General features: G+C 43.6%; 4 protein-coding genes across 6 annotated transcripts; 1 reads left to right on the plus strand and 3 right to left on the minus strand.

Moving 5' to 3' along the window:
* Positions 1-27391: 27391 nt before the first annotated feature.
* On the minus strand, positions 27392-30155 carry btbd17a (BTB (POZ) domain containing 17a). The gene is made up of 3 exons (XM_058621299.1): positions 30063-30155; positions 28856-29162; positions 27392-28653 (listed from the first exon to the last, which is right to left on the minus strand). The coding sequence occupies exons 1-3, from the start codon at positions 30124-30126 to the stop codon at positions 27579-27581; spliced, it is 1446 nt and encodes a 481-aa protein (XP_058477282.1). The 5' UTR covers positions 30127-30155; the 3' UTR covers positions 27392-27578.
* A 4691-nt stretch (positions 30156-34846) lies between these two features.
* LOC131448863 (uncharacterized protein K02A2.6-like) lies at positions 34847-39053 on the minus strand. The gene is given in 2 exon segments (XM_058621651.1): positions 34847-35384; positions 35386-39053. Coding segments are annotated over 2 exon segments (4062 nt in total). The 5' UTR covers positions 38910-39053.
* Positions 39054-40046: 993 nt separating this feature from the next.
* gpr142 (G protein-coupled receptor 142) lies at positions 40047-46403 on the minus strand. The gene is made up of 3 exons (XM_058620292.1): positions 46249-46403; positions 44095-44243; positions 40047-41794 (listed from the first exon to the last, which is right to left on the minus strand). The coding sequence occupies exons 2-3, from the start codon at positions 44231-44233 to the stop codon at positions 40851-40853; spliced, it is 1083 nt and encodes a 360-aa protein (XP_058476275.1). The 5' UTR covers positions 44234-44243; positions 46249-46403; the 3' UTR covers positions 40047-40850.
* Positions 46404-52738: 6335 nt separating this feature from the next.
* On the plus strand, positions 52739-58887 carry gprc5c (G protein-coupled receptor, class C, group 5, member C). Of its 3 annotated transcripts, none has more exons than XM_058620148.1 (5): positions 52739-52939; positions 54861-55895; positions 57170-57270; positions 57725-57844; positions 58352-58887. In XM_058620148.1, the coding sequence occupies exons 2-5, from the start codon at positions 54896-54898 to the stop codon at positions 58382-58384; spliced, it is 1254 nt and encodes a 417-aa protein (XP_058476131.1). In that variant the 5' UTR covers positions 52739-52939; positions 54861-54895; the 3' UTR covers positions 58385-58887. The 3 variants fall into 3 exon arrangements, with proteins under 3 accessions (XP_058476131.1, XP_058476132.1, XP_058476130.1); XM_058620149.1 differs by having other exon boundaries at positions 54864-55895; positions 57725-57912; XM_058620147.1 differs by having other exon boundaries at positions 54864-55895.
* The last annotated feature ends 1782 nt before the right edge of the window (positions 58888-60669 follow it).

The raw sequence follows: 60669 nt of genomic DNA on the forward strand, positions 1-60669 counted from the left end.
ACAGGAAACTGAATGATGCTGATTTATAGTATTAGTTATTAGGGATGGATGCTAACATTAGCAGCTAGCACCAGAGCTGACACTACAGCTACTGTGTGCTGTGATGTTAAAATCATTGATTTTCTCTATGGGCTTTGGTGTGGGAGAGTGAGCGGCTGACAAAGCTCTGAACGTCGTGACCTGGTGACAGTGACTCTTGGACTCTGTGTCTTGGCAGAGTTTTGTCTGTGAAGCTCATGATGCGGTGGACGAGAGCCGACATGGACAAAAGCAGAGCAGTCAGTGAACTCTCAGCCACTCGACCTCCCGGTGTCCTCCCGGTGTCCTCCCGCTGGATCCGTCTCACTCAATGGGAAATATCGTAAATGATGGATTTAAATGATTGATCTCCTCTAATTTATGACGTTGGGTTTTTGGAAGGAAAAAAAATAAGTGAATTTGGTCTCGCCGGCTCTCTCCATTCTTTTCCTAATATGTCAGTTTGTCCCGGCAGTTTAAGACGCTGGTGAGCAGACTGAGACCTGGTCTCTGTCCAGACAGAACTAAACTTGTGGTTTTTCTATTTGCATGAACTGCTCCACATTCTGGTGGGTGAAAATAATGAGAGTCTTCACCACACACCAGTGTGTGGTGAAGATGCTGAGTTGAGGAGGGAGGGGGGGGGGGGGGGGGGGTGAGACAGGGAGCATGGAAAAGGGAGTGGCGGGAGAGAGGAAAGGACACAGGGTGATGGACGGGCCACACACTCGCTGTGATTTAGCACATAAAATCTATGTCAGTTTAAGTCTACGATGTCTTCATGTTCACGTCTTTATGTCACTGTGAGACTGACTTTTCCAACAGGAAACTGAAGTGTGTAAACCACTCACTCTCCCACACCAAACCTCACAGAGAAAACCAGTGAGTTTAACATCACACACACAGGAGTTGTTGATCCTCTGCTGCCTCCATCACTAAATTCACAAGTCTTATTTTCTCAGTTCGGCATTAAAATACCTTGGTTTAAAGTGTCTTAGTCTTTTGTTGTGGTCTTAGTTTTCCGGGTTTTCAGCTGTGTGTGAGCTGTGATGTGTTTACAGAGCACAGATGGGACAGAAACCGTTCATGGTCCCTGCAGATCCCGGACTCCCTCACAAACACCTGCAGCCATTAGGAACACACGAGGAAGTCATGTGCTCATTCTTTCCGAGCACTCGCTCCTTGTGTGTGTGTGTACAGTGGACAGAGTGTGGAAGGTCAAAGGCCACAGCTGACACACACACACGTGTCCAGCCTGTCAGACGTTTGCGTGTCTGCTTTCACGAAGGTTTTGGCGGCATCTCGTCAAACTGACCTGGCCCCGCCCCCTCCTGCTCAACACGTGTGGGACAGCGACGACTTCTTTACCCACAAATATGTCTCTGTTATTGTGCGTCAGTTTTCACTGCTCACCACAAACACGCTCTCGCCTCAAGAAGCTTCTTCAAGAACCAGAGGAAATCTGTCCGAATTAAATGAGGACTTAGTCTGGTTTATAATATGTCCTCAAATGTCCTGTTTTTGTCCACAAACACAAAATTCATCAGTTTTAATGCATTCTTTGTTTTATGGAGCAAAAAAAACCCAGAAAATATTCACATGTAAGAAGCTGAAAAATGACAGAAAGTAGAAAATACTAACTTTTAAGAAGCTGAAAATGACAGAAAGTAGAAAATATTCACATTTAAGAAGCTGAAAAATGACAGAAAGTAGAAAATACTAACTTTTAAGAAGCTGAAAATGACAGAAAGTAGAAAATATTCACATTTAAGAAGCTGAAAATGACAGAAAGTAGAAAATATTCACATTTAAGAAGCTGAAAATGACAGAAAGTATAAAATATTCACATTTAAGAAGCTGAAAAATGACAGAAAGTAGAAAATATTCACATTTAAGAAGCTGAAAAATGACAGAATGTAGAAAATATTCACATTTAAGAAGCTGAAAAATGACAGAAAGTAGAAAATATTCACATTTAAGAAGCTGAAAAATGACAGAAAGTAGAAAATATTCACATTTAAGAAGCTGAAAATGACAGAAAGTAGAAAATATTCACATTTAAGAAGCTGAAAAATGACAGAAAGTAGAAAATATTCACATTTAAGAAGCTGAAAAATGACCGAAAGTACAAAATATTCACATTTAAGAAGCTGAAAAATGACCGAAAGTACAAAATATTCACCTTTAAGAGGCTGAAAAATGACAAAGTAGAAAATATTCACATTAAAGAAGCTGAAAAATTTCAGAAAGTAGAAAATATTCACATTTAAGAAGCTGAAAAATGACCGAAAGTACAAAATATTCACTTTTAAGAGGCTGAAAAATGACAAAGTAGAAAATATTCACATTTAAGAAGCTGAAAAATGACAGAAACTAGAAAATATTCACATTTAAGAAGCTGAAAAATGACTGAAAGTACAAAATATTCACATTTAAGAAGCTGAAAAATGACAGAAAGTACAAAATATTCACTTTTAAGAGCCTGAAAAATGACAGAAACTAGAAAATACTCACTTTTAAGAAGCTGAAAATGAGAGAAACTAGAAAATACTCACTTTTAAGAAGCTGGAAAATGACAGAAAGTAGAAAATATTCACATTTAAGAGGCTGAAAAATGACAGAAAGTAGAAAATATTCACATTTAAGAAGCTGAAAAATGACAGAAAGTAGAAAATATTCACATTTAAGAAGCTGAAAAATGACAGAAAGTAGAAAATACTAACTTTTAAGAAGCTGAAAATGACAGAAAGTAGAAAATATTCACATTTAAGAAGCTGAAAATGACAGAAAGTAGAAAATATTCACAATTAAGAAGCTGAAAATGACAGAAAGTAGAAAATATTCACATTAAAGAAGCTGAAAAATGACAGAAACTAGAAAATACTCACTTTTAAGAAGCTGAAAATGAGAGAAACTAGAAAATACTCACTTTTAAGAAGCTGGAAAATGACAGAAAGTAGAAAATATTCACATTTAAGAAGCTGAAAATGACAGAAAGTAGAAAATATTCACAATTAAGAAGCTGAAAATGACAGAAAGTACAAAATATTCACATTTAAGAAGCTGAAAAATGACAGAAAGTAGAAAATATTCACATTTAAGAAGCTGAAAAATGACAGAATGTAGAAAATATTCACATTTAAGAAGCTGAAAAATGACAGAAAGTAGAAAATATTCACATTTAAGAAGCTGAAAAATGACAGAAAGTAGAAAATATTCACATTTAAGAAGCTGAAAATGACAGAAAGTAGAAAATATTCACATTTAAGAAGCTGAAAAATGACAGAAAGTAGAAAACATTCACATTTAAGAAGCTGAAAAATGACCGAAAGTACAAAATATTCACATTTAAGAAGCTGAAAAATGACCGAAAGTACAAAATATTCACCTTTAAGAGGCTGAAAAATGACAAAGTAGAAAATATTCACATCAAAGAAGCTGAAAAATTTCAGAAAGTAGAAAATATTCACATTTAAGAAGCTGAAAAATGACCGAAAGTACAAAATATTCACTTTTAAGAGGCTGAAAAATGACAAAGTAGAAAATATTCACATTTAAGAAGCTGAAAAATGACAGAAACTAGAAAATATTCACATTTAAGAAGCTGAAAAATGACTGAAAGTACAAAATATTCACATTTAAGAAGCTGAAAAATGACAGAAAGTAGAAAATATTCACATTTAAGAAGCTGAAAAATGACCGAAAGTACAAAATATTCACTTTTAAGAGCCTGAAAAATGACAGAAGGTAGAAAATATTCACATTAAAGAAGCTGAAAAATGACAGAAACTAGAAAATACTCACTTTTAAGAAGCTGAAAATGAGAGAAACTAGAAAATACTCACTTTTAAGAAGCTGGAAAATGACAGAAAGTAGAAAATATTCACATTTAAGAGGCTGAAAAATGACAGAAAGTAGAAAATATTCACATTTAAGAGGCTGAAAAAAGACCGAAAGTACAAAATATTCACTTTTAAGAGGCTGAAAAATGACAGAAAGTAGAAAATATTCACATTTAAGAGGCTGAAAAATGACAGAAAGTAGAAAATATTCACATTTAAGAAGCTGAAAATGACAGAAAGTAGAGAATATTCACTTTTAAGAAGCTGAAAAGTCACAGAAACTTAGTACTTGATTAATAATTGACAGCTTTCAGTGAAAATATTCACTTTTAAGAAGCTGGAAAATGACAGAAAGTAGAAAATAGTCACTTTTAAGAAGCTGAAAAATGACAGAAAGTAGAAAATATTCACATTTAAGAAGCTGAAAAATGACAGAAACTTAGTAATTGATTAATAATTGACAGATTTCAGGGTAGAGACGTGAGACTGACCTTAATAATGGATAAAATGTTGATTTTCTTTGATTAAAACTGTTTTTGAAGCTTCAAAATAGAACAGGAAAACTTTATTTTGCACCTAAAAACTTTCCTCGTGGTTTCATGAGCAGACGTTTGTCCTTTTTACACCTTCTCTTTGATAGAAATGATTATTGATCCTGATCCCAACTGATATCTGAGACTCTGACATGCGTCGCTCTTCTGCAGCAGGTTATATAACTGAAGTCGTTCCACATGTTCGACTTACACACACACACTGTATGACCACACATCCAGGCCGTACAGTGGGAAGTGCTGATCTAATCCAGATGTTTTGACATACCAGCTCACTCTGTGTGTGTGTGTGTGCGTCCACACGCTCACATCTGTATCAATGATAATAAGGATATTTATATCTCCAGGTTTCGCTCACATCCCGCTATCGCTGTATTCCATCAGGTCGTTTGGGATTTGTCCTGAGTAGCGTGAGATTTCTGCGAGCACGGAATATTGAGACACCTGCTCTTTCATCAGAGCGAATCACGAGACTCGCCGGCCGGACCTCTGGACATCCATGGTGTCGCGTTACCTTCTTTTATCAGTTTATGTTTTTGGCTCGTGGTTCTTCGGGGGGGGGGGCGTTTTAGCAGACTTGTCGAATCAAATCTATGTCTGCTTACGTCTAATAATATCTAAAGTATATGTTAGATAGACAACAGGAAACTGAAGTTTGTAAACCACTCACTCTCCCACACCAAACCTCATAGAGAAAATCAGTGATTTTTACTCGCGGGGACACAGGAGCTGTTGGTCTACTGCTGCCTCGTGTGGTCACTTTGTGTCACGAATTAATGATTTTTAATGCCAAATAATACAAAATAAGACAAAACTCCTGTGTGCTGTGATGTTAAAATCACTGATTTTCTCTATGAGGTTTGGTGTGTCTGTCTAACAGTGAGATAAAGACGTAAAAACACGTTCATAAGATGTTGTGAGCTTAAACCGACATAGATTCAGCTCAGTCTTTAATTAAGGTGCTAAAATCTGCACACGGCACAAAGTTGTGCCACCAAACTTCAGAAAAACAACCTGAACTGTCCCTTTTCACCACACACACACACACACACACACACACACACACACACTGACTCAGCTGCTGGTCTTGTTCACTGTCGCTCTGATCACTGCGGCATTTTGACAAAAAATATAAAAAAGGCCGACGCCGCAGACAGCTTTCAAAATAAAAGTCCCTCACTGTGATCTACTCCGTTTGACTGGCAGCAGGATTGTTTTCATGTGTTCTTCTCTCTCATGAATGAAAATGAGCCGCCGCTCGCGTTTCTTTCAATAAATTGAATTTGTGGGAATAAATTTGTAAAAGTACAAGCAGAACCAGGGAAGTTTGAGGAAGTTTTCCTCTGGCTCCAGAAAACAGACTCTTCATCCATCCACTTTAATCAGGCTGTAAATAAAGGAGCAACATTATCCGAACATAACGAGTCACCTGTGCTCCTCACATGTGCAGCACTCTGTGTTTTCACAGCTGTAGCACACACACACACACACACACACACACACACACACACACACACACGCTCTAAACTTCCTGCCAGAGTTTCCCAGTCCACACAGCAGAGAGCGGAACAGTCCAGATGAATCAAACAGAGATTTCCTGTCACATCAGTGGGTCTCGCTCGGTGTCGTCGCAGTCGTCTTATGGTGTCTGCTCACGTTCTCCTCGAGTTCTCCTCACGTTCTCCTCATGTTCTCCTCGCGTGCTCTCCTGACGTTCTCCTTACGTTCTCCTCACGTTCTCCTTGTGCTCTCCTTACGTTCTCCTCGCATTCTCCTCATGCTCTCCTCACGTTCTCCTTGTGCTCTCACGTTCTCCACGAGTTCTCCTCACGTTCTCCTCATGTTCTCCTCGCACTCTCCTCGTGTGCTCTCCTCCCGTTCTCCTTACGTTCTCCTCACGTTCTCCTTGTGCTCTCCTTACCTTCTCCTCATGTTCTCCTCGCATTCTCCTTACGTTCTCCTCACGTTCTCCTCATGTTCTCCTCGCATTCTCCTTACGTTCTCCTCACGTTCTCCTCACGTTCTCCTCATCCTCTCCTCACATTCTCCTCACGTTCTCCTCATTCTCTCCTCACGTTCTCCTTGCGTTCTCCTCGCGTTCTCCTTGTGCTCTCCTCACATTCTCCTCATGTTCTCCTCGCATTCTCCTCATGCCCTCCTCACGTTCTCCTCGCGCTCTCCTCGCGTTCATGAAAGTCCAAATCAGTTCCTCGTGTCCAGACTCCAGAAGACTCGGACGCCAGCGCTGGTGGTTTGTTATGATCTCTTCTGTCGGCGCGTTGGCAAAACCAGGCGATGGCGAGGTGATGGAATCTGAAGCTTCTTCACTTTGACGTAGACAAAACAAAGAAGCTCCTCCAAGGTTTTTCTGGTCTGAAATTCCCTGTGCTGAACCTCAGAACTCGCACGTCAAGGTCCGAACTCTGCAAGATGTAAGCAGAGCTGTCTCATAGGATTCTGTGTGTGAGAATGTACAGAATGTAAGAGTCTTTACGTTTCCAGTTTATAGATTTGACGAATCATGTTTGAGCCTTAGCTTTTGTTTTATTTCACTCACTCTTCAAAGTCTGCCTCACACTGGAGGATTTTCCGAGACCGCAGACCCAAATCCTGAGGAATAACAGACTCAACAGACGATCCAGTGAAGACGCAGGACCACACACTTCCAATTAAACAATTCAGGGATTTGGGATCTCACAGAAACTAGTGTGATTTGACGTGACTTCAGAATGTAAACGGACGTGGAGATGGAGAACGGAAGAGCACAATATTTGGCAACAGTCGCTTGGTGGATTTTATACATCCACCATCAGACTGACTGCCAAATAATGAGCCATTCTATACATCGACCACTGAGACTGATTGCCAAATAATGAGCCATTTTATATATCCACCAACAGACTGACTGTCAAATAATGAGCCATTCTATACATTCACCACAGAGACTGATTGCCAATTAATGAGCCATTCTATACATCCATTGCAGAGAATGACTGCCAAATAGTGAGACATTTTTTTCTATCCACCAACAGACTGACTGCCGAATAATGAGTCTTTCTATATAGCCACCAATATGCCATTCTATACACACACTAAAGAGACAGATTGCCAAATAATGTGCTAATAATGTGCTATTTTACCCACCAACAGACAGCTCTTCTGTATCCAAAATCCAAGCACATGATCTGGTCTCATGTCAACATAAGTAGATATAGATATATATCTATAACATATACGCTGTTTTACACCTGAACAAAGTGGTTTAGTTCCACTTGAATCCACGTCATGTGAACTCATTTGACAGAGATTTGAACAAACTGACGTTTGTTTATATTTAAAAAAAAAAGACGTGATGATGATGTGAGTGAATGAGACAGAAGAAGACGACGGAGAAGACGGGAAACATCGTCTGCACGCGGTGAAGCCACATTCCCAAGACAGTTTATGACATTTGCGTGAGTGAGGACAGTGAGCGAGTGAGTGAGTGAGCGGATGAGGGACATCGTATCCTGCCATGCGAGTTGTGTTTTGTCACAGTGTTATTTCACGCTCCTGACCTGCAACCATCTCCAAGAACCTCTTTGATGTCCACAGCCTGTAATTTCACGGACTGTTACGTGTGTATGTATGTGTGTGTGTGTGTGTGTGTGCGTGTGTGTGTGTGTGTGCGTGTGTGTGTGTGTGTGTAAACACGGCCAATCACATCCACTTACTCTGTAACAAAAAAAGAAGAGAGCTTGAGTTCTCAGGAACTTCCAAGTGGAAAAACCCTGAATGAAGAGATAAGGAATTCCATGTTGTGACATTTTCAGCTTCTGCTTTCTGGAAAAATTATTTTATTCAACTGAACTTCAGTCGTCACTTTCACTAGTGTGTGTGTGTCTCTGTGTGTGTGTGTGTGAGGAATTCAAACCTCCCTCACAGGAATGTGGCTTCAATTATGTCCGTCTGATTGAGTCCACAGTTGTTGCCGCATGAGTCAGGAGCGCTCGGCGTTCCGATATACACCCCGCTTCCCGTTGCTTTGACCCCAAAATTCTTTCCTGCGTGTTCAGAACTTAAATTTGGTTGTTTGGTGAATTTGCAGAAAATTAGGAACCAGATGAAGAATCTGCGTCCACGTTTGGTTTCCCAAGAACTGAAGACAAAAACTTTACTCATCTGACCTGTAACACAACTCCAGTCCACACAGAGATGGACCTGCTCATACCTGAAGATTCTACTAACTCCTTTAACCTCGACGACTGAAACCAACGATTGTTTTCTCCATGAATCCATGAGATGTTTGCTCCAGAAAACTGGAAATGATGATGTTCTCAGACAAAACCAGAAAATCCTCACCTTAAAGATGCTGAAAGATCTTGTTCTTCACAACGTTCTCACTGTTTTATGGCTGATGTTTCTTCTGTTTGTTCAAAGTCATCACATGACTCCTGCCTTTGAGTCTTGCAGGGGTTCTTTTTCTTCTTCTTCTACTTCTTCTTCTTCTTCTTCTTCTACTTCTTCTTCTTCTTCTTGCAGGGGTGCGATGTTCCCCTCCATAGTTTTTCTCTTCCTGGAAGAAGAAGAAGATCCTCTGCTAGTTCCAGTAAGTTCTTGCAGGTGCAACACTGCCACAGTTTTGAAGTTCTTTGTCACACTTCCAAGCTCTAGAAATGCAATTCAGATTCAAAAGTTCTACTCTTCTACTCTTCTCCTCAATCATTCTGGATTCTCTATCTCCTCAGTCCCTCCTCCAGCTGACTGAGTTAGTTATTCTTCTTCTAACAATTTTACAGCAGGCTTCACTACCTCATCAATGGGCTCTTGCCCTTGACAGGAGGGGGCGCTGTGCGAGAGACGGGGCAGTGGTGAGGAACTTGGAGCTATAGAGGGCGGCATCCGTCTCATTTTCACTGATATCTCTTGCTTTTCTCGTCCGAACTTCACCAAACTCCACACGCTGGTGCCCCGAGTGAGGCACCTGCCAAGTTTGAAGTCTGTCGAGGAAACTGTCGGACAGTCATGTGATAAATAAATGTTCTTCGATTGACTCAAACATCCATAAAGAATTGAAGCCTCAAACTCCTCCTCCTCCTTCTTCTGTATATCTCATATTGTTTCCCATGGAAACGAGACGACTAAAACCTCAGGAAAGAGACATGACCGCTTCACCTTTCCCCCCCTTCAGGAACAGGAACATCCTCTAATCCTAATCTCCCAGGAACGACACTCCTCAAACCAGATTTACAAACCCGCAGGCGATGACAGGGATGATGGTCCAAACATCAGAGCTGCTGCGTGAGCGGACCAGGAACACCCTTTAATCCCGCACATCTGAATCTGGTCATCCAGGCAAGGCGAGCTAAAAATAATTCCCCAGGATTAAACCTGTGATAAAATCAGGAAAAGTTTGTGACTTCATGTCCATTTTTAATCGCGGCGATCAAAAACAAGCGGCGGCGCAGATTCGGCCGACTTCAGTCCAAGTTTGGACTTCATGACCCTCGTGGGTTTTTTTTTCATGGACTTGTTTTCCATCATCCAATCTCACTCCATTGGAATAATTTCAGGCCTTTTTCCTGTCTCCTGTTTGGATCCCTGGCCTTCTGCGTTGACCACGACAATTACTCAAGGCGTGTTGTCGAGAATGTATTGGAAAAGCTTTGGGTGGAAGAGGAGGTGGTGGGGGTGTCCGACAGCATGACGGAGCCTCATAAATGGATGATTCTGTTGTTGCCGGGGAAAATACAACAAACAAAAGCCTCGCGCTCGCAGACAGAATCCTTCTCCTCCTGAGTTCTCTGGGACTAAAGGTGTCAAAGCTTGGACTGAATATGTGGAAAATGGGTGTTTGGGGTGTTTTTCCACTCAGCTATCACACCTGATTTATTTGAGATATTCCTGGAAGGTTCTCGCCACCGCCGCTGTCTCAGCCTGCCCAGGCAAAGGCCGGACCTCGGACTCCCGCCAGACGCCGCCTAATCACACACACACACACACACACACTTAAGAGCGATGTGAGGCGGCCGGCGGCGACGCTCGTCCAGATACCAACGTTAACAGCCAGAGGAAACAGTTATGATTGAAAATAACACTGAAATTTACTCTGTGTGTGTGTGTGTGTGTGTGTGTGTGTGTGTGAGCCACCTAAACGAGTAACAGCTGCTGATGCTACTCTCTCTCTCTCTCTCTTTCTCTCTCTTTTTCTACTGCTTTATCAATCAATCAGAGATCACACAGTGTTTTTCATGATAAAGTCACCAATTTGCCTCTGTTTTCACCTTAGGGGGCGCTATAGAGCCTTTGAGCATGCACACGTCTGTGAACTGGGCCAATATTCGTCTCGGTCTAAAACGTCTTCCCAGCTCATCTAGCGCTAACCTGCCGTGAGTTTGAAGCCTCTGTTTTAAAGATGTCACACAGAGGTCACACAGAGGTCACACAGAGGTCACACAGAGGTCATACAGAGATCACACAGAGGTGAAGCTTTACGAAGGACCTGTCGTGAGTCATCCTTCCGTCCTAATCCGCCTCAGGTTTTATTAATCTCCTCAGACGCTCACACAGTCAAACTTTTCCACATCAAAGACTTTTTATTGTCGACCGAGTGAAGACGTCGTCCCCCAACATCTTTATTGACATGAAGACACCAAATATTTTCATTTTAAAAACATGTCGACTCATCAAAGTCAGGACCGCAATAAGTCCACCTCGTCCTCCACGTGTAAACTCAGACTCTGTAAATTGTCTGATTGTCCGTTTTAGTCAGACTACGACCTTAGTCTGATTAGGGTTAGGGTTAGGGGTGACCGTCTACAGACGCTGATCACCTCACGTCCTCACCTCTCGTCCTCACCTCTCGTCCTCACGTCATCTCTTTAAAGTTTCTAAAAATAGCAGCCAATGATCTGCTGTGAGTGACGGTCACAGTTCAGGGAGTTAACATCTCTTTGACTGAGGAAGGAAACACTTTCACTGTGTCACATCATTCCTTTCACCTTCTCTCTTTTTTTTGTTCCCACTCGCGGGGGAATTGATTCGCAGGCCGCGCCGCGCCGCACTGCACCCGGGGAAACAGTGAGTGATCCATTGTCCTGATGGATGAATGACTTCCTGAAGGACATGACCTCATTCCCCGCAGACGGGCGGAGACTTTGTTACCGTGTGATCGTTAATCTGAGGACAAAAACCCTGCTGTAATATGCGATGTTTACACTTTATTCACGACAAAAGAACCAGGATTTCTGTAGAAACACTTAATAATTCACAGTTTATCACGTTTACTGACAGAACTTTCACTTAAAAACAACTTGTTTTTGTGAATAAAGACATTGATGTCGACTTATTCATTAAAATAACCTAATAAATTAATACATTTTTAATGTGACGATTGTAAAATGGGCGGGGCTTGACTTGTTAGCACTTTTCTAGCACGGCATGCTAATTCGTCGCAGTTATAAGAAATTTTGTAAAATGAAAGTTTTCTGCTGCAACGACAATGTTAGCATGATGCTATCTGCAGTTTGTGTATTGCACTTTTTTCCTACAATCAGAGGGCGTTGTTGTACACTGTCCAAACTTGATTTATTTTATTTATTTAATAAATGCCACTTCCTATTTTCAGTGAGATCAAGCAATTACTGCGAGCTGTTAGCGCCGGTGAAGCTAATGTTAAGCTAACACGCAGGTTCGCAGAATTGTTTGATACTTTAACGACTTTGTTGAAGAAAGGAGGAAAAACTTGTTCACGATGTTCGTCAGAGGCTTCGTTGTCTAAAAAACATCCCATGACTTTTCATCGACGTCTTCTGAAGAGCAAAAAAGGGGCCAAGCTCTGCTCAAAGTGCCCCCTGCTGGACAATTGAAAGTGTCTGTTGAGTTGAGTGTAGGACGGATATTTTGACCTGGAGCAGGTTTAGAGTTTGAATTATCCTCTACTTACGCTGTGTGCTCATATTAAATAAAAGGTGCATTCATGGAACTACGTTTAAAAGTAAATATTAATATTTTTGCACCATTTTCATAAAATTTGTTTTTTATATTCAGGGAGACGTCCTCACTGCACCACAGAGAGAGACAGACAGACTTTTAATCACATTTTACATTACATGTCATTTAGCAGACAATTTTATCCAAAGCGACTTACAATGGAATTGAGTACAATCAGCCAGGGGTGAGATCGAGCTTGCGACCATGATGTCTTTCGCACACAGGGTAGGGTCTTAACCACTGAGCCACTCCACCCCATTGATTGTGTTTGTTGTCGAGTTAAAAACTTTGACTTTGTCCACTTTGTGGAAAGTGGACATGATGGTGTTTGTCCTCAGGCTGTGAGACATTGACCTTATCTGTCCATGGACTCTGTGACGTCCAAGTCTCATGACCAGCAACAAAACACTCGTTCTCCTTGATTCGAAAGTGTTTCTTCATATAGAAAATAAGTCGATCACTAAACAAATCAGTTTTAAAAACCAGTTTCTGTGATTTTTCAGCTTCTTAAATATGAATATTTCCTGTTTTCTTTGCTCCATAAAAACAAAGACGTCATTCGTCGAATGATGGCCTCGCAGGAAAAAAGCCATCCTGTGTTTTTTCCAGATCAAAAAAGAAAGGAAATAATCTGTGGACCTTTAACATCTGAAGGAAAGAAAAAGAAGGAGAGGACGAAGGAGACGCGGAACATAAACAAACAGAAGGAACAGTAACTGGTTCTATTAGTGAGTTTATAAATGTGTCTGTTTTCCGAGGAAAATAATGATGAACACGAGTGGAAGGAAAATCAGTGACCAACTCACTTCGTACAGAACCTTCATCTCGTATAGAACCTTCTCTTCGTACAGAACCTTCACCTCGTACAGGACCTTCACCTCGTACAGAACCTTCACCTCATACAGAACCTTTACCTCGTACAGGACCTTCTCCTCGTACAGGACCTTCACCTCGTACAGAACCTTCACTTCGTACAGAACCTTCACCTCATACAGAACCTTTACCTCGTACAGGACCTTCTCCTCGTACAGGACCTTCACCTCGTACAGAACCTTCACCTCGTACAGAACCTTCAGCTGGTACAGAACCTTCACCTCGTACAGAACCTTCACCTCATACAGAACCTTTACCGTGTACAGGACCTTCTCCTCATACAGGACCTTCACCTCGTACAGGACCTTCACTTCATACAGAACCATCTCTTCGTACAGAACCTTCTCCTCGTACAGAACCTTTAGCTCGTACAGGACCTTCACCTTGTACAGAACCTTCACTTCGTACAGAACCTTCACCTCGTACAGAACCTTTACCTCGTACAGGACCTTCACCTCGTACAGGACCTTCACCTCATACAGAACCTTCTCTTCGTACAGAACCTTCTCCTCGTACAGGACCTTCACCTCGTACAGGACCTTCAGCTCGTACAGGACCTTCACCTCGTACAGGACCTTCACCTCGTACAAGACCTTTAGCTCGTACAGGACCTTCACCTCGTACAGGACCTTCAGCTTGTAAAGGACCTTCAGCTTGTAAAGGACCTTCACCTTGTACAGGACCTTCAGCTCATTCAGAACCTTCAGCTCGTACAGGACCTTCACCTCGTACAGAACCTTCAGCTCGTACTGGACCTTCACCTTGTACAGGACCTTCAGCTCATTCAGAACCTTCAGCTCGTACAGGACCTTCAGCTCGTTCAGAACCTTCAGCTCGTACAGGACCTTCACCTTGTAAAGGACCTTCAGCTCATACAGGACATTCACCTCGTACAGGACATTCACCTCGTACAGGACCTTCAGCTCGTACAGGACCTTCTGCTCGTACAGGACCTTCAGCTCATTCAGAACCTTCAGCTCGTACAGGACCTTCAGCTCGTACAGGACCTTCAGCTCGTTCAGAACCTTCAGCTCGTACAGGACCTTCACCTTGTAAAGGACCTTCAGCTCATACAGGACATTCACCTCGTACAGGACATTCACCTCGTACAGGACCTTCAGCTCGTACAGGACCTTCTGCTCGTACAGGACACAGGACATTCACCTCGTACAGAACCTTCAGCTCGTACAGAACCTTCACCTCGTGCAGAACCTTCAGCTTGTACAGAACACATCTTCACGATCGCTGATGATCTTCCTGATCGCTGATGATATTTGTGATCACTGTTGTCTGTCGTTGATTTCATTTGTCTTCAGATCCAGAGAAAAACAGAGTCAGTTGTGAGTACAGTGGTCAGAGTCAGAGCGAGCATGTGCCTGCTCTCTGATCTGATTTAAACATATTTATTGGAAGAGAGCAGTGACTCAGATTTTCCTTCATGTGTGAGAGACCTACAGTGTTTCCTGTGCTGAAGGGTGGTCCAGTGTTGTTGTGCAAATCCACTTGATCAGTCAGAAGGTTTCGTGGCGTCTGCCCAGAGAAATCTGGATTAATTCCTCAGTTTCGACACACTGACATTGACGTAAACGTTTGCCCTTCACGAGCAAACACAGACGCCACCGCTGCTCAAAGTCCAGGAAGTTTCCTTGAAACGGCCGTATCGTTACATCACTGGAGCCTGAGAGACTGTTTCAGTGTGTCTAGCTGAGAGGACAGAAGTGTCGTGTATCCTCGGTGTTGTGAATCCATGGAATTTTTGTCCCGTGTGTGACGTCACATGACTCTTCGTTTACACTGACATGTTGGCAGGAATAGCTTCCTTACACTCTCCCCTGGTGCTTTTCACCCGTACGAAAACAGCCCGAGCTGCAGCTTTACTACATCTTCAGATCTCGACAGATCCACGTCTTACAGAACGCTTACACGTCACATGTTGAGCTCCAGACATCACATGACACATTTTGTTTTCACTGCCATGTTGGCAGGAAAAGCTTCCGCGTGTCGGTTTTAAATTTAAGAGAATACTGTCATTTTAAATCCACTTAGATCAAGACAGACTTAATGTATCTCATCCTTATACTGCCCCCTGTTGCTTTCCACCAGTATGACAACCACCCGAGCTGCAACTTTATGACATGTAACTTTCTGATAAACTTTCCCTCATTTTACTCAACAGTAAATGCTTACACATTCAGTTAATAAGCATTCTGTAAATGACAGAACACGTTTTTTCCTGGATTTTCAAAATAATACTTGACAGCAGTCCAGTGTGACATCACATGACTCAGTTTGTTTTCACACCGCAAAAATGAAAGGTGCTTTTGTCGGTTTTAACCACATCTGTTACGACATCTGAGTTTTGTTTCCAACATAAACAGACATTTGTTTAGATTTAAAAGTCACGCACTTCAGTTTCACGTTTTGCTGGCTAACATTTGGGAAGTCGTATACATGAAATGGTTTGCACCAGTTTGGCGTCCTCTCCACTTCTCGCCACTTGGTTGTGCGTTTCCATAAATGAAGGATTTTCTCTTCTCAGGACGGAGTGTTAATTTTGAAGCACCTGGACCTTTCTTCCTCAGGTGACGTTCCTCGTGATCCGGTCACGTGTTCCAAGGGTAACGTCCGATCAAACTGCTGAATAATCAGCAGAATGCAGACCAGCAGGACTGAGACTGGACTCGAGGCTCAGCTGTGAGGGTCGTGACCTCCTCGGTGTAGTGGGAGGTGAACAGGGACCCGGGTCAGCGCCGGGGGCCCGGTCCATTCCTGTGGCCCCCTCTCTCTCTTCAGGGGCTGTTGTTTAGCCTCGGGGACGACAACTGTATCAACACAACCCGGGTCTCTTTGAAACGGTCAGCGAGGCCGAGTGTGCACGTGGAGAAACACCGGGACAGACGGCAGACGTGGAATAACGCTTTTTATGTCAATAAAATTTAATAAAAAGATAATATGTTTCATTAGCATACAGTGTTAGCATACAGTGCATTTTATACGCATACAATTCAGAAAAACATTTATTTTCTTTCTCGCTGAATTAGACGCGTCTTAAGTGTTAACTATGGAGCTATAGCTTGAAGAGTTAGCCTAGCTTAGCATAAAGGCTGTGTCTTCTAATCTAACTCAGGAAAAAAAGTTGTATTTCATGCACATTAACTATGGAGCGATAGATGAGGTAGTTAACATAAAGGCTAAAAACAGAGGGAAAATCGCTAGCATAGCCAGGAAGTTCAGTTTTTCCAGGCTCTGTGCTAAGCTAAGCTAACGTCCTTTGAGCTCCACACATGTCTTCTCGTCAGAAATGTGGACATGTCCTCAGTGTTTACACAAATAAATGTATGTTTAGATGTGAGACAAAAGGACGTTAAGTCTTGAATGAATGAATGAATGAATGAATGGTTGTGGTTCCAACAGAACAAACGCATAAATCAGTGTTTGAAAAAAAATGCGGACGTATGAAAGACATTTCTTTATTTTAACAAAAAAGCAACACAACTATTAGAATCCAGGGTTTAAAGACAATGTCTCTGTCTCTCTGTGTCTCTCCTGTGTGGCTAAACTGAGCGTGCTGCTTTGTTATAATTCCATTCAGGTGTGTGTGTGTGTGTGTGTGTGCGTGCGTGCGTGCGTGTGTGCGTGTGTGTGTGTGTGTGTGCAGTGTCAACAGCATGGACAGGAGCTGCTGTGTTTCTATTGTCAGACTCTTGTTGTCTGTAGAAGGTGTGGTTGCCAAGGCAATGGTCAGGTCAGCCTTTGCTGTCAGGTGTTGTGACAACAGTAGGGATGATGCACGGCTACTGTTCATCGCACCGTTGTTTTGGTAACAGCGAGACAGCAGCAGTCCTGGAAGTGCATGTGAAAACAATTATGGGATAGAAATGATGTTATTTTATTATTTGAGATCTCATTTTCTCATATCTGAGCAAATACATCTGAGCTTCTTTTTCTTCTTCAAATGATAATTCCGGGCAGGATGTAGACTGAGGAAGTGCAGTGCTGCCCCCCATAGTTCAAAGTTTTCATTAACACAATTCAAACTCCCATCATCTTCTCCTGAGCAGCTGTTCAGTGTCAAGGTCACTGTGATGAGTTGTGAGCTTCATGCAAGGTCAACTTCTTCTTCTCATGAAGAATCTGAAGTTCTTAAATAAAGTTTATGTCAAGTTGTGGCCTCCACCGATGTCCTCATGAGGAGTCAGGGCCTTCATCAAGGTCGTCGTGAGGAGTCAGGGCCTTCATCAAGGTCGTCATGAGGAGTCAGGGCCTTCATCAAGGTCGTCGTGAGGAGTCATGACCTTCATCAAGATCGTCGTGAGGAGTCAGGACCTTCATCAAGGTCTTCGTGAGGAGTCATGACCTTCATCAAGGTCGACGTGAGGAGTCATGACCTTCATCAAGGTCGACGTGAGGAGTCAGGACCTTCATCAAGGTCGACGTGAGGAGTCAGGACCTTCATCAAGGTCTTCGTGAGGAGTCATGACCTTCATCAAGGTCGACGTGAGGAGTCAGGACCTTCATCAAGGTCGACGTGAGGAGTCATGACCTTCATCAAGGTCTTCGTGAGGAGTCAGGACCTTCATCAAGGTCTTCGTGAGGAGTCAGAACCTTCATCAAGCTCTTCGTGAGGAGTCATGACCTTCATCATGGTCGACGTGAGGAGTCAGGACCTTCATCAAGGTCTTCGTGAGGAGTCAGGACCTTCATCAAGGTCTTCGTGAGGAGTCATGACCTTCATCAAGGTCGTTGTGAGGAGTCGTGAGCTTCATTTAAGGTCAGCAACTTTTTCTCCTGCTCATAATTTGGGGCAGGCTGTACACTTAGAGGTGTGATGCTGAAGTTCTTAATCACAGTTTGAAGTTCATGTCGAGTTGTTGAGGTCATCATGAGGAGTTGTGAGCTTCATCAAGGTTCAAGATGATTTGGATGATGATGATTGAGTCTGGTTATGAAGATGAAGGTCATCGTGACCCTGATGAAGGTCATTATGACCCTGTAGCTTCTTCTGTTTCTGTGGAGAAGGTTGATTTGATGTGTGACTTTTTCTTTGCAGCAGTTCAATCCTCATATTTGTGACGTGACTCCAGGTTTCTTCTCCAGCTCTGCCTCACGCTCCTCAGCTCTCTCGTCTGCCAGAGCGAGTACCACTGCATGCTGTTGACTTCCTACTGTTCAGACCTCGGGTCACGAAACCGGCAGCCTTGATTCTGTCCAGAGTCTGCAATCTGTCATCGCCCGGCAGCTCTGGTGTTGGAGTCTGAGTCCAGGTCTCAGACCTGCGGTGTTTGTGGACCCAGAGCCCGGCCGTGACCCCAGGATGTTCTGCAGTGGAGTTACAGCAGAGGGTTTGGCAGAGTCTGTGGTTCCCGTGCAACTGTTTCACTAATGACCTGCACAGCTGTGAGATCAGGACCAAATGTGTGGAATAACGAAACATGGCAGAGCCAGACTTCTCTCTCTCTCTCTCTCTCTCTCTCTCTCTCTCTCTCTCTCTCTGACCGAGATCCAGAGCCGCCTCATCGTTTACAAACCTCTCCGCCGTGTAATGCATCATATTCTCTGCTTATTTTACGACTTCCCATCGCCTGTGTCGGACATGACGAGAACCTGGCTGAGACTCCAGACCTTCTCTGGCAGCTCCGCTCAGACATAACATTTACAAACTGCGTCCAGCTCTAACGTGATTAAGACAAACACATGAGCACCAAACTCGTGCAAACACCATTTTCTCATTAGACCGAGCTGTTGTTGGAACTTTCACGTCAATTAGACGCGTTTCAGAAACGAAAACAGTCTCCATCAAAGTGTTCTGGATCGAACTGGATCATATTCATTCACAGAAACTGAGAGCCGACGTCAAAGATGCAACACAGTCCAGAAGCAACGGTTAATCAGTATCTGTATGAGGAGTTCTTCTGCCTGTGTGACAGTTTGCAGTTTGAGGACAGGAAACCACAGGTGTGTCAGTGAGTTCTGCTGCTCTTCACTGAAAATAGAGCAGGTTTTTCACCACAGAACGAGGTTTGATGTCAACCATGATAATTATTAATGAGGTTTGTGAAGGTGAAGCTGCTTCATCCAAACACCGTTCACATTGTCATCGTCAACTGCTGCGTTATGTTTAAAAAACTGCTGCGTCATGTTTAAAATCTGCTCTGTCTTGTTTAAAAAAACTGCTCCGTCATGTTTAAAAAACGGCTGGGTCATGTTTAAAAACTGCTCCGTAATGTTTAAAAACTGCTGTGTCATGTTTAAAAACTGCTCCGTCATGTTTAAAAACTGCTCCGTCATGTTTAAAAACGACTGGGTCATGTTTAAAAACGACTGGGTCATGTTTAAAAACGACTGGGTCATGTTAAAAACTGTTCCGTCATGTTTAAAAAACTGCTGTGTCATGTTTAAAAACTGCTCCGTAATGTTTAAAAACTGCTCCTTCATGTTTAAAAACGGCTCTGTCGTGTTTAAAAACAGCTCGGTCATGTTTAAAAACCTGCTCCGTCATGTTTGAAAAACAGCTGCGTCATGTTTGAAAAACGGCTCTGTCATGTTTAAAAACTGCTGCGTCATGTTTACAATCTGCTCTGTCTTGTTTAAAAGAACTGCTCCGTCATGTTTAAAAAACTGCTGTGTCATGTTTAAAAACTGCTCCGTCATGTTTAAAAAACGGCTCTGTCATGTTTAAAAACGGCTCTGTCATGTTTGAAAAACAGCTGCGTCATGTTTAAAAACGGCTCTGTCATGTTTAAAAACTGCTCTGTCATGTTTAAAAACTGCTCCGTTATGTTTGAAAAACCTGCTCCATCATGTTTAAAAACTGCTCTGTCATGTTTGAAAAACGGCTCTGTCATGTTTAAAAATGACTCAATCATGTTTGAAAAACTGCTCCGTCATGTTTAAAAACTGCTCCGTCATGTTTGAAAAACAGCTCCATCATGTTTGACATGAGCTGAAGAAAGAGTGAAATTTTTCTTTTTTTTTTTAAACAGTAACATCAGTGTCTCATTTTTTTTGTCTCTCAGGTTAACTCCTTACTAGGATTTGCAAAGGAGTCGAAGAATTCCAGTACATTCCCGGAAACCTTTGTTTGGGAGCCTTCTTACCTACCTACCTACATTTCCACCTTCTTACCTACCTTACCTACCTACCTATGTTTCTACCTTCTTACCTACCTACCTACATTTCTACCTTCTTACCTACCTACCTATGTTTCTACCTTCTTACCTACCTACCTACTGTCCTACATTTCTACCTTCTTACCTACCTACCTACATTTCTACCTTCTTACCTACCTACCTATGTTTCTACCTTCTTACCTACCTACCTACTGTCCTACATTTCTACCTTCTTACCTACCTACCTACATTTCTACCTTCTTACCTACCTACCTATGTTTCTACCTTCTTACCTACCTACCTACTGTCCTACATTTCTACCTTCTTACCTACCTACTGTCCTACATTTCTACCTTCTTACCTACCTACCTACATTTCTACCTTCTTACCTACCTACCTATGTTTCTACCTTCTTACCTACCTACCTATGTTTCTATCTTCTTACCTACCTACCTACTGTCCTACATTTCTACCTTCTTACCTACCTACCTACTGTCCTACATTTCTACCTTCTTACCTACCTACCTACTGTCCTACATTTCTACCTTCTTACCTACCTACCTACATTTCTACCTTCTTACCTACCTACCTATGTTTCTACCTTCTTACCTACCTACCTACTGTCCTACCTTCTTAGCTAACTTCTGTACTGTACATACCTCCCTCCCTCCCTCATTCCTTCCTTCCTTCCTTCCCTCTCTCCCTTCCTTCCTTCCCTCACTCCCTCCCTCCTTACCTCCAGGTGAGCCTCTGCAGGTAACCTGTGGAATCTTGTGCAGCAGAGAAATCAAATGAAAGCTTGAATCCAAACATGACTTCATGAGAACATATTTTATTTCCATTGCAGGATTTTTCCATGTTTCCTTCTTTTCCGGCTCTTTTCCAGGTGAAAGTAGACTCACGGGTGGGAAAAGGCTCCGGGCCGTGGTGGTGACCGGCGTCCACTCACACGACACCGGCGTCTTCAGTGGCTCCAGGAAAAAGCAGCGAGCCTTAATGAAACACACATGACATGACTGTGTTTACTGGGTCGTCTCTGAAACACCGTCCCTTCCGTCAGGAGAAGTTTTCCACTTCAGAGTGGACTCGGAGTGGAATCAGACTTATCTTAAGTCGCGGGGTTAAGTGCATTAAACAAGGCCTCGTAATCAGCTGAGTGAGCTGGATAATCTGTCGCAGCACAGATGGAAAAGCAGTGTAATGGCTTTGAAATGTGCCAGCATGTGTGTGTCTGCCATCCGTGTCTCTGTGGAGCTGCGAGGACGACACCACGCTCCACTGCCACCAGTGGGAGCTCTCATTGTGGACGTCCTCGTCCTCCTCGGGCAAAAACAACGTCACTGCTGGATTTAATCCGGCGCGGCCACATGGAGATGTTTACCCTCAAACAGACAGCGGAACGACCAGAGATTGGATCTCACTGTTTACCAAACATCGCAGTGCTACACCTGCTTCTGCCCTTTAATCGCATTCTGACCTCTTGTTGTCCTTTTGTCTTCCTGTTGTCCTCCTGGAAGCACTTCAGTCACAAGTGAGACACACACAGAGACAAAGGACGTCTCCGGCTCCAGCTGTGAGTGAGTAGACTGTCGAGGAAATGTTTCTAATCTGCTCTAATCTAATCTAATCTGAAAGCATGAGGTCAGGACTGCAGTGTCGTCACAGGCAGAAACGATGGACAGACATTTTTGGACATCAGTGGACTGCTTAAGCCCCGCCCCCACTCTAGAGGACAATTGTCCAGATTCTTTTCCCGATCTTTTTTCCTCACAATGTCCTCACTTCCTAAAACTGTCTTCACTTTAAGAAAAGGTCCTGGACTAAACTAAACTAGACTAGAGTAGACTGGACTAAACTGGACTAGACTAGACTAAACTGGACTAGACTAGACTAAACTGGACTAGACTACTGTAGACTAAACTACACTGAACTGGACTAGACTAAACTGGACTAGACTACTGTAGACTAAACTACACTAGACTAAACTGGACTAGACTACTGTAGACTTAACTGGACTACACTACTGTAGACTAAACTAGACTAGACTAAACTGGACTAAACTACTGTAGACTAAACTGGACTAAAATAGACTAAACTACTGTAGACTAAACTGGACTAGACTAAACTAGACTAAACTGGACTAAGCTAGACTGAACTACAGTAAACTAGACTAGACCGAACTAGAGTAAACTGGACTAACTGTCAGATCATCTTACCTAAAAGACAGAAAACTAAGTGGTAAATTTTCTTAAAAAATCGACATGATCTTAAAAATGATCTTAAATCTTAAAACTGATCTTAAAAATGACAGATACTCAGAATCAGTTTGGACGTAAATCAAAATAAATGATTTTGAAATCTTTAAAGCGGAGAATTTAAGACACGTGTCACAGTTGATGTATTTTCTCTGGGATTATTGCAGATTATTGCAGGTTTGACACGTGCAGCGCGCGGTGCAGCAGCAGTGGTGAGCAGAGACAGACAGTGGCTCAGATTATAATTTCCCTGTTTTCTTTGATCACACGTTGGTGTCACATGGTTGAGGTTTATGTTTATCAGAATATTCACAGAAGATGAACGAAGCCTTTCACAGCTCCACTGCGTTCACTCTCAGTGGGTCGGGGGATTTTTAGAAATCAGGGCAATAAAACAGTTTACAAAATGTAACATCTTCAGAATCATTGTGGTGCTTAAATGTCTCTACTGCCCCCTACTGTCTGTTAGAGGAAAGACAGTCTTCAGGATCAGGCAATGTAACAAAGTACAACATTCACGTATCTGTACTTTACTTTGTTATTTATAGAACTATCTTTGTTACTATGTTTACGTCGGATTTACCGTGAAACAAACCATTTTGTAGTCGTGTGACTGGGATTATGAGTTTGAAATCCGAGTTCCACTTAAAGGAAGGCTCAAAAATTCTAACGTCTGACTCTACTTTAATAAACTACTTAAAATTCCACATTTTACTTAAAATTCCAAATTTTACTTAAAGTTCCAAAATCTGCTGATAGATCAGTCTGTCTAAATCATAAAATCAATCCATGTCTCTCATGTCCTTCATGTCTCTCCTGTCCTTCATGTCTTTCATGTCCCTCGTGTTTCTCATGTCCCTTGTGTCTCATTGTCCTTCAAGTCCCTCATGTGTCTCTGTCCTTCATGTCTCTCCTGTCCTTCATGTCTCTCATGTTCCTTGTGTCTTTCATGTCTCTCATGTCCTTCCTGTCCCTTGTGTTTCGCATGTCCTTCATGTCATGTCTCTCATATCTCTCATGTCCCTCATATCTCTCATGTCTCTCATATCTCTCATGTCCTTTATGTCTCTCATGTCCTTCATGTTTCTCATTGTCCTTCATGTCCCTCATGTGTCTCCTGTCCTTCATGTCTCTCATGTCCCTCATGTTTCTCATGTCCCTTGTGTCTCATTGTCCTTCATGTCTCGCATGTCCCTCATGTATCTTCTATCCTTCATGTCTCTCATGTCCTTTGTGTCTCTCATGTCATGTCTCTCATATCTCTCATGCCCCTCATGTCTCTCATATCTCTCATTCTTTTATATCTCTCATGTCTCTCATGTCCCTCATGTTTCTCATGTCCCTTGTGTCTCATTGTCCTTCATGTCTCTCATGTCCCTTGTGTCTCTCATGTCATGTCTCTCATATCTCTCATGCCCCTCATGTCTCTCATATCTCTCATTCTTTCATATCTCTCATGTCCTTCATGTTTCTCATGTCCTTCATGTTTCTCATGTCCCTCATATCTCTCATGTCCCTCATAGCTCTCATGTCCCTCATATCTCTCATATCTCTCATATCTCTCATGTCCTTCAGCATCAGTCAAATGTTGTCTGTCTTTTAAAAGTGGAATATTTTTATGATCCAAGCAGCGGAAACGTTGTTTTTTTCTGTTTTTTTCTTCCTGCTCTGAAACATGTGGACACAATAAAAGACAAACACTTGATAGCACATCATCAAGTGTATCACGAGACGCGAGCGTTGGACACGAGACGGTAATCATGAGACGAGACGGCGCTGACTGATCCGCCCCGGTGATCGTCGTCTCCTCCTGACGTCAAAGAGAAGACGGAGCAGCGTCTCCGCAGGTCCTGTGGTTTCTCACCGCGCTCACAGACACGCGTCCACACGGAAACCTTCACTCTCTCAGACCTGCTGCTACCTTCACTGACTCACAGTGGAAACACCCGTCCACACCCGTCCACTGCTGCTCTGTTGTTGACCTCACATTTACATTTCTGAACATGCAAGAAAAAAACTCACTCACTCCTTTTTTCTACCTCTTTGTTCTCCACATGAGGTCACAGAAGGAGGCGGAGTCACACTGTGGACCTCAGTGATACAAAGTGACCACACGAGGCAGCAGAGGACCAGCAGCTCCTGTGTCCCTGCGAGCTAAAATCAGTGATTTTCTCACACTCCATAAGAACTTGAACTCTCCCTTAAATATATCGTGATCCATAATCGTATAATACATAATAACACGAGTATGTGGAGATATTATTATTACTGTATTATTACTGTAAGTGGTTCCTACAGTAACAGGACATGTGACGCTGTCACAGATTACGATCGTCTCGTTCTCTCTCTGAATCACTTATATTTTAAAGCAGGAGCTGACACCAGACTGCTGCTGTGTGTCTGTGTGTGTGTCTGTGTGTGTGTGTGTGTGTGTGTGTGTGTCTGTGTGTGCGTGTGTGTGTGTGCATGCTTGAAATCATTTCAGCCGTGTCTGATTAATGATTTCTTTGATTAAAGGTACAGTACCTGCATCTCACACACACACAGCGCTGTGTGTGTCTTACGTATCCTCTCTTTATTGTCACAGCTGTAGCTCCCCCTACAGGTCAGGAGTACATTCACATGTCTCCGACGCTCTCTAAATCTGTGTTTCTGTCGAATGTAACAAACGTCGTGTTTTAACGAGGAACTGCTGCTAAGTTTTAGACACACTTTTCATTATATATTTCACAATAAAAGCACCCTGCAAATATTTCACATTAAAAGCACACAAAAACACATGGAATCAAACAAAGAAACTTTTTGACAGAAATGTGCCTGGGCCGGTTGTGGTGAAAGTAAAAAATGAGGGCGACAGAAACGCGATCTGGTTATTATTAATTATTATAATAATAATAAAAATAACCAGGATAATTATTATTTTCTTCCAGCTCCTCCCTCTCTAGGGGGCGCCACAGCAGATGATGTTTGATGCCCATTCATCCAGGCTTGGCGTCGACATTGCGAGTCCACTGGATGTGGAAGTCTTAAAGTGGAACAACGACAGCGATTGTTGTTGTTTCAGGAGCGCGAGGAAAAAGTGAAATCACGGAGCGTCTGTGGTGGACGCGTCTGTCGTCGCAGGTTTGCACGTGTCTGTCCGTCTGTCTTTGTTTGGGTCCGGGCTCGTTCTGCTGCTGTAGATCATTCTTCTCTGTTGTTTTTGTTTTTGTTTTTTCCACTCGTGTCAGACTCTGTGGTTTTCGCATGACGAAAGTCGGGCGAGCTCAACCTTTTCCGGAACGGAGTGAGCGGACCGGGGCCAGTGGGTCCTCGAGTTTCCACCGCATAACAACAATGTTTCAATTTGTCTAATCGGGGGTATTTAGGCTAAGTAAACTATCACTCTTCAGGATTTCATCTGCAGCCACAGCCCAGTCATGCAGACTTCTGATTCAAACCATTTGTGTGCGGTCAGCTGTGTGTGCGTGTGTGTGTGTGTGTGTGTGTGTGTGATTGGATAACTCTGGGAGAAAGTCTGGGCCACAGAGGGAGTGAGAGGTCTTGGCGCGGAGCTGCAAACCACACGCAGTTTGCGTGATTGTGGTTCTCTGACGGCCTTCACTTCCTGCTGCTGCTGCTCGCTGAAGCACCTGCACGTCTGACCTCTGTGACCTTTCACCTTACACTCACTTGACTGTGTACACCTACATGTCGTGACCTGTGAGTATCCAGGCTTTTATAATTTTCTGTACTTTCCTTATAACATTTGTGTCACTTTATAAACCACTCACTCTCACACACCAAACCTCATAGAGAAAATCAGTGATTTTAACATCGCACACACAGGAGTTGTTGATCCACTGCTGCCTCCATCACTAAGTTCATTGAATTCGGCATAAAAAATATTTATTATAGACTTAACTCAGTGACACAAAGTGACCACACGAGGCAGCAGAGGACCAGCAGCTCCTGTGTCCCCGCGAGCTAAAATCACTGGTTTTCTCTATGAGGTTTGGTGTGGGAGAGTGAGTGGTTTACAGACTTCAGTTTCCTGTTGGAAGAGTCTGTCTCACAGTGAGATAAAGACGTGAAGATGTGAAGATGAAGATGTCGTCATCAGTCACATCAGCAGCAGGTCATGTCTTAAAACTTGGTTTCTGACTCTGAAGCTCTCTGCTGTCCACGGTCAGCTGAGCTCCAGGCACACATGTGCCTCTGCTGCCACCTGCTGGTCAACTGGAGAACATACAGTGTGAGTAAACACACTTTGTGTCAATGAGTTAAGTCTGAATGAAATATTTTTAATTTAGATTTAATATTAAAATTTTAATGTAATATTTTTAAACAGTATTTTATCACATATTTGTTTCCATCTCAGGAAAAACAACTAAAATGAAGTTGCATAAATAAAAGAAAAGAAAAAATGAAGATCTGGAAAAAGTTGAGTTTATTATTTATTATATCAGTAAAAATCTTTATTAGGATGTTCAATGTGAATCTAATTTAACGATCTAATGACGACGTTTTTCTAACTTCTACTGTAACTTTATGAATAATTAACAGTATGTTTATTTATAATCGTTAAAATCTGCTGAAATAAGTCACAGAATCGTTGTTTAATTGGCTGTGATTGAAAAACTGTGACCCACAAACAGTGAGAGGGTCAAATAGCACCAACGTTTCAAAATAAGAAAAAAATAAACGCTAAAAGGTTTTAAGGATCAGGCCGGTTTTGCTAGAATTTCCATATTTACTGACCCGATGTTTTTGCAGTTGCTCATGAATATCATTGGATGTTGCAGTTTTCGGGGACTATTTTCGTCGGGGTATTAAAACACGACCTCACCAGCCTGATCCTTCAAGAGACGTGATTTTACAGTGAGGACGATTTTCAACAACTTCCCGATCTTCATTCATCGAGTTCTGGAGACTTTGTCGTCCAGAGAGATGAACGATCGGAACATCCATGGACCGGGGTCAGTTCTTGCTGAGGATCAGGCTTTGATAGACCGGCTTCACCACAATATGGAGGAAGAGGGTGCTGTCGGTCAGGTACTCAGACGTGCGGCGGGACAGGTCGGCCTCGGCTAAGAAGTCGCTATTCTCCTCGGTGCTCTGGTGGAAGTTGTAGACATGTTTGACCACCAGCGTCCCCGTCTGCCGCGCCATCACGAGCACCGTCTTTTGGAAGTTCACCCCAGCGAAGTCGGTGCTGGATGTGGCCGGGGTGATGATGATGCGAGGACGCCCTCCCTCCACGCGCGCCGGCTGCATGGCGCTGGTCTCCGTATACATCGGCCTCATGCTGAGGGGTAACCAGCGAGGCGAGAACAGGGCGTTCCACGTCACCCTTTTGGCCGCATCGTGACCACTGGGCCCCAGCTGCGTCTGGAAGCTTGTGCTGCGGTCGTCTCGTGACGGGTTGTTGATGGCCCACGGGGAACCCCACGCCGCAGACAGGTAGTTCCTGGGCACAAAGAGGCTGCAGTTCACGTCAAAGTACTTGGCCATGTGCAGCGGCGAGGCGGAGTGAAACTGGTACGACATGTAGAGCAGGTCGCGCACTGACTCCTGATAGCGAGCCAGGACCGGGGACTGGGTCTGCAGGTGGAAGAGCTCGCGTGGAGGCATCATGGCGTAGCGCACGGCCCTCAGAGCGTTCTCTGCAGTCAACTCGTCCGGATTATTGTGGACGATCCACGCCTCCAGAGCGGCTAAGAGTTCCATCTCACTCTGCAGGACAAGGTCGGAGCGATGCAGCAGCGACATGAGCAGGTGACCGCTAACGGTCAACCACTCGCCGCTCTGCAGCACCGAGGACAGGTTCCACGCCAGGTACTGAAGACAACTGTCCCTCAGAGTCACGTCTGCGGCCTGCAGCGCGTACTCGTACCAGCCCGCCACGTGGCCCAATGGCGAGTTCCGTGCCAGGTTCTGTATCATGTACTGAGTGACGCCCTGCTGGAGACTCAGCACCTGGTATTTAGAGGCGAGCTTGTGTAGGGGCGTGGCCTGGTCGAGACGCAAAGAAATCTCTCCACAATATAGATACCTGCACAGAGAGAGGACAAGCTTACTTCAATTGTTTTGGTTCAGTACGGTATTCAATGAGGAACAGTACCAAAATATCCAGCCCCAACTCTTTGGCACCCTTTCCTTGGGGTACCAGAGTAAAATGGTGCGTTCAGTGCGCTCGCTTGGACCGGTGTTCCGTCATCACTCACGATCTATTCTCATGCAAAGATTGACCTCACCTGATGAACTTGTTGAACACGGCGGCACAGTCAGTGCCCTCCTTCAGGACCAGCGTGCTGCCGTTGCGGCTCAGCAGCATCTCCTCGAACACGGCGCTGTGCAGTGCCAGAACCAGAGCGTGAGCCTGGATCGTCTTCACCTCGTCGGCCGCTGGCGTCTCCACCCGCAGGGACACGTCGCTGCCGTTCCCCTGCAGCAGCAGCGTCTCCAGGCGCTGCACCAGGACCACGGGGTGACTGATGGTGTCGCCGTCACCGCTGCTGCCCCCTGCTGCTCCGTCCTGAGCACCATCCAGCATCAGCAAACCTGCTCACAAACAGACTGAGGAGGTGAACGCCAACTCCTGTCTCCGTGGTTTGTTAAGAAGTGCGTCCACTGGAGGGCAGCACTGAAGTTACATCATTGATCATTGGTGTGTATGTTACTGTCTGTGTTGGGTCGGACCCTCAATCCTTCAAAGAGAACTGGAGGTAACTTTGGTCACGATCGTTACTTTAAACGTACGGAGTCTCATTTTCATTATTTTGTCGTAAAATAAAACGTGAAAATGTTTCCGTGATGAAAAAGAAAGTTTAAAAGAGGACGCAGTGAAACCAGGACGTGTCGTGGTTTGTAGGTCAGTGTCACAAAATCTATGTTATTGATTTAATCTGGATTATGAAGGACACACACACACACACACACACACACACTGACAACGTGACAGATATATAAAAACATATTAAATGTATTTTAAATCACTTGTAAAAACAGTTTTTTAATCTTAACTTTCTAGTTTTTATTTAAAATATAAAAATTCTTATGTTTGATTTATTTTTCTTCACTTAAGTTTTACTATCATCAAGTGTTTTCCACTTAATACAGGGTTATTTTATTTTACCTTACCTTACCTTATTTTATTTTATTTTATTTGACCTTATTTCATTATTTATTACTTATCGAATCGTCCTGTAAATATGTTTGATTGATTTATTTAAAAAAAAACATCTGTTGATGTAAAAAAAGTGTTTTTTAAGCCATATTTCACATATAAACTTCAGTCATGTTAACTCCACACTTGCATACTGTAAAATATAAATCTATACTCTTCTCCTCTTCTTATATTTTTTTTATCATGCAGTCTTTTCACACGAGTGAACTCCAAAACTCGAGAAAACTAAAGTAAATTTAATTGAAACATTTAAATAAAAACAGTTTCACACGCACCTGTTTCCACCTGCAGCATCAGCAGCAGCATCAGCAGCAGCAGCTCGACCACAGCTCTCAACATCTTCACTCTGTCTGGACGTTCAGCCTCTGACCTGACGGACACATGGACGTCTGACTGTGGGACAGTGAGTGAGTGTCACACACACACACACACACACACACACACACAATCATTGATTGAATGTGAGGTGAAAGCAGGCCTGGGTTGTTTCCATGACGACCGCTGTGACCGTGACTCTACTGTCCTTGGGTGACAGACATGAACTGAGTGAGGACAACGAGACACTCACTCTCCCACACCAAACCCCATAGAGAAAACCAGTGATTTTAACATCACATCACAGAGGAGCTGCTGGTCCTCTGCTGCCTCGTGTGGTCACTTTGTGTCACTGAGTTAAGTCTAAATGAAATAATTCAAATGCCGAATTCACTAAAATCAGACACCAGAACTCAGTGATGGAGGCAGCAGTGGATCAACAGCTCCTGTGAGCTGTGATGTTGAAATCACTGATTTTCTCTCTGGGCTTTGGTGTGGGAGAGTGAGTGGTTCACAAAGTCTGTCCCACAGTGAGATAAAGACGTGAACATGTGACGTAGACGTCGTAGACTCACACTGACGTAGATTTAGAGCGCGTGTGTGTGTTTTTGTAAAGTGTCTAAAATCACTCACAGTTATGTGTGTCACTGGGTTAATGTGGGAGTGATTTATTCAGAGCCCTGGGCCACAGCGCACACAACATTCAACCATCAATACTGTGTCCTCATGTCCCCAAAACAAGGTCATTTTGGAATTTCAATTCAGAATAATTGTCAAAACAGATTTGTACTTTTTCAATGTTACTGGTCATTAAAGAGTGTTTTTCTCTTAAATAGATGTTGTGAAATAATCTACAGGAGACTTTTGTTTCAGAGACATGGAAAACAGAATAACAACTGACGCACCAATCAGTCAGTGCAGTAACACAGAGTGTCCACACAGAGGCGCTGCAGTTCACATTAAAGAATGTCTCATGTTCATGAGAGAAGTGGCTGTAATTACAGTTTTTGTCCACAAGAGGGCAGAACAGCTGCGTGTCTCTGAAAGTCTGAAAGGTTTTATATTTAATGTGAAGTGTGAAGAGAAATAAATCTTAATAAATCAATAAAAGACCCAGAATGCACTCTGTTATTGCACTGAAATGACTTAAATGAATCAAACCTAACTTAGAGTTATTCAAACGATAAAATTAAGTTTAACTTAATTTAATGAATCTGTTTCCTTAAAAGTCACTCTTTTAAAGTCTGAGAGAGAGCGAGAGAGCGCCCCCTACAGTCAGTCACTGCCTCCTGTTTTCCAGTTCATGTGAGCAAATAAAAGAATATTAATGTCATTTTGCAGTTTTAGTGATTCTGCTTCTCATTTAAGATCCATTAACGACACATTTACACTTAGTTAAGTTATTATTGTTTCAGTCGATTTTATATCCATCAGTTTTCCATTAATATCAATTTTTCATTCACTGTTTGACGTATAAATGATCTGTATTTATGTAAAGCTTTACCATTTGATATTTGGATAAATCTCACTGTGATTTTCCTTTGCAGCAGATTCATGTTTGTTTCACTGCTCTGGTCTGTTTGTGGATGAAAACAACAACAAGTATTTTTACTTTTTAATGTTTAATCATTGATCTTTTCTTCACTCTCACACACCAAACCTCATAGAGAAAACCAGTGATTTTAACGTCACACACACACAGGAGTTGTTGATCCACTGCTGCCTCCATCACTAAGTTTAAATGTCTTATTTTAGTGAATTGGGCTTTAAAAATATTTATCATAGACTTAACTCAGTGACACAAAGTGACCACACGAGGCAGCAGAGGACCAGCAGCTCCTGTGTCCCTGTGAGCTAAAATCACTGATTTTCTCTATGAGGTTTGGTGTGAGAGAGTGAGTGTTTTACAGACTTCAGTTTCTTGTTGGAAAAGTCTGTGTAACAGTGAGATAAAGACGTGAACGTGTCCTTAAAGACGTGAACGTGTCCTTGAAGACGTCATAGACTTTAAACTGTTGGACTTAAAGTGTCTTTGTCCATGTTTTCACTCAGACTGAGCGTCTGTGAAACACACTTCAGAAGAAAAGGCTGAATTATCCCTTTAACGTACACAGTGTCAAACGTGTCCCTCTGTCTTCCTCGTCTCAAACCACTTCACACGTATAAACACAACGTCCACCTGCGTCCACTGTGTTTACTGTAACACTGTCAGCTGACCTCGGTGTCCCTGTGTCCGTGTGTCCCGCTGTCGTCTCACACTGAGTTCTCAGAGACCGGACGCTTGTCTTTGAAGATGTCCCCCGCCGCCTGACGCTGACAGCAGGGGGCGGCGATGACCTCACACCGATGATGACGGTCAGATTAAATCATAACAAGACGTTAGAAAGTCAGAGCAGGATTAGATTAAAGTGTAATGGAGCTGAGCCGAGGCTCCACACGTCCCCCTGCCATCTGTCCTCTGTCCTCTGTCCTCTGTTCTCTGTGGCTGTTCAAACACAGGCTCAGCAGGTGTCCGGGACGGCAGGGTGTGTCCAGGAAGCTCGTCGTGTGTGAACAAGCTTTTACTCTGATTTATAATCTGACTCTTTTAAACGTGATGAGCGACAGAAATAGACGAGGGAGGAGGACGTGTCTGCAGAGGACGTCTGTCCTCGTTACTGAAGCGAGGACAAAACAGTGGACAGTCCCTTCTACTGTGCATTTCAAAATAAGTCCTTAAACTAACATTTAGCTTTATGAAGTCATAATGATGTCAGTTATCTGTAGATAGGTGGTGGGACGACAACTTCCTTAAAGTGCTAAAGTGCTAGTTCAGGTTTTTGGTTTTCTCTCGTCTCTCACACCAAACCTCAGAGAGAAAATCACTGATTTTAACATCATACACACACACACACACACAAGAGTTGTTGTGTCACCTCTGTTGCTAGCGGCTAATGTTAGCATGCATCCTTAATAACTAATACTATAATTCAGCATTCTTTTTTTTTATGCTATATTAGCATGTTAGCATAGGGTGACCATATTTTCATTTGGGAAAACCAGGACACCTTGTTGGGGGGGGGGGGGGGGGGCGGTCATGTGGAGGATGCTGCTGCTTTAATAGTATTTTATTATTATTCAATTATACCGGTATATTATATTATATAGATAGAACAAGATATTTAGTTCGTTTATTTAAAATGCTTTTCAGTAAAAGTCAATAACAATAACTCCAATAACAAATGATAATTTTATTCAAAATGTATTTATTCAAAATGCTTGAGTCAACAATTCCTGTAATGAATGAACAGCACAATGAAAGAAAGGGGAAAGGGGAGGGTCTTTTTGAGCAATGCACTAGTGCAGTCCATGGATCTGTAACTGTTGTGGTGTTTCACTGTGTGAAATGACCATGCAGCCTCCGCTGCATTCACTGCATCCTCGTTCCCTGGTCTGAGAAAGTACTGTGTGATCGAGCTAGCACTACCCTCGCCTCGGACAGCTGTTTTGTGCTTCTCTGTGTCCAGGTGGATTTTCAGATCTCTTGCACCTCCATTGGACACCGAGACATATGTGCCTGCTTTGCACACTGTGCACAAGGCTTCCCATTTGTCTCGACCCGATCTGAAAGCCGGGAAACTCTTTAGCAATTCGTCGGTAAACGAGCACTTGCGCTTCGGCATGTTGCTTGCGTATGACTGACAGTCACGTTGTCTACGTTCTGATTAATAGGGCTGAAAGCATAGGGGCGGGGATTAGGCTACGTCGCACGCAGCGCCGTGGGCAGTGCCCTAGTGCATGTAAATGTAATGGTCCAAAGAAGGTAATTTTAAAAACCAGGACATTTCCTCACTTTCTAAAAATAACCCGGGACACCCGGGACAGGACGTGAAATACGGACATGTCCCGGGAAATACGGACGTATGGTCACCCTATGTTAGCATATAAATCAATCACCTACTTTACAGCCTGAGACACTCAACCTCACTCTCAGAGGAAAACAAAATGGCTGCCGGGAAAGAGACACAAGGGAAAACTGATTTTTAGCCACTTAACTAAACACTTAGCTAATAAAATCTACATCAGTTTAAGTCTACAATGTCTTAAGAACACGTTTACGTCTTTATCTCACTGTGACACAGACTTTTCCACCAGGAAACTGAAGTTTGTAATCCACTCACTCTCCCACACCAAACCTCAGAGAGAAAATCAGTGATTTTAACATCACACACACATGAGTCGTTGATCCACTGCTGCCTCCATCACTAAGTTCTAATGTCTTATTTTATTAATTTGGCATTTAAAATCCTTCTTTTAGACTTAACTCAGTGTTGCATCTCTGGAAAGGAATGATTAAGGTCCACACGTTGGATGGGTCTTCGCTTTCTTTTAATGAACCGTAGGCAGCATAATACAGGTAAACAAAACAGCCTGACGAACCCGCATAACTTCCGGCCCTCTTCTTCTACCCGCGTAACCTAGACCTGGACCACGACAACAATCTCCACACGCCCTCTGCTGGTGAACAATAATAATGCTGCCTAAATATATATATATATGAATGATTTAACTACGATACCACATCTCCTCCCCCTTAAGTAAACAACTCCTTCCTGTCAACACAAAATAAATACTAACACTAAACAATGCATAACAAGCACCAATACATAACAAAGGAACATATACATATTGTTCTAACTAGGAAGGTACGTCCTTCCTGTGAGATCAGAGCACATTGTTGCTCGATTCCTGAAGAGATCTCACTCTATCTAACAGAGTCCTGAAGACACACAGGTGGACGTCTCTCCCTCTGGGAACGTCGCAGCTCTGGTGCCACTGAGGAGTCTCCTTTAGCCTGAGACTCTGGAGCGCATTGTAACTTCTGGGGCTCAAATAATGGAGGTTGTGGTGTAGTTTCCATCACTGAAGGCGAGCAGCCCTCGGAAACTGCTTCTGTGTCCTGCAGCGGCTCCATCTCTCTCTCCGGTTCGTTGGGAACAGTGTCTACCCATCTTGCCCTCACCTGATCCACGTGCCGTTTCAGAGTTTGGCCAGTTCCGATGGTAACGATGTATGACACTGGCCCTGATGAACTCACGATGACTGCTGGAATCCACTTTGGACCATAGGAATAGTTTCTGATTAACACATTGTCTCCTGGTGCGAAACTTCTTAGTCTTTTTTTGTTGTCATGATTCCCTTTCTGTTTCAATTGTTTGTGCTGCACTTTAGTTTTCAAATCAGGCATGAGCAAGTCTAAAGCTGATCTGAGTCGCCGTGACATCATCAGCTCTGCAGGTGGTCGTGATGCGATAACCGAACAGAAATCTTGACAGTCTGGTTTGCAGTGTGTCACCTCTTACTTTTTTCATCCCCACCTTAAAGGTCTGCACTGCCCTCTCTGCCAGCCCATTGGAAGAAGGGTGGAAAGGCGCTGACCTCACATGATCAATGCCATTTTGTTTCATGAATGACTCAAAGTCAGCACTTGTGAAACACGTTCCATTGTCTGACACTAACATCTTAGGGAGGCCAAAAACACTGAAACTCTGTCGCAGTTTCTCAATGGTAGCTTGTGATGTAGGTGATTTCACAGGGTAAAGGTCCATCCACTTGGAATGAGAATCCACAATGATTAGAAACATCTCACCGAGGAAAGGGCCTGCATAGTCCACATGAATCCTGGACCACGGTGATTCTGGCCATTCCCAAGGGTGTAATGGTGCAGTAGGTGGTGACTTGTGGTGTTTTTGACACTCCTCACATGCCTGCACTTCTCGTTCAATGTTCTCATCCATATTTGGCCACCATACATATGACCTCGCCAAGCCTTTCATCTTTGACATGCCGGTATGTGTCTGGTGCAGGAGTCTCAGTATTTTGTCTCTGCCTTTGGTGGGGATAATTACTCTGGCTCCCCAGAGCACACAACCATCCCTCACACTCAGTTCCATTTTCCTCTGTCGATATGGCTTGAAACAAGCATCCGTCTGAACAGGCCAGCCTTTCAAGGTGTACTCATGGACCTGTGACAAGATGACATCTTTAGCAGTCCATCGTTTGATTTGTGTGGTGTCAACTAGTGTGTCATCCAGTACATCCATCATCAAAACTTGCTCAGTCATCTCTTGTTCAGGCCCTGAGTCAGGCACCGGCAACCTGCTGAGCGCATCCGCGTTTTCATGGTGTTTGCCCGGCTTGTACATGATGTGGTACTCATAAGCGCTCAATGTTACAGCCCACCTTTGTACTCTCGGCGAGCCCATCTGAGGTATAGGCTTTTTTTCATTGAAAAGTGAAATCAGCGGTTTGTGATCTGTGTAAATAGTGAAAACTCGGCCATACAAATATTTGTGAAATTTCTTAATGCCAAATATGACAGCTAAGCCTTCTTTGTCCAGCTGAGAATACCTTTTCTCCGCAGGAGAGAGTGTGCGTGACATGAACCCCAGAGGTCTTTCACTTCCATCATCCATCTTGTGTGACAATACTACTCCTACGCCGTACGGTGATGCATCACATGAGAGCACTAACTCTCGGTCAGCCGAATAATGAACTAACACTTCTGCTGAGTTCAACAGGTTCTTAGATTTTTCGAAAGCTTCCTGTTGTTCCTTTTTCCATGTCCAGCGTACCTCATGTCTCAAAAGTTCATGCAGGGGTGCCAACAGGGTTGCCAGGTTGGGAAGGAATTTGTTATAGTAATTTAGCAAACCCAAGTATGCTTTTAGTTCAGTGACATTTGTGGGCGTAGGTGCATCCATGATGGCTTTAACTTTCTTCTCCACTGGGTGGAGCCCCTGTGCATCCACTACATGCCCCAAATATTCCACTTTTTCTTGCATGAAGGCACACTTGCTTCTTTTTAGCCGCAACCCCGCTTCCTCCAACCTGGTCAACACCTCATCAAGGTTCTGCAGGTGGTTTGCCTCATTCACCCCGCTCACCAAGATATCATCTAGATACACTGCTACTCGAGGTATCCCTTTTAACAGGCTTTCCATGGTCCTCTGAAATATGGCTGGAGCAGACGACACTCCAAAAGGCAGTCTGTTGTACGTGAAGAGTCCACGTGGTGTGTTTACTGTCACATACTTTTTCGATTCATCATCCAGGAGAATTTGCTGGTAAGCATGGCTCATATCCAATTTGGAGAACCGCTTTCCTCCTGAAAGCGTTGCAAACAGGTCCTCCATTTTTGGTATCGGATACTGTTCCAAAGAGGCCACAGTATTTATGGTGAGCTTATAATCCCCACACAGCCTTACAGTCCCTGTTGGTTTCAGGATAGGCACAACTGGTGCTGCCCATTCGGCATATTTCACTGGCGAGACGATGCCTTCTTTCAATAGTCGGTCTATTTCCTCGTCAACTTTTGCCCGCATGGCGAAGGGGACAGACCGTGGACGAAAGAAACGTGGGGTGGCATCACTTTTCACATGAATCGCAGCTTTCATGCCTTTCAGGGTTCCTAACTCCTCTTTAAATACATCTTCGTGTTTGCTGAGCACTTGCTGCAGTGTGCTTTCTGTCGTCTTGACATGGTGCAGTTTCCTGTTTTTACGACTGTTTTTTATTTCTCCCCAGTCCAGATTTATCTCCTCTAGCCAGCCTCGTCCTAGCAAGCTGGGGCCTTCTCCTTCGACCACCACCAGGGGCAGATTTCTTTTCTGCTGCTTGTATCTGACACTGACACGCGTTGCGCCAATCACCTTAACAGGATCCCCTGTATAGGTTTCCAGCTTGATTTTTATGGGCTGCAGGCTAGGGAGTTTGGTGTGTCTCCATGTTGCTTTGAATGTCGCTTCATTCATGACTGTTAGGCAACATCCCGTATCTATTTCAAAGTTCACATTTTTTTCATCAAGTTGCATATCCACAATGTAGGGGTCTACTTTTCTAAGGTGCCCCACACTGCGACGCCCTAATCTGTACAGTTTACTCTTATGCTCTCGTTGGCACTTAACACAGTTCAAAGTGAAAGAGTCGTCTTCCGAGCTATCACTTGTACTGTTATCCTCTGTCTCACACACTTTGTGAGAACGGTAGTGTGCACTCCGCTGGTTGGCACTCTTTACATTTGCCGATCCATGCTTTTTCTGGTTCAGTTTAGCTTTGCTTCTACAAGCTCTAGCTAGGTGTCCAACTTTGCCACAAGCATGACATGTTTCTTGTTTGTACTTACAATCTGCTGCTGTGTGCTTGGTTCCTTTGCATCGATAACACACTCTGCTTTCTCCTTTAAAGGTACGAGTCTCCTGCTGCCCTTTGGTGAGGTTGAAGCATTTTGCTGTGGCACCCGAGGCCTGCAGATCCTGTGCATTTTTATTTGCAGTCTCTATAGATACTGCGATTGACAGAGCCTTGTCAAACGTGAGGTCTGTTTCTGACAAGAGACGCCTCTGGATTCTGTCGTCGTTAATTCCACAGACGATCCTGTCTCTCAACATCTGTTGCAACGTGTTGCCATAGTTACAATCTTGCGCCAGGCGACGTAGCTCAGCCACATATTCCATGACAGTTTCATTGGGCTTGCGGGAGCGAGAGTCGAATTTATAACTTTGCACAATTTCACTGGGCTTTGGATCAAAGTGATTTTTCATCAGAAGTACCAGCTCTTGAAAAGTTTTGTCTTTGGGCTTGTCCGGGCTGAGAAGGTTTCGCATCAGGCTGTAGGTCGCTGTTCCGACGACACTTATTAGTATAGCTCGTTGTTTTGCTGCCTCGTCAATCCCATTTGCCGCAAAAAACTGCTCGAGTATTTCAGTGTACTCGTCCCACGTCTGATTCTTTGGGTCAAACGCTGCTAGCGTGCCTATTGTAGCCATTTTCCCGCTTCGGCTTTCTGTTTCCTCTTCCTAGCCGTTGGCTAACTGCATTCACTGAGGGTTAGTCAACCCTGTAGCCGACTCCCGTCACGTCGTTTCTTTCAATGTCCGTTCGCCGGCTTGCTTCCCCTAATCCCATCCTCGTCGCCAAAAAGATGTTGCATCTCTGGAAAGGAATGATTAAGGTCCACACGTTGGATGGGTCTTCGCTTTCTTTTAATGAACCGTAGGCAGCATAATACAGGTAAACAAAACAGCCTGACGAACCCGCATAACTTCCGGCCCTCTTCTTCTACCCGCTTAACCTAGACCTGGACCACGACAACAATCTCCACACGCCCTCTGCTGGTGAACAATAATAATGCTGCCTAAATATATATATATATGAATGATTTAACTACGATACCACACTCAGTGACACAAAGTGACCACACGAGGCAGCAGAGGACCAGCAGCTCCTGTGTCCCTGTGAGCTAAAATCACTGATTTTCTCTCTGAGGTTTGGTGTGGGAGAGTGAGTGTTTCACAAACTTCAGTCTAACAGTGAGATAAAGACGTGAACGTGTTCTTAAGTGACGTCGATTATCTGAGGCGAGACAAAATGGCCGCCTCTGTAAAGCAACTCTAAATAAATATTATTTTAAAGTTACAAAAACAAATGAATTTATATTTTATAGTGATTATTATACACATACACAAACGTGTGTGTGGTTTATATTCTCAGTTTCTGACAAAAAACCTGTTTTATTTCTATACACTGTGTGTGTTCGTGCGTGTGAGTGTGTGTGTGTGTGTGTGTTACATTTCATGGCTCAGCAGCTGTGTTTTCTTTCTGTTTTTCCTCTTACACAACAGCAGAGGACGATAATATTCTTATTTATTGAAAGCTTCAGTCTCATGTTGTGTTTACAGAGTCCATGTGAATGTTTCTGAAACCATTATTAATCCACGTATGTGACATGGCTTTCGTCTTTGTGAGTTCATATATTATAAATATAGATTATCATATGTCTTCATTCTTCTGAGAGCAAACCACAAAACCTTCTCTCGTATTTTCAGGCCTTTTTATTTATTTTATGAGTAAATACGTAACAATTGCAGTGTTTCACATAGAAATGACAGACATTTGCTGAAGAGTCGGTTTCTTTTGTTTTTACTTGTGTGAGGAACTGACACAGATGCTAAAACATGTAAAAACAAGATTTTAAAGACATGTTGCAAAACACTCGTAGTCATAAAATCTACGTCAGTTTAAGTCTATGATATCCACTCACTCTCCCACACCAAAGCCCACAGAGAACACCAGTGATTTTAACATCACACACACAGGAGTTGTTGATCCTCTGCTGCCTCCATCACTAACTTCAAATGTCTGATTTTAGTGAATTTGGCATTTGAAATATTTCATTAAGACTTAACTCAGTGACACAAAGTGACCACACGAGGCAGCAGAGGACGAGCAGCTCTTGTGTCCCCGCAGCTAAAATCACTGATTTTCTCTCTGAGGTTTGGTGTGGGAGAGTGAGTGGTTTACAAACTTCAGTTTCCTGTCTCACAGCCATGTTTTCACCCTCCGTGTGTGAGGCTGGTTCTCAGCAGCAGGGGGCGCTCAGAGCAGTCACACTTTAAACACGTAGCAGCTTTTTTCTTTTTTCGACTGATTTCATCACAGAAAAACAAACTTTATGTAACACTGTAAAAAAAACTCTGTCACATTCAAACATCTATGGGAAAAAAAAAACTTTTAAATTCTTTGTAAGAAAAATAAATACGTGGTCGTTTTGTGTGGAACGAGCGACACACACACACGTTGTGTGTTTGAGCGGCGCCGGACGCTCTGGCTGAGGTCCACGCTCACCGCCACAGGGCGTCCCCGGGGGCGCACAAGTTCAGGGACCGTGGGACGTGGAGCGTTTGGGACAAAGAGGAGGGAGCGCAGGGTCACGAGGTTTTTCTGTTGGACTCCCGCTGCAAGCGTTTGTTGTTGCCGGCGTACAGCGAGGACATGGAGGCGTTGGCGGTGGCCTGCTGCTGCGGCAGCGCGCGGCGGGAAAGCGCGGGACCGCCCCTCAGCAGCAACACGTCACGCACGGCGCCACGGAACGGCTTACTGACGAAACAGTAGAGGAAGAAGTTGACCGCGGTGTTGAGCATGGCGAGCATGTTGGACAGGTCGTACGCCAGGTGGACGCGCCAGCTCCTGTGGACCGAGGACACGTACAGGTGGTAGATGACCACCGCCGTCCTTGGCGCCCACAGCACCGAGAAGGCCGACGTGATCGCCAGCAGCATCGCCGTGGTCTTACCCAGCGGTCGCCGCTGCAGCCGTGCCACGTTTGACCCCCCGTCCTCCTGGTGGCGCTGCAGCTTCTGCCGCATCCTCAGCGTCTGTAAGATCAGAGAGTTCAACACCAAGAAGATGCTGCACGGCAGGAAGTAGATGATGGTCACGTGCGTCCAGATGAGGACGGAGTCCAGCGCGGTGGGCGGGTGGCTGTCCCTCCACATGTCCGACCACCAGAAGAACGGGACGCCGGACGCCAGCGACAGCGCTAGCACCGCCGCGATGATCTTCCTGGCTCGCTCCGGGTAGCTGATCTGGCGGTGGACGAGCGGGTGGCAGAGCGCCACGTAACGGTCCACGGTGAGCGGGACGGTGGACCAGATGGACGCGTGGTTGGCGGCGAACTCTGCGGCACTGACGGAGTGCAGCAGCAGCGCTGGGACGTCGCGGTGGAAGACGGCCGTCTCCAGGAGGAAGCCCACGAAGATGATGAAGAGCTGTGAGAGGATATCGGCACCCGTCACTGCCAGCAGGTAGCAGTAGAGAGTCTTCTTAGTGCGGGACGCTAATCTGGACAACGCCACCGCCGTGAGGATGTTCACTGAAAGACACGTTAATAAAGACGTTAGCAACATTCAGCTACTTCACAGCTAGCTTGAATCTGTCATTTGTTTTTTAGCGACTCAATTATTTTAGCATTAGCAAGAAACATTTGACGTTAAGTCAAACGGTGCCTGATTCCCGATCTACAGAGTGAGATCATTGGTGCGTTCGAGGTATAGTCGGAAGTCGGATTTCCAACTCTCGTTATCGGAGCAACCTCACATACTTCCACATAATCCACAGTAAATCTGTCGCACACATTTTTTTCCGCTAACATGTTGCTACAATGTTCATGTACTCAAAATACCACGCAAAGCAATGCTATCAAATGGTATTGCTAACAATAGTTGGCCCGAAATACGTCCATGCATCGATGTGTTTTTCCAGAATTTTCTACTCAACTCAAGGCGACTCTGACTTCCGATGTAAATGGAACGTACGATATGTCGTTAATTGCAGGTAGCTCTGTTGCGAGTCTGAAGCAATAGTAGCTACGTTTACAAATAGTTGTAACGTGTAAATCTGGACAAGGGAACATCTGCGATCTGAGGAACGTTGTCCTGCATGCTAAACCCTCTGTGGAACCATGAATATTCAACATCTTTGGATCATTAGCTCGCTAGTTGTACAAGTTATTTTTGAAGATAACTTTGTTTACGTTCGCTAACATTAGCAACCAAAACAGACATCAACATATAACGTAGTGCAGCTTTAAAGGCTGACGACCTTTGACCTCAGACGATCTGTCGAGGGAAAACAGTCTTCAAAAAAAACATTCTTGTTTCTTCTGAACAAAATAAACTCCTGAGGGATTTTTGTTTTTATTCTTCAAAATAAAAGCTCCTTTTCGCTCATTTCTGGTATTTGCATTAGATTTAAACGAGTTTATGTGATTTTTCAGCTTCTTCTTCTCCATAAAACAAAGAAATCATTCAAACGGAATCGTTTTGTGTTTGTGGACGACAAAGATCATCGTTAGCTAATCGTGAGTTAATCGTGAGTTAATCGTGAGTTAATCGTTAGTTAATCGTGAGTTAATCGTGAGTTAATCGTTAGTTAATCGTGAGTTAATCGTTAGTTAATCGTTAGTTAATCGTGAGTTAATCGTTAGTTAATCGTGAGTTAATCGTGAGTTAATCGTTAGTTAATCGTGAGTTAATCGTTAGTCACAGTCACAGAAGTCGCTGTTGTACTACATATTTCACGTATATCACCTTTAATGCCAGGACACGTGAGTGTGTCCATCCCATAATAACTGTTGAAATGTCAACATAAATAATAGATTTTCTGCTCATTAAAGTTTAAATCAGTCGGTCTCAGAATGGCTGTGACTGTAAATGGCCTCTGACCTCTGACCTTTACGTCCATGTCCCCTGAGGAGTGTAAAGGTGACGTGACCCTGACTCTGCTGCTGCTGCTGCTGCTGCTGCTGCTGATGATGCTGCTGCTGCTGCTGATCAATCACCTCACAAACCCACACTCATTGATTATGAGATGATTAGATGACTGAAGCCTGTGAAGAGCATTTTTAAATGTATGGTGTGACTGTGTGAGTTAAGTGAGTGCCGTGAGCGCCCCCTGCTGCTCTAAACCAGCGTGAGACATCTTCAGCCACCTGACAAAAGGCTGCGACGTCTTTAAGAACACGTTCACGTCTTTATCTCACTGTGACACAGACTTTTCCACCAGGAAACTGAAGTTTGTAAACCACTCACTCTCCCACACCAAACCCCATAGAGAAAACCAGTGATTTTAACATCACACACACAGGAGTCGTTGATCCACTGCTGCCTCCATCACTAACTTCTAATGTCTGATTTTGTCACTTCGGCATTTGAAAATCTTAATTTATGTTTATTTAAGTGACACAAAGTGACCACACGAGGCAGCAGAGGACCAGCAGCTCCTGTGTCCCTGTGAGCTAAAATCACGGATTTTCTCTATGGGGTTTGGTGTGAGAGAGTGAAGAACCAAGACATTTAAGGGACCACAAACAAGACTAAGATGAGACTAAAACTTGAAGTGACTAAACTGGACCAAGACAGAAACCATAACGAGACCAAGACTTAAGGAACCAAGATGAGACCAAGTCTTTTTAAAATCATTTTAAACCATGGACGTCGGTGTGGGAGAGGGAACCAAGACCAAGACACTTTAAGGACTTAGAGACCAAAGTCTTCTTGGTTACTGAGACCAGGACTTTATGTGGCTCACAAATCCAGACTTTCAGAGTCTTTTGACTAAATTCAGTTTGTCCTTCTGTCTCTGATGGCGGCCATGTTGTGTCCTCTATGTTACCTGGGACACCCACACAGAGCAGGACGCTGTAGTAGACGACGGGGACGAAGCCCAGAACGCACGTGGATTTCTGCAGGTCCTCAGGTCTCAGGTCCAGCTCCTCCAGGCCAGATTCGGTCTCATTGGGCCAGTCGATCATGACCTTTGACCTGGACAATCACAGGAAGGGGGCGGAGTCATATTTCTGTCTGTCAGTCAAAAAAAAACGACTCTGTCTCCAGACCGAACCAAAGGTGGGTCAAACCATTGATCTGAGGGACTGAGAGACACCGACCATCACAGGACAGACGGACAGAGACACAGGACAGACGGACGGAGACACAGGACAGATGGACGGAGACACAGGACAGACGGACGGAAACACAGGACAGACAGACGGAGACACAGGACAGACAGACAGAGACACAGGACAGACGGACGGAGACACAGGACAGATGGACGGAGACACAGGACAGACGGACGGAAACACAGGACAGACAGACGGAGACACAGGACAGACAGACAGAGACACAGGACAGACAGACGGAGACACAGGACAGACAGACAGGGACACAGGACAGACAGACGGAGACACAGGACAGACAGACAGAGACACAGGACAGACAGACGGAGACACAGGACTGATGGACATAGAGGACACTTTTTCATTTGCGATCGCAAAAGTCGTATTTTAATGCGATAAAACCTGGCGACGTTTTTTCAGACGTTTAAATAAACTTTATTGTAAAAGACGACGAGGACGATGATTTTGACACACACACATAGGTGGACAGATGGACACTGTCTTATCTTCAGCTCAGATCTTTTGTTTTCGCTCATGTGTGAAGACGTGTTTGATCCGTGTCATCGCTCTGCAAACGTAAACAACATCATCATCGTCGTCGTCTTCATCCTCCAGTCTGAGTCAGAGACAAAAACCTCAACGTGCTTCATGGTGAACCCAGAACCCAGAGCTGAACCTGAAACTGTCCTCTGAATTATTGATCATGAGACGACGAAGCTGAGACGACAGCACTTTGCTGCGGCAAACAGGACGAGGACAGAGACACAGACGAGGACAGAGACACAGACGAGGACAGAGACAGAGACCGCTGCGGCAAACAGGACGAGGACAGAGACACAGACGAGGACAGAGACACAGACCGCTGTGGCAAACAGGACGAGGACAGAGACAGAGACCGCTGCGCCAAACAGGACGAGGACAGAGACACAGACGAGGACAGAGACACAGACGAGGACAGAGACACAGACTAGGACAGAGACAGAGACCGCTGCGGCAAACAGGACGAGGACAGAGACACAGACGAGGACAGAGACAGAGACCGCTGCGCCAAACAGGACGAGGACAGAGACACAGACGAGGACAGAGACACAGACGAGGACAGAGACAGAGACCGCTGCGGCAAACAGGACGAGGACAGAGACACAGACGAGGACAGAGACAGAGACCGCTGCGGCAAACAGGACGAGGACAGAGACAGAGACCGCTGCGGCAAACAGGACGAGGACAGAGACGAGGAGGAACCTGTATGTGTGTGTGTGAGACAAAGTATTTTCTCTTTAAACAAACGAAGACGATGATGAAGCAGACTGAGTGTCCTCTGAAGACACTTCGTGTCTTCATCATCGTCTTCATCATCATGAACTCTTAAATCTTCATTTAGTTTCAAAATGATTCTTTGTTTTGTTGAAGGAAAAAGTTTGAAATCCTAAAACAATAGTTATTATTATATATAGTTACAATTGTTTGTTATTATGATAATATGTTAAAGAAATGATTGACTTTTTTAGTTTGAAACATGTCATAAAATAATGTATTTCAACATAAAAAATACTTTTAATAATGATAATGTAAAAACATTAAAAAACAAAAATATTTAAACATTTAAAACATGATGATATTTATTACAAAAACAAAAAATGTAAATGTTTATAAGAAAAAAACGACTTTAAATATTAATATAATTAATTCTACGATATCACAACAAAAATTAAAAGTTTAAATCATAATAAATGACGGGAAAAAAGCAGATATGAATCACTATGACTGTATGATGGTGAGTTTCACTCATTCACTCATTCACAATCCTCCTGAAATTCATCTGTATGAAGAAGTGATGAAGACGATGATGAAGAAACACAAACATGTCTCACCTTCACATCCAGGTCTCACAGCTTCTCTGATCCTGGATCAGCTTCATCGTCTCCACTGAAGCTTCTGCAGAGTCCACCACGCCAGTGAAGGACAGAGGAGACGAGGAGAGGAGGAGAGGAGAGGCTGCTGGAGCATCACTGCAATGACTGAGACAAATAGAGGGAGGACAAATAAGAGAGAGAGGGGGGGAGGAGGGAGGGGTGTGTGCATGAGAGGAGGAGAGAGAGGGAAAAACAGGAAAACCACAGGGAATGAAGACGGTTCCTGTTTCATATTACAGAGGATTCAAGTGTGGAGAAGTAAGTACACACACACACACACACACTCACACACACACACACACTCACACAGACACACACACAGACACACACACACACACACACACACACACACACACACTCACACACACACACACACAGACACACACACACACTCACACACACACACAGACACACACACACACACACTCACACACACACACACACACGCACTCACACACACACACACACACGCGCGCGCACACACACACACACACACACACACACACACACACACACACATCCTCTGCTGCCTCCATCACTAAGTTCAAATGTCTTATTTTGCCTTGGTTCAGATTGACCTCAGTGACACAAAGTGACCACACGAGGCAGCAGAGGAGCAGCAGCTTTGGTGTGAGAGAGTGAGTGGTTTACAAACTGTCTGACTGTGAGATAAAGACGTGAAACACGTTCTTAAACTCTTAAGTTGAGTTTTAAAAAGAAACAGAAAACGTGTTTATTCTCACGACTTTAATTCAAAACAAAAGTCTGTAAATGTCATCATTCAGACTCACTCATTCACACGCGTGTGAATGAGTGAGTCTGCACATGTTTGATGAGCTCCAAAACAAACAGAGCGGAACTCATTCATCCTCGCAGCTGCAAATCATTTCATGTGTTCACTGCACACGCGGTGATTTACAGCGACCTCGAATAATGAGGCTGCTGCAAGCACACGTCACGACGATAGAGGACGTCTGAGACGTCACAGAGAGACACGGAGACGTCACAGAGAGACAAGGAGACGTCACAGAGAGACCCGGAGACGTCACAGAGAGACACGGAGACGTCACAGAGAGACAGAGACGTCACAGAGAGACACGGAGACGTCACAGAGAGACAGAGACGTCACAGAGAGACAGAGACGTCACAGAGAGACACGGAGACGTCACAGAGAGACAGAGACGTCACAGAGAGACACGGAGAGGTCGTCACCGCTGTCAGCACTGACACACTGTAGTACACGTGTCAGGCCTGTCTTTGTCTCTGAGGATGTTTCTGTCTCTGCAGATGTCTCTGTGTCTGTCTCTGCAGATGTCTCTGTGTCTGTCTCTGCAGATGTCTTTGTCTCTGCAGATGTCTCTGTCTCTGCAGATGTATCTGTCTCTGCACATGTCTCTGTGTCTGTCTCTGCAGATGTCTCTGTGTCTGTCTCTGCAGATGTCTTTGTCTCTGCAGATGTCTCTGTCTCTGCAGATGTGTCTGTCTCTGCACATGTCTCTGTGTCTGTCTCTGCACATGTCTCTGCAGATGTCTCTGTGTCTGTCTCTGCAGATGTGTCTGTCTCTGCACATGTCTCTGTGTCTGTCTCTGCACATGTCTCTGTGTCTGTCTCTGCACATGTCTCTGTGTCTGTCTCTGCAGATGTGTCTGTCTCTGCAGATGTCTCTGTGTCTGTCTCTGCACATGTCTCTGTGTCTGTCTCTGCAGATGTGTCTGTCTCTGCAGATATCTCTGTCCATCACAGTATAATGGGATGTTGTAACAGGAAGGTCAGAGAATAATGACACACTGATGTCTCTAATGTCTGATAATGATACAAATCTGCTGTGATGATGATGATGATGATGATGATGATGATGGTGATGATGATGATGATGATGGTGATAAAGTGACCCGATGAAGGTGGAGGTCAAACTGTGACGACTGACAGAGAAAGAAGATCAGAACTGATGAACACACACACACACACACGTTGGACATTCATGATTTGAGGGGACATTGCATTGACTTACATTAATTTCCTGGAGACTTACTCTTAACCACAATTACTACTGACCTAATCCTAATCCTAATCCTAACCCTAACCTTAAAACATATCTTCACTTTAAAATGTGGTCATTTACATTGCGGGGACTTGATTTTTGTCCCCACAAGGAAGACAAGTCCCCATAATGTGACTGTGTAAACAGGTTTTGGTCCCCACAACATTAGTAATACCTGGGCACACATACACACACACACTCACACACACACACACACATGGTTTTCAGGTGAGTGAACAGTGAGTGAAGGCCACCTTGTGGCTGAATGAAAAAAATGACTTTTATTGTAAGTTAGTGGAGTTTTTGTGTTTCTGCTTTTCTATTATATTATATTATATTATATTATATTATATTATATTATATTATATTATATTATATTATATTATATTATATTATATTACATTATATCACATTACATAACATTACATTATATTATAATCATCATCATCATCCTCCGCTTATCCGGGGCCGGGTCGCGGGGGCAGCAGTTTCAGCAAGGGACCCCAAACTTCCCTTTCCTGAGCCACATTGACCAGCTCCGACTGAGGGATCCCGAGGCGTTCCCAGGCCAGAGTGGAGATGTAATCTCTCCACCTTGTCCTAGATCTACCCCGAGGCCTCCTCCCAGCTGGACGCCTCCCGCCTCCCTTGGGATCGCCGCTTGTACCAGCGATCTCGTTCTTTCGGTCATGACCCAACCTTCATGATCATAGGTGAGCGTAGGAACGAAGATTGACCGGTAGATTGAGAGCTTTGCCTTCCGGCTCAGCTCTCTTTTCGTCACAACCGTGCGGTAAAGCAAACGCAGTACCGCACCAGCCGCTCCGATTCTCCGGCCCATCTCCCGCTCCCTTGTCCCCTCACTCGTGAACAAGACCCCGAGATACTTGAACTCCTTCACCTGGGGCAAGGAGTCATTCCCTACCCAGAGAAGGCAATGCACCACTTTCCTGCTAAGAGCCATGGCCTCAGACTTAGAGGTGCTGATCTTCATCCTGTGACGGCCCCTGCCTAGCCAAGCCTCAAGTGTGTTAATGCTGGTATGAGTTGTGTGTATTTTCCCCGCAGATCTATGGGTACCTGGGAGAGTGTGGGTGTGGCAGCCAGATGAATTTGGAGCACCTGTGCCTTGCTGCCACAGAGGATAAAAGGCCCTCCCCCAGTGCCGTTCGGGCTCTCTGTTTTTGACGCTTCCAGCAGCCAGCAGTTGCAGGCCTTTTTGGTTGTTTGATTCTGGTTCTGTTTTCACTCCGCAACACCATACACTTCATTATTCACGCACTCACACTTACATGGCTGATATCACGGACTGACACACTCCATATTTGCAAATTATTGTTTAGTTGTCTATTTTGTTATAATAAATATTTTTACTTCCCTGCCATCCATTGCGTCACTTCCCATATATGTCCTGGCCTAGGAGACACGAACCGATCCAGTGAGCGTTGAAGGTCACAGGCCGACAAAGCCATGAGGACCACATCTTCTGCAAAAAGCAGCGACGAGATCTCAAGCCTGCCAAACCACAACCCCCCTCCCCTACGACTATGCCTCGATAGCACCTCCCACAGTATCTCCCTGGGAACCCGATCATACGCCTTCTCCAGGTCCACAAAACACATGTAGACCGGATGGGCGTACTCCCAGGCCCCCTCCAGGTTTCCTGCAAGGGTAAAGAGCTGGTCCGTTGTTCCACGACCAGGACGGATTCCGCATTTTACTCTTGAATCTGAGGTTCGACTACTGGTCGAACCCTCATACCCACTGCTTTGCGTCTACCACAGCAGAGGCTGCCACCCTTCGGGCCCATCGATACCTTGCAACTGCCTCAGGAGTCCTCCGTGATAACATATCCCGGGGGACTCCTGCTTTAGTCAGACAGCTTCCCTGACCACCGGTGTCCACCATGATGTTCGAGGGTTAGCGCCCCTTGAGGCACCTAAAGCCCTGGAGCCACAGCAGCTTTCACAATAGAGGCTTTGAACACTGCCCATTCAGGTTCAATGTCCCCACCCTCCACAGGGATACAGGACAAGCTCCGCCGGAGGTGAGAGTTGAAGGCCTCTCGGACAGGGGCATCCTCCAGACGTTCCCAGTTCATCCGCACTACACGTTTAGGTTTACCAGGTCTGTCCAGAGTCCTCCCCCATCCGCTGACCCAACTCACCACCAGATGGTGATCAGTTGACAGCTCTGCCCCTCTATGTGAAAACATATATATAAAATGAAAAAGAAGGGTATAAATATAAAAAACAATGCATGAAGTGAACGTCAAACAATATTTTCCGTAAAAATCTGCCTATTAAAGTTGTGTCCTCAGTTTCTGTCAACTCTGTCAGATTTTATAGATTACATTACATTACATTATATTACATTACATTAGATTATATTATATCATATTACATTACATTACATTACATTACATTATATTATATTAGATTATATTATATCATATTACATTACATTACATTATATTACATTATATTACATTGTATTACATTACATTACATTACATTACATTACATTATATTATATCATATTACATTACATTATATTAGATTAGATTATATCATATTACATTACATTACATTACATTACATTACATTACATTACATTATATTATATTAGATTATATCATATTAAATTACATTACATTACATTATATTACATTATATTACATTACATTATATTACATTATATTACATTATATTACATTACATTATATTACATTACATTATATTACATTATATTACATTACATTACATTATATTATATTATATTATATTAGATTATATTATATCATATTACATTACATTACATTACATTACATAACATTACATCACTGATTCTTTAGAGTTGGGACAAAACATGTCCCACATAGAAAAGTCTAATTTATATCAAAATTCAAGAAACTCATCATGATTGACATACTTACAAAGTTAAATCTAAAGGAATTGTATGTACCTATGTATTTTTTAGAATATACTTTTTTATCCTTTTGGGGAAAATGTGTGTAAATGTATGGTCTGTGGTTAGAAGGTCCATGTTATTGCACTTGTCTTCAGCAAGAGGTCACAATATTAACCATCCCAAAAAACTTTTAAAAAGCTCTACAATTGTGAAAACATATATATAAAATGAAAAAGAAGGAGTATAAATATAAAAAACAATGCATGAAGTGAACGTCAAACTAATAGGAAATGCATCACCAGTCCAATTAAGAACACGAGGGATCTACAGCTGAGCCCCTGATGGGATGGACTTCATCGAGCGTGAGCATGTCCGACGCCTGTCGCTCAAGACATAAGCGCAGGTTAGACAACAATTCAATATTAAGTAAGATAATTGAACCTGATTGGAAGCTGCAGATTTTGTGTTGCAGTATTCTTGTCAAGGAATGTCAATTTAAGATCACACCCAGTATGAAGTAAGCAGTGCAGGACAATCACACATCCAACACACACAAACACACACAGGCCCCTGGTTCCCCTTATTGTTTTTGTGATGGTTGAAAACGGTGTCATTTATAATAGTTGGAAACGGTGTATGTGCAATATGTTTATTACAGTTTGCTTTACAGTAAGTTCAGCACTCTAATAACAAGGTCTGTTCAATAATCAGCTATGCACACACCGTCAGATCTTCGTCAACAGCATCACATGAAAAATATATTCTTCCTTCAGTTTGTGTTGTTTTTGTGATAAAGGACCATCTGATCTACATCGTCTTATGTCTTATTTATTTAAGCCATTTGTTTTTACAATATTGAAATTAAAATCAAAGTTTGAAAATGCAAATATTTAGAAATCTGGGTTTTCAGAATAGTGTGAAATCACAACTTAAGTTTATATATTGTATTTGTTTTACATATCAGAGTAACTAAACACTATTACAACATACTTCAGAACTTTAGATTCTTCTTGGATTGGAGGAATTCGAATTGTTTACTTTTTAGTGTGTCTGACGGAGTTGTGAAGGGAAACTTGTTCATTTGTTCAAAATGTGTTTTCATTTAGAAACTGTTCCTTTACATGGTTTAAACAGCTCAGACCTTTCTCTGCAGAAACTCTCAGTGATATAGTGTGTATTTTTAAAACACTCTCGAGAACCCGACTCTCAAGAATCAGTGACATTACATTACATTACATTATATTATATTATATTATGTTATATTAGATTAGATTAGATTACATTATATTATATTATATTATATTATATTATATTATATTAGATTAGATTAGATTAGATTAGATTAGATTAGATTATATTAGATTATATTATTGGTGTAGATACTGTCTTGACCACCAGATGTCGCCTCACACCTACAAGCTTTTGCTGTGTGTGTGTGTGTGTGTGTGTGTGTGTGTGTGAGAGAGAGAGAGAGAGAGAGAGAGAGAGAGCATCAGTCGGATGTTGTAAAGTCAGTCTCGCGCAAACGTTCGTTTCTTCTCCTCTTTTTTCTCATTTCTCTCTTTTTTACGTTAAATTCCGTTAGTTTTGTTTTTCCTTAGACTCTAAACTGAAACTCGTTTCTTTTCCTTTTGTCTTGACTTTGTTTATGTCGATGTTTGATTTTTGCAGCAGGTGAGGACGAGTTTGAACATCAGGTACGTGAACGCGTCACACACACACACACACACACACGGTGTTTATTATGAGGAGTTTATGTGAAAATGACGTCGAATTAACGTCACTGTAGGTGTTTAAATGTAAATGTGTGTAATTTAGTGATGAAGCTGTTTATTATTTTCACTATAATGTAGATGTAGCTTCTGAATAATGTGTCTCAATTAACCAATGTATTTAGTTTTTAATGTCAATAAGACTTTTTAATTCATGAATGTAAAAGAAAATCATAAAGTAATCAGTTAGTGACGTCACCGCCTGCTAATATGTGCTTTAAATGTGAATTTTGTTGCATTTAAGTACAAATGAGGAAGAACAACAACAACACAGAGAAGTTTCAGTTTCCCGCTTCTAATGATTGAGGTTGAAAACAGAAGTGTAAAGAGATACTTCAGGGTTTTTACTTTAGTTTGACTGCTGTGAGACAGAGTTTAACAACAGGAAACTGTAAACCACTCACTCTCACACACCAAAGCCCAGAGAGAAAATCAGTGATTTAAGCTGCTGGTCCTCTGCTGCCTCGTGTGGTCACTTTGTGTCACTGAGTTCAGTCTAAATTAAATATTTCAAATGCTGAATTCATTAAAATAAGACATGTGAACTTAGTGATGGAGGCAGCAGTGTGTGTGTGTGTGTGTGTGTGTGTTGTAAAGTCTGTGTCACAGTGAGATAAAGACGTGAACGTGTTCTTCAGACATCGTGAATCATTTTCAGGTTTTTAACACAAACCTGTTGAGTCACAATCACGTCACAATCTTTGTTTTACTCTGTTTTTCCATTTTGACGACACTGAAGTTGAAGGATTTCAGTGTGTGATTGGAGGTTATTGTGCGTGAATGAGTTTGTATTCATTTTACAAAACGACTCAGTCCTAAATCTCCTCATGAAAGAGCTTTAAAACCAGGCACAGATCAGTGTGACAGACACAATACAGACGAGAATAAAAAGAACACGTACTGAACATTATTTACATACTAAACGTGAAACTCTCTCAGTTCACTGCACTTTCACCTGCACAAAGTCAATGTTTGTGGACAGACTCCGTTAATGGTTAACGGCAGAGTTGGGGAAAGTCTTGTTTGACATTCCTGTGATTTTTTTTTATTTTTGTTTTTGGTGAGGCAGAGAACGAGCTGCAGAAAACTGTCGTTTGTTGTTGTTTTTACACATAAATGCACAAAAAATAACATGAAAGTATAAGTGAGCGTGTGGTACAAACCTGAGCTGACATGAAAACCACGCCCACAAACTATACATGATACAGAACAAAACATACAAGTCAAATATCTTAAAGCCACGGAGACGTTTAAAAATGATGAAATTACAACAAACTATAATCAATTGTGTCAGTGATCAGTGTTGTATAGAATGTTTTGTACACAGTTTATGAACCTGATATGTCTGTGGAAGAGTTTTACAACCACTCACTCTCCCACACCAAACCCCTTAGAGAAAATCAGTGATTTTAACATCACACACACAGGAGTTGTTGATCCACTGCTGCCTCCATCACTGAGTTCTAATGTCTTATTTTGTCACTTCGGCTTTTGAAATATTTAAATTAGACTTAACTCAGTGACACAAAGTGACCACACGAGGCAGCAGAGGACCAGCGGCTCCTGTGTCCCCGCAGCTTAAATCACTGATTTTCTCTATGAGGTTTGGTGTGGGAGAGTGAGTGACATAAATCAGAAATAAGAGCTCAGAATAGAGATCTGAGACACTTCACCCTTTAATGTCCTTTAATGACTGTCGTTGCTATGGGACACACCCGAGTGTTTCTGCGTCGTTCCTGACTCAACATCACGACATTCGTGAGTCATCAGGTGCGATGTTTGCTTGATCGGGTGTAGATAGCTGTCCTCAGCAGCAGAGTCTCAGTCTGTCTCTCCTTCACCTCAGCAGAGTCTCGTCAGATCCCAGAGGTCCTGGTTACCATGGCGGCCAACGTGACGCCCGCAGGCTGTGGCCCCAATGTGGACTCGCTCTACCACAATCTGTGTGACCTCAGCGTGGCGTGGGGCATCGTGTTGGAGGCGTTTGCATCCGCTGGCGTCGTCTTCTCGCTCGTGCTCTTCATGTCACTGCTGGCCAGTTTACCCTTCATGAAAGACAAGAACCGTCGGAGCTCGGTGGCTCTTCACGCCGGCCTCCTGGTCTTCACCGCCGGACTCTTCTGCCTCACGTTTGCCTTCATCGTGGGGAAGAACTTCTCCACCTGCGCGGCGCGGCGCTTCCTGTTTGGCGTCCTGTTTGGTGGCTGCTTCTCGTGCCTCCTGATGCAGAGTGTGAGGCTGAACATCCTCGCCCGGCGGAACAGCGGGCCCCCGGCCTGGGTTCTGTGTCTGGGCGCGGTGGGTCTGTGGTTGGTGGAGGTGGTCATCAACACCGAGTGGTTGATCATCACCGTGGTTCGTCTCCCGCTGCCACCGCTGCCGCCGCCACTCAACGGCACATCGGAAACCAGCAGAGCCACTGCGACACCCTGCAACATCGTCAACGAGGACTTCGTCATGGCGTTGATCTACGTCATGGTTTTGATTGTTGCCATGGTGATGGCTAGTGCGGCCGTCATGTGCGGCAAACACAAGCGGTGGTTGAGGGAGGGCGTGTGCATCTTCCTGGCCGGCGTCCTCTCTGTGGGGATTTGGCTGGCGTGGATCGTGATGTACATCTACGGCAACAGGAAGCACGGCAGGCCGGCATGGGATGACCCCACCCTGGCCATCGCCTTGGTAGCAAACGCCTGGACGTTCATCATCGTCTATGCCATCCCTGAAGTCTGCTGCTTGAGCGGCAACAGCGAGAACCAGCCGGGCACCGGGGAAGAGCTGTACGCCAACCAAGGAGTCGGATACGAGAACATCCTGAAGGAGCACGGCACTCAGAGCATCTTCCTGGAGAACAAGGGTTTCTCCATGGACGAACCCAACCCAGGTATTTACTCTGTCACTCCTCCTCTCTCTCTCTCTCTCTCTCTCTGACTTCACAGGTATGAGGGTATTTGGGAAAATGTGGCTTTTGTCTGTGCGGTTTGACCTTTTCTTATGTGGTTACCAACCTTGCCTTTTCAGCCAGACCTGGATTCACAACCAAGTGTCTTTCTGTGTGGAGTTTGCAGGTTCTCCTCGTGGAGTTTGCAGGTTCTCCTCGTGGAGTTTGCAGGGTTCTCCTCGTGGAGTTTGCAGGTTCTCTTTGTGGAGTTTGCAGGTTCTCTTCGTGGAGTTTCCTCTTTCCCACAGATAAGATAAGACAGACTGGACTCTCTTGTCATGTGGAGGATAGAGCAGTAGATGATGAGACACAAACTGTAGCCTTGGTCTCTGAAAATCTTGTCAGAATCCTGAAGGTTTCCAGGGACACACGGCGATGCAGTGGCTAGCATTGTTGCCTCACAGCAAGAAGGCCACCAGGTTCAGCTGAGGGCCGTCCTGAGTGGAGGTTGAATGATCTCCTCTGGGTTCTTCCCCGGTTCTCCTGCTTCCACCCACGAGTGAATGTGAGAATTCACTCTGTTTTCAACAGAAGAAGACGGTGCCAAGGACCCGGCAACCCTCCACCCGGCGGACATCTCGACTCCTCTGATGGCCTCAGGGAGCTGTTGCAGTGTTCTCTTCTTCTTCTCTGGTTAATTATATCAATCTCTGATTCCAGCTTTTGTAAATGATCTTCGTATTAAGAGGACACGTGGGAGTGGACACCAGCGTGATTGACAGCTGGTGTCGTCCAATCAGGGCCTGTTTTCAGTCTGTGAACTTCCTGGATCATAAAGTGACATGACCGTGGATCTCAGTGCTTCAAAGCAACGGGTGTTTTTTAGCTCAAGTTTGTGGATTCTGCTGAGTCGTGTTTTTTGGTGCATGACTCAGATTGTTGTTGTTGTTGTTGTTGTTGTTTATTGCTGATATTTAGAGTCTGAGGCTGTCGTGACTCAGACGTGGATCAGCAGCACCAGGACGTGACACTTGTTTTTTCCCCTCTGCCTCGGTGTTAATGAGTCTCTAAATGCATCAGCGCCGCTCCCTCTCATCATCACACCTTGTGTTTGCGCTGTCGTCACGGCAACACAGGTTTCATCCAGAGGGAGGGAGGGAGCGACAAGAGGGAGTGTGGTCATTACACGACAAATTTATGATAATGATGTTTGTTATCTTTGCTGCTGTAAAATCTTATCTGATATTAAAGTGTGTGTGTGTGTGTGTGTGTTACAGGGGCCAAACCCGTGTCACCGTACAGTGGTTACACAGGTCAGCTGCGCAGCTCAGTCTATCAGCCGACTGAACTCGCGCTCATTACCAAATCTGTGGGAAACGTGAGTCACACACACACACACACACTCCCATGTGCTATTTTTGAGACGGTTTACAGCGTCTACGTCACATGATCACGTCTTTATCTCACTGTGAGACAGACTTTGTAAACCACTCACTCTCACACACTTAACCTCAGAGAGAAAACCAGGTGCTGCTGGTCCTCTGCTGCCTCGTGTGGTCACTTTGTGTCACTGAGTTAAGTCTAAAGTAAATATTTCAAATGCCAAATTCAATAAAATCAGACATTAGAAGTTAGTGATGGAGGCAGCAGTGGATCAACAACTCCTGTGTGTGTGATGTTAAAATCACTGATTTTCTCTCTGGGGTTTGGTGTGGGAGAGTGAGTGGTTTACAAAGTCTGTCTCACAGTGAGATAAAGACATCGTAGACTTAACCTGGCGTAGATTTTATTCGGTATTCGTGGCTAAACTCTGCTCTGTTCTTTTCTCGCAGCATCCTCCAGACGCCGCGTCACATGACCTGGTGATTCCGCGAGCGACCGCGTCCTTGACGGTCGAGGGCAGGAGCAGCACGCCGTCCGCTCACACCAGGACTCAGACAAACGGACACGGCGTACGTTCTTCTCTCGTCTCCTGATCACTTTACTGCTGCTCTGTGCTTGTCGACCGGCCGTCTCCATGGTAACCTAAATCTTCTCCAGGTCGACCATGAATCGTCTCTTTGTCTGGACTCTTTTTTTTTGTTTTTTTTACTTAACTGTCTCCAGGTTTTAAAAGTTCACTCTGAAAAACTGAAGTTTTGTCTTTTTACCTCTGAGTATTTTTCACTTTTACTTAAATTAAACTCAAGTAAAAGTATTTTTAATGTAAAATTTAAACTTCTTACCGCTGGATACTTTAACTCTTACTTTGTAGTTTTAGCAAATTTGACCTGTATTTAACTAAAATGACATCAAAGTACAGGTATTTTTAATATACTTTTTTCACCTCTGGCCACCTTTGTACTTAAGTTAAGTGTATTTTTTTACCTACTTTAACTCAAATTAAAAGTAGATTCACTGGAGAAGATCTTCTGTGAAGCTAAGCTAACGTCATGTTGACTGTGTTTCTTCCTCTGCAGGGAAACAGTCTTCACAGGACGTCCCACTGGTGAAAAACTCCGCCCCCTAACAACAACTTCCCGTCACACTAACATCACGTCACGTCTTCTTCTCGAACGCTGAAGAAAACACTTCGGAAAGATCCGATCTTTGTCTGAGAGTCAAAGTTTCAGAATAAAAGTCTTTTTGCAAACATTCACAGAAGAAGAAGAAGAAAAAGCAAAGTTCTGACACGGTGGAAGATAACTATTAAGCCCCGCCCCCAAAAAACACAATTCGCTTTAAGTGAAACAGAATTTCTGTTTCACGGAGTTAAAAAAACAACATGTTGTGAATATTGTTTATAACGTACATGGATTTCATGTATGAATATGTTGTATATTTAATATTTATCAACAATGTGCTACTGAATCATTTTGATCTAATTTTGCTTTTAGCTTAAAAATGATCTTATTTTGTCTTCTTGTTTTTGTCTTGGATCAGTGTGTGTGTGTGTGTGTGTGTGTGTGTTATTGGAGATTTCAGCAGTTTCTCAGTAAAATGTTCACAAACTTAATGAATATTTTTTGTATTTATGTAAATGCAGGGTGTGATTTCTGCCACTAGAGGTCTCTCTCTCTCTCTCTTTCTGAATCAAAACAGAAATCATACACAGTTGTCTGAATTTATTTTTGATCACATTTCCCACAGAACAATCTGCTGTTTGTAAAAATACTCTACATATAAAAGTTGGTGATTTATATGCTAACATGCTAATATGGCGTTAAAAATAATAATGCTGAATTATAGTATTAGTTATTAGGTATGCATGCTAACATTAGCCGCTAGTACCGGAGGTGACACAACAACTCCTGTGTGTGTGTGTGATGTTAAAATCAGTGATTTTCTCTATGAGGTTTGGTGTGGGAGAGTGAGTGGTTCACAAACTTCAGTTTCCTGTTGGAAAAGTCTGTGTCACAGTGAGATAAAGACGTGAACGTGTTCTTAAAGACGTCGTAGACTTAAACTGACGTAGATTTTCTGAACTGTAGTTAAGCGTTCTAAAATCCTGTTTCCTCTGGAGGAGAAGTGTGAAGGTTCCTCCTCCTCGGGGGAAATCTGCTTCCTGTTCATGAACACGTCGACACAAACACAAGCGTTGTTGTGTAACAGTCACGTAAACAAAGAGCTGTGATTATCGAGAGTCGCACGTGTTTCTGTGAGGAAAAGAGTTAAAGGGACAGACTGTATTGTTTCATGTTATCTGCACTCACAGCGCTGCTTTTACACAACTGTGCTAAATGTGTGTTACATGTGATAAAAACAAAAACACCTGTGTGTGTGTTGTGAGGTTATCACAACACACGCACACACACACACACACTGCTAAACTGCTAGCATAATTAATGAATAATAATCGAAGCAGATTATTAAAAATATCGCAAATATCAGCCTTTATCGATCTACCTCTTCAGTTCTGCTAATAACTCTAATCACAGTAGGCTCCGCCCGCTCCTTGGTCACATGATTACATCTGTGTGTGGGTTGTTTTTTTTTAAAATAACTTCACAGTTGTTCCTCAGGTGTTTGCTGAAGGCAAACAGTCTGTGGTTGATTAACACGTTCACATCGCGCTGCGTTCACTGACCTGAGGTGAAGTGAGGTGTGTCCACCGCTAACACCGAGTCCTTTCTCTAGACCGAGAACCACAGGAGACATTGTGTCCAATAACTGTCTGTCTCTGTCTCACAGTCTGACAGAAACACTGCCTTCCATTTACATTGGAGGTCGAAACAAACGTATCTCGGGTTAGCCACTGTTAGCAGTAGCAGTTCAATAAGAACTCACATAAACGTCGTAGCGACACATCTGTGGTTAAAAACCAAACAGTTTAACGTGAATGACTGATTTACTGATGCACGAGTGGCGGCCATCTTGGAATCCCCGTCATTGCTAACTATGCAGCATCTTATGCTAACAGCAGCTGTTAGCATAAAACGCTGCATACCGAAATGCTGTGTATTAGCATCTTGTGCTAACATCAACAGCTAGCCAGTAGATGCTAATGTCAAATGATGACGTAGCAGTTTGTGGATAACAGTTTCCTAATCATTTGGTATTATTCTTATTATTATTATTATTATCATCATTAATGACTTTATTTAATAACTTCCTGTTTACTTTGTCACTTTCATTGGCTGTGTGCTAACGCTAAACTTTTGTTGATGCTGATGCTGAGAAACGGGCAGCACACACACACACACACACATACACACACACACAGACAGGTACAGTGTGTTCTTTGTGTTGAGGACAAAGCTGCTGCTGTGAGTCGACCTCAGGGATCATGAAGGAGAAC

The sequence above is a fragment of the Solea solea genome, chromosome 21, assembly GCF_958295425.1.
Source record: "Solea solea chromosome 21, fSolSol10.1, whole genome shotgun sequence".
Classification (NCBI taxonomy): Eukaryota; Metazoa; Chordata; class Actinopteri; order Pleuronectiformes; family Soleidae; genus Solea; species Solea solea.

Excerpts from the sequence above, each read along its gene's own strand:
- btbd17a (XM_058621299.1), bottom strand. The coding sequence starts at position 30,126 with ATGTTGAGAGCTGTGGTCGAGCTGCTGCTGCTGATGCTGCTGCTGATG. Across the intron at positions 29,163-30,062 it reads GATGCTGCAGGTGGAAACAG|GTTTGCTGATGCTGGATGGT; the intron begins GTGCGTGTGAAA and ends GTTTGTGAGCAG. Across the intron at positions 28,654-28,855 it reads GTGTTCAACAAGTTCATCAG|GTATCTATATTGTGGAGAGA; the intron begins GTGAGGTCAATC and ends CTCTCTGTGCAG.
- gpr142 (XM_058620292.1), bottom strand. The coding sequence starts at position 44,233 with ATGATCGACTGGCCCAATGAGACCGAATCTGGCCTGGAGGAGCTGGAC. Across the intron at positions 41,795-44,094 it reads GCTCTGTGTGGGTGTCCCAG|TGAACATCCTCACGGCGGTG; the intron begins GTAACATAGAGG and ends CGTGTCTTTCAG.
- gprc5c (XM_058620148.1), top strand. The coding sequence starts at position 54,896 with ATGGCGGCCAACGTGACGCCCGCAGGCTGTGGCCCCAATGTGGACTCG. Across the intron at positions 55,896-57,169 it reads CATGGACGAACCCAACCCAG|GGGCCAAACCCGTGTCACCG; the intron begins GTATTTACTCTG and ends TGTGTGTTACAG. Across the intron at positions 57,271-57,724 it reads TTACCAAATCTGTGGGAAAC|CATCCTCCAGACGCCGCGTC; the intron begins GTGAGTCACACA and ends CTTTTCTCGCAG.